Below are 72089 nucleotides of genomic sequence, written 5' to 3' on the forward strand. Positions count from 1 at the left end.
GGATGGAACACATACACTGACTGGTACACCCACGGTGTTACCAGAGCGTCCACAGCTATTGCCTGAGGGTCCCTTGACCTGGCGCAATACCTGTCCAGTTTTTTGTTGAGGCGGGACGCCATCATGTCCACCTTTGGTTTTTCCCAACGGTTCACAATCATGTGGAAGACTTCTGGGTGAAGTCCCCACTCTCCCGGGTGGAGGTCGTTCCTTCTGAGGAAGTCTGCTTCCCAGTTGTCCACTCCTGGAATGAACACTGCTGACAGTGCTATCACCTGATTTTCCGCCCAGCGAAGAATCCTTGCAGCTTCTGCCATTGCCCTCCTGCTTCTTGTGCCGCCCTGTCTGTTTACATGGGCGACTGCCGTGATGTTGTCTGACTGGATCAGCACCGGCTGACCTTGAAGCAGAGGTTTTTGCTAGGCTTAGAGCATTGTAAATGGCCCTTAGCTCCAGGATATTTATGTGAAGTGATGTCTCCAGGCTTGACCACAAGCCCTGGAAATTCCTTCCCAGTGTGACTGCTCCCCAGCCTCGCAGGCTGGCATCCGTGGTCACCAGGACCCAGTCCTGAATGCCGAATCTGTGGCCCTCTAGAAGATGAGCACTCTGCAACCACCACAGGAGAGACACCCTTGTCTTTGGTGACAGGGTTATCCGCTGATGCATCTGAAGATGCGATCCGGACCATTTGTCTAGCAGGTCCCACTGGAAAGTTCTTGCGTGGAATCTGCCGAATGGAATTGCTTCGTAGGAAGCCACCATTTTTTCCCAGGACCCTTGTGCATAGATGCACTGACACATGGCCTGGTTTTAGGAGGTTTCTGACTAGTTCGGATAACTCCCTGGCTTTCTCCTCCGGGAGAAACACCTTTTTCTGGACTGTGTCCAGGATCATTCCTAGGAATAGAAGACGTGTCGTCGGGATCAGCTGCGACTTTGGAATATTGAGAATCCAACCGTGCTGCCGCAACACTACTTGAGATAGTGCTACCCCGACTACCAACTGTTCCCTGGATCTTGCCCTTATCAGGAGATCGTCCAAGTAAGGGATAAATAAAACTCCCTTCCTTCGAAGGAGTATCATCATTTCGGCCATTACTTTGGTAAAGACCCGGGGTGCCGTGGACAAACCAACGGCAGCGTCTGAAACTGATAGTGACAGTTCTGTACCACAAACCTGAGGTACCCTTGGTGAGAAGGGTAAATTGGGACATGGAGGTAAGCATCCTTGATGTCCAAAGACACCATATAATCCCCTTCTTCCAGGTTCGCAATCACCACTCTGAGTGACTCCATCTTGAATTTGAACCTTTGTATGTAAGTGTTCAAGGATTTCAGATTTAAAATAGGTCTCACCGAGCCGTCCGGCTTCGGTACCACAAACAGCGTGGAATAATACCCCTTTCCCTGTTGCAGGAGGGGTACCGTGATTATCACCTGCTGGGAATACAGCTTGTGAATGGCTTCCAATACCGCCTCCCTGTCGGAGGGAGACGTCGGTAAAGCAGACTTTAGGAAACGGCGAGGGGGAGACGTCTCGAATTCCAATTTGTACCCCTGAGATACCACCTGAAGGATCCAGGGGTCCACCTGTGAGTGAGCCCACTGCACGCTGAAATTCTTGAGACGGGCCCCCACCGTGCCTGAGTTCGCTAGTGAAGCCCCAGCATCATGCTGAGGACTTGGCAGAAACGGAAGAGGGCTTCTGTTCCTGGGAACTGGCTGTTTGCTGCAGCCTTTTTCCTCTCCCTCTGCCACGGGGCAGAAATGAGGAGCCTTTTTCCCGCTTGCCCTTATGGGGCCGAAGGGACTGCGCCTGATAATACGGCGTCTTTGATAGACCTACCCCAAATAACTCCTCCCCTTTATAAGGCAATACTTCCATATGCCTTTTGGAGTCAGCATCACCTGACCACTGCCTCGTCCATAACCCTCTTCTGGCAGAAATGGACAGCGCACTTACTCTTGATGCCAGTCGGCAAATATCCCTCTGTGCATCACGCATATATAGAAATGCATCTTTTAAATGCTCTATAGTCAGTAATATACTGTCCCTATCTAGGGTATCAATATTTTCAGTCAGGGAATCCGACCACGCCACCCCAGCACTGCACATCCAGGCTGAGGCGATTGCTGGTCGCAGTATAACACCCGTGTGAGTGTATATACATTTTAGGATATTCTGCTTTCTGTCAGCAGGTTCCTTAAGGGCGGCCGTATCAGGAGACGGTAGTGCCACCTGTTTAGACAAACGTGTGAGCGCTTTATCCCCCCTAGGGGGTGTTTCCCAACGTGCCCTATCCTCTGGCGGGAAGGGGTATGATGCTAATAACCTTTTAGGAATTATCAGTTTTTTATCGGGGGAAACCCACGCTTCATCACACACTTCATTTAATTCCTCAGATGCAGGAAAAACTACAGGCAGTTTTTTCTCACCAAACATAATACCCTTTTTAGTGGTACTTGTATTATCAGAAATATGTAAAAACATTTTTCATAGCCTCAATCATGTAACGTGTGGCCCTACTGGAAGTCACATTCGTCTCTTCATCGTCGACACTGGAGTCAGTATCCGTGTCGGCGTCTGTATCTGCCATCTGAGGTAACGGGCGTTTTAGAGCCCCTGATGGCTTTTGAGATGCCTGGACATGCACAAGATGAGTAGCCGGCTGTCTCATGTCATCATTTTTGTCACGTAATTCCTTCCATAAGCTCAGCCACTCAGGTGTCGACTCCCTAGGGGGTGACAACTCCATTACAGGCAATTGCTCCGCCTCCACACCATGTTCCTCCTCATACATGTCGACACAATCGTACCGACACACAGTACACACACAGGGAATGCTCTGATAGAGGACAGGACCCCACTAGCCCTTTGGGGAGACAGAAGGAGAGTATGCCAGCACACACCAGAGCGCTATATATATACAGGGATAACCTTATAGAAGTGTTTTTCCCCTAATAGCTGCTGTTTTATTAATACTGCGCCTAATTAGTGCCCCCCTCTCTTTTTTAACCCTTTCTGTGGTGTAGTAACTGCAGGGGAGAGCCAGGGAGCTTCCCTCCAACGGAGCTGTGAGGAAAAATGGCGCCAGTGTGCTGAGGAGATAGGCTCCGCCCCTTTTTCGCGGACTTTTCTCCCGCAATTTTATGGATTCTGGCAGGGGTTAAAATACATCCATATAGCCCTGGGGGTTATATGTGATGTATTTTCGCCAGCCAAGGTGTTTTTATTGCTGCTTAGGGCGCCCCCCCCCCCAGCGCCCTGCACCCTCAGTGACCGGAGTGTGAAGTGTGCCTGAGGAGCAATGGCGCACAGCTGCAGTGCTGTGCGCTACCTTGGTGAAGACTGATGTCTTCTGCCGCCGATTTTCCGGACCTCTTCTTGCTTCTGGCTCTGTAAGGGGGCCGGCGGCGCGGCTCTGGGACCGGACTCCGAGGCTGGGCCTGTGTTCGGTCCCTCTGGAGCTAATGGTGTCCAGTAGCCTAAGAAGCCCAAGCTGGCTGCAAGCAGGCAGGTTCGCTTCTTCTCCCCTTAGTCCCTCGATGCAGTGAGCCTGTTGCCAGCAGGTCTCGCTGAAAATAAAAAACCTAAAACTAAACTTTTTCTAAGAAACTCAGGAGAGCCTCCTAGAATGCACCCTTCTCGGCCGGGCACAAAAATCTAACTGAGGCTTGGAGGAGGGTCATAGGGGGAGGAGCCAGTGCACACCAGGTAGTCCTAAAGCTTTACTTTTGTGCCCAGTCTCCTGCGGAGCCGCTATTCCCCATGGTCCTTACGGAGTTCCCAGCATCCACTAGGACGTCAGAGAAATGGGGAGTCTTGCCTGCCGTAATGTGTAAAATGAGTACACCTGCCTGATGTAATGTGTAAAATGGGGACACTTGCCTGCCGTGATGTGTAAAATGGGTACACCTGCCTGACGTACTGTGTAAAATGGGGAGTCTTGCCTGACGTACTGTATAAAATGGGGACACCTGCCTGCCGTACTGTGTAAAATGGGGACACTTGCCTGCCGTGATGTGTAAAATGGGGACACCTGCCTGCCGTGATGTGTAAAATGGGGACACCTGCCTGCGTACTGTGTGAAATGGGGACACCTGCCTGCCATACTGTGTAAAAAGGGGACACCTGCCTGCATACTGTGTAATTTGGACACTTGCCTGCCGTACTGTGTAAAATGGGGACACCTGCCTGCCGTAATGTGTAAAATGGGGACACCTGCCTGCCGTACTGTGCAAAATGGGGACACCTGCCTGCCGTACTGTGTAAAATGGGGAGTCTTGCCTGCCGTAATGTGTAAAATGGGTACACCTGCCTGACGTAATGTGTAAAATGGGGACACTTGCCTGCCGTGATGTGTAAAATGGGTACACCTGCCTGACGTACTGTGTAAAATGGGGAGTCTTGCCTGACGTACTGTGTAAAATGGGGACACCAGCCTGCCGTACTGTGTAAAATGGGGACACTTGCCTGCCGTGATGTGTAAAATGGGGACACCTGCCTGCCGTGATGTGTAAAATGGGGACACCTGCCTGCGTACTGTGTGAAATGGGGACACCTGCCTGCCATACTGTGTAAAAAGGGGACACCTGCCTGCATACTGTGTAATTTGGACACTTGCCTGCCGTACTGTGTAAAATGGGGACACCTGCCTGCCGTAATGTGTAAAATGGGGACACCTGCCTGCCGTACTGTGCAAAATGGGGACACCTGCCTGCCGTACTGTGTAAAATGGGGAGTCTTGCCTGCCGTAATGTGTAAAATGGGTACACCTGCCTGACGTAATGTGTAAAATGGGGACACTTGCCTGCCGTGATGTGTAAAATGGGTACACCTGCCTGACGTACTGTGTAAAATGGGGAGTCTTGCCTGACGTACTGTGTAAAATGGGGACACCAGCCTGCCGTACTGTGTAAAATGGGGACACTTGCCTGCCGTGATGTGTAAAATGGGGACACCTGCCTGCCGTGATGTGTAAAATGGGGACACCTGCCTGCGTACTGTGTGAAATGGGGACACCTGCCTGCCATACTGTGTAAAAAGGGGACACCTGCCTGCATACTGTGTAATTTGGACACTTGCCTGCCGTACTGTGTAAAATGGGGACACCTGCCTGCCGTAATGTGTAAAATGGGGACACCTGCCTGCCGTACTGTGCAAAATGGGGAGTCTTGCCTGCCGTAATGTGTAAAATGGGTACACCTGCCTGACGTACTGTGTAAATTGGGGACGCTTGCCTGCCGTACTGTGTAAAATGGGAATGCCTGCCGTAATGTGTAAAATGGGGAGTCTTGCCTGCTGTAATGTGTAAAATGGGGACACCTGCCTGCCGTACCATGTAAAATGGGGACACCTGCCTGCCGTACTGTGTAAAATGGGGACTTTAGATCTTTTTATTTTTCCCTGTGGTGGCCGTGATGATTTCAGATGAGGCCACGCCCACTTTACTGAGACCACGCCCATTTTAATGAGGCCACACACCCTTGCCGAGAGCGCGCGCATGCTTTTTTTTATAGCTATGGGGGGGCGCGGCGCATTTTTTTATGCCAATGGGGGGGGGGGGCATTTTGAAATCTCGCACTGGGAGCCAAATTGGCTAGAAATTGCCCTGTTCATGGCAGCTGTGTAGCCACCTGCACATGTCCTGTATCAGGAAGATCATGCAAAAGGTAACAAATTATTTGGGGCACAGAGCTCACATTGGCTAATTTGCCACAACTGTGTGACCCACAGACATTAACATGAGCCAACATCCTTGTTCTCGACTTAATACAGTTTATTTATGCCCCTGACAAATTCAGGCTGTACTGGTCTTAAATGAAAGAACATGTCACTGTTATACTGATGGAGATAATATAGAGTCCAATCTGTTTAGATGCTGTAGTGCATATATTCAGTTTATATGGCAATAGAACCCCATATTAAATATTTTACTGTAAGCCATTTACACCTAAACGAGCAGAAAGGCATGGGCTTCCATATTATCACCCCTCAGTGTCTCTCAGTAATACCCCTTTCACACCAGAAATGCAGGGACAAAACCCGGGAATTCTGCCACGGGCTCATGCAGGGACATTCCCGGGTTGTCATCATTCATACCAGCATTTGTAGCCGAGACATCCCAGGTCTGCACCTTTCATACTGAACCCGGGATGGCCCTGCATTTTCTGAAAATGGGCGTCTCAGAAAAGACACATGACCAGGAAGTGCCCTGAATAGCCAATCAGCATCAGTATAGGCAACCCGGGAAGGTGGGACATGTCCATGCACCATTCACACTGTCCAGGGTCCAGGGATCATCCCGGGACCAACCCTGGTCGATTGCAGGGTTGCAATGCAGGGACAGAAATCCCGGGTTTTTGTCCCTGTAACCTTTCACACCGAGAAATTTCCTGGGTTGATGCGCGTTCATGTGTTTTAACCCGGGAAATTTTGGGCTGTGTGAAAGGGGTATTACTCAGCTTGCTAATCACTCTTGTGATAATGACATAACCATACCGCAGTTCATTGACACTGACAGTTCCTCAATTGCACCTAAGTGTCCCAGATAAATACTGAGGTCTTTAAATGGTTGTAATTTCCAATAGTGAATAAATGAAAAGAGAAATGCTTAGATGTAATCTAAAAGAATCCACAGGATAAAAAGGGAAAAGTAGAAACTAAAGGTGGAAATAAACGCCATGAGATGACAAATAACATTCGCCACTTAATGTTCTTTCAGCAAGTTTGTTTATGTTAATTGAAACATTTGCTCAATATTGTGCATCATCCATTATTTGTTTTATTCATGAAAAGTTTGTAACAACTATTCAGGAGTAAGCTGCAAAAATATTATCAATGAGAAAAGTCCTTTAAATTGTCTGGTTAATATGCATTTAATATGCTACATTTCTGACAAAATAAAGAATATATTTGACTTTTCTCATCTGTGTGTTATACCAAATTATGACATCCTACTGTACAGAACATGCTCCTAAGTTTACCCTTTGTTTGCAGTGCCAAATCTCACATGCTAAATGTTGTTAATAATTACATTACATAAATATTCTGATAATTATTTGTATATACACGCAATCTCAATGTAAGTTCAGCACTTTATTGAAATTACTTTGATATCTATGGTAATCGCTCCCACATTGGGGGTAATTCCAAGTTGATCGCAGCAGGAATTTTGTTAGCAGTTGGGCAAAACCATGTACACTGCAGGGGAGGCAGATATAACATGTGCAGAGAGAGTTAGATGTGGGTGGGTTATTTTATTTCTGTGCAGGGTAAATACTGGCTGCTTTATTTTTACACTGCAAATTAGATTGCAGATTGAACACACCACACCCAAATCTAACTCTCTCTGCACATGTTAAATCTGCCTCCCCTGCAGTGCACATGGTTTTGCCCAACTGCTAACAAAATTCCTGCTGCGATCAACTTGGAATTACCCCCATTGGGCGTAATTCAGAGTTGATCGCAGCAGCAAATTTGTTAGCAGTTGGGCAAAACCATGTGCACTGCAGGTGTAGCATATATAACATTTGCAGAGAGAGTTAGATTTGGGTGGGTTATTTTGTTTCTGTGCAGGGTAAATACTGGTTACTTTATTTTTACGCTGCAATTTAAATTTCAGTTTGAACACACCCCACCCAAATCTAACTCTCTCATCACATGTTAAATCTGGCCAGGGCCGGTTCTGGGGCTTTGCGCGCCCCGGGCGGCAATGGGGGGTGTGTGGCTTCGTACAGGGGACGTTGTCATTTACGCCCCCTGTACAGACTACTGTAGCGCTCTGCAATGTGCCCCCCGCTGCCCGGTGCCCCCCGCTGCCGCTGGCCGCTGTGAAGGGAAACTAGAGTTTCCCTTCGTGGACAGGTCCTTTAATGTGGGGTGCGTGATGACGTCATCGCGCACCGCATAGCAAAGGTCCTCTCCACGAAGGGAAACTAGGCGATGACGTCATCGCGCACCGCACAGCAAAGGTCCTCTCCACGAAGGGAAACTAGACGCGTAGCGTCTAGTTCCCTTCATGGAGAGGACCTTTGCTGTGTGGTGCGCGATGACGTCATTGCGCACCGCACAGTAAAGGATCTCTCCACGAAGGGAAACTCTAGTTTCCCTTCACAGAGGCCAGTGGCGGATCTTGCCCTGGTGCGGCCCCTCCGGAAGGCGGCGCCCCGGGCTAAAGTCCTGCTTGCCCGTGGCAAGATCCGCTACTGTATCTGGCCCCATGCAGTGCACATGGTTTTGCCCAACTGCTAACAAATTTGCTGCTGCGATCAACTCTGAATTAGGCCCATTGATCCCAAAATGGGATGCACCACCTTCCAGTCTCTAATTATTTCTGAACATTTGAAAATAGTACCCCCTCCCCTCCCCTCCTCATGCAGCATAATTTAGTTCTGCCACGTGGCAAATGTATCCCTCTGGCTGATTTTACAGCTATCTGAAAATTAGTCCCATTACACTGTTTAACATTTTTAGCTGAATTTGATCCTCAACTGCAAATCACTAGAAAATCTCTTTAGTTTATACAACTTTAGATTTGAAATTGTCATATTTAATTTGTTAGTCGTTCTCTTTTCCCTCTTGTCTATTTGTTCTATGCATCAATAACCAATTAACGACAAAGATGTTAGTTAACAAGGATTAAGCAAGATAAAAATCTGCTGATCTAACAGACCAGTACCCCATTTTGTTTGTTATATGTTTGTGTGGGGCTCTGCGATTAACTCTGATGCTAGAAGTCTACTGAAAATGTGCACCTCAGGAATCCACAATGTGTTTTGTGTTTTTGCATGAATTACTGTTTTATTCCTTGCTCTGCCCAAGCAAATTCTCTTTTGTTTACTAAACAACAGATAGGTTTTTATTTTGCTACTATATGCAAAGAAACATATTTTAATGTATGGGCATTAACAGGATAAAATGCCTGTTTGCTAAAATAAAAGGATATAATTAAGGCACAAATTGAGGGTGGTCAACAATGGACAGTTTTTCTGATTCCAGATTATCAATCATGCAGAAGAAGAGATATTTATTTATTTATTAACAGTTTCTTATATAGCGCAGCAAATTCCATTGCGCTTTACAACTGGATATCGTTTTCCCTTGACTCAGAGTTTCCCAAACCCCACAACTACAGTCCAGGTTTTAAGAATATCCATGTTTCAGCACAGGTGACTTAATTAGCACCTACGTCAATTTGATTTAACCATCTGGACTCAAGCATGGATATCCTTAAAACTTGAAGTGTATTGGTGAAACCTTTACTTAACTTCAATCTTTTATATCTTTTTAACCTGTGTTAATGTCAGAATGCATGCTCCGTTCATTGAATGGCTAGTGCAGTTGGCTAAGCAGTTTGGATCACATACATCAGTAACATTTCTTGCAGGCTGAGAAGGAAAAATCACCTAACCTGAGTCAGCGGCATTGTGGAAGTAAAACTGCACATGTGTGGGTTGCCATTTGTCTGTTATGTACTCAGATCTCTATCTACTAGCACTATAAAGCAGCGCCAGACCTAGCATTCAGTGCTAGGTGATTGCTGGTGTTCATTTGCATTGCTACTGTACACCAGATAATTCTTCTATGTACTGATTTTTGGTTTGACTTCTAGCCTCTTGTCATGATCCTGACTGTAGTTCTCATATTTGGTGACTTACCCCTGCCATCTTTCCTGGATCCTGTGTCTTTTTGCTCACTGGGATAAACAGTTTGTCAGTACCATGAGTTTCCTGAGTGCAGAGTTAATGAGCTCCATCTGTGGTGATTAATCTTCTGTGTGAATCTGAATTCAGCAATCTGAAGTTTAGGCCTAAAAGCCAGCATCCTCTGTTCGTTTGCAGAAGTTCAGGCTTCAGTGTTCTTTCGGCCTGCTAGGCCTCATTCCACATCAGAGCTTAGTCTAGAGTACTCCATACTTGCCTACCTGACCCTCTCCATGAGGGAGAAAATGCTCTGTTCCTGGACTTTACTGGTAATGTATGATTGTCATCACCTGTGGTGAGCTAGTTAATTGATAAGAAAGGTGTTTCACCACAGGTGATGGCAATCATACATTACCAGGAAAGTCCAGGAACCAAGCATTTTCTCTCTCATGGAGAGGGTCAGGTAACATAGTAACATAGTAACATAGTATCTGAGGTTGAAAAAAGACAATTGTCCATCGAGTTCAACCTATTTGTGGTCTCCTATGCATGATGATTTTACTAAAATTTCTGACTGATGCTGCTGTCAGCCGTTGCATTTTATCCCTATTTATAGTAACTATAATGAATGACTATGCACCATACCCCTGGATATCCTTATCCATTAGGAATTTATCTAACCCATTCTTAAAGGTGTTGACAGATTCCGCCATTACAACTCCCTCGGGCAGGGAATTCCAAACACGTATTGTCCTTACCGTGAAAAAGCCTTTACGCCGTATTGTGCGGAATCTCCTCTCCTCTAACCTGAGCGAGTGTCCACGAGTCCTCTGTGTTGATCTAACCAAAAACAGGTCCCGCGCAAGCTCTGTGTATTGTCCCCTTATATATTTGTAGATGTTGATCATATCCCCTCTTAGTCTATGCTTTTCCAATGTAAACATGCCTAGTCTTTCAAGCCTTTCCTTGTATTCCATCGTCTCCATGCCCTTAATTAGTTTGGTCGCCCTCCTCTGTACCTTTTCAAGCTCCAGGATATCGTTTTTGTAGTACGGTGCCCAGAATTGTACACAGTATTCAAGGTGTGGCCTCACTAGTGATTTATATAACGGGAGTATAATAATCTCGTCCCTAGCATCAATACCCCGTTTTATGCATGCTAATATCTTATTAGCCTTCTTTGCTGCAGTCCTACTTTGGGTACTACTGCTTAGCTTGCTATCTATGAGGACACCTAAGTTCTTTTCCAGTACAGAATCCCCTAATTTTACCCCATTTAGTAAGTAGGTGTAATTTTTGTTCTTGTTGAAGCGCATTCTCCATTTGGCTGCCCATGCTTCTAATTTAACTAAGTCATTCTGAAGAGACTCTGCATCCTCCTCTGTATTTATAGCCTTACACAATTTGGTATCATCTGCAAAAATTGACACCATGCTCTCTAGACCTTCTGTTAGGTCGTTAATGAAAATATTGAACAATAGCGGTCCTAATACTGAGCCTTGCGGCACAGCACTTAGCACTTCAGTCCAAGTTGAAAAAGATCCATTAACCACAACGCGCTGCTCCCTGTTATCTAACCAGTTTTTGACCCAAGTGCATATTGTGCTTCCTAGCCCTGATTCTTGTAGCTTGTAGATAAGTCTCATGTGTGGTACAGTATCGAACGCTTTGGCAAAGTCTAAAAAGATTACATCCACATATTTACCCTGATCTAGGTTTGCGCTTACTGTTTCATAAAAGCCAAGTAAGTTGGTTTGACAGGATCTGTCCTTCATAAACCCATGTTGATTCCTTTTAATTACCTTATTGACTTCAAGGAACTTCTGAATACTATCTCTTAGAATACCTTCCAATACTTTCCCCACTATAGATGTAAGACTAACTGGTCTATAATTACCTGGTTCAGCTTTACTTCCCTTTTTGAATATAGGCACTACTTCCGCTATATGCCAGTCTTTGGGAACCATACCTGATATAACTGAATCCTTAAAGATCAAAGATAGCGGTTTAGCCAGTTCAGAGTGAAGCTCCATTAGAACCCTTGGGTGAATACCATCGGGCCCTGGTGATTTATTAATCTTTAAATGTTTTAATCGGTCACAGACTACTTCCTCGCTTAAATAAGTACCTATCAGTGGGATATTCTCATTATTGAGATTGTGTGTCAGTCCCTGAAATGGGTCCTCTCTAGTGAATACTGTTGAAAAAAACTCATTTAGTGTGTCCGCTATGTCATTATCATTTTTGCTTAAGACTCCCAACTTGTCTTTTAAAGGGCCTATACTCTCCTTCTTTAATCTCTTGCTATTAATGTATTTAAATAATTTTTTGGGATTCGCTTTGCTTTCCTTTGCTACTAGTTTTTCAGTTTCTACTTTAGCCGCTCTTATTTCCTTTTTGCTAATTTTGTTACATTCCTTATAGTGCTGAAATGACTCTGCTTCCCCGTCAGATTTGTATTTTTTAAATGCTCGCCTTTTCTTGCCCATAAGTTCCTTAATCTTTTTGTTAAGCCACATCGGTTTATGATTTTTATTCCTGTTTTTGCTACTCATAGGAATAAATTTGAGTGTATTTTTAGCTAGCAGGAATTTTAGTACCTCCCATTTCTCCGTAGTATTTTTTCCTAAAAACAAACCTTCCCATTCAATATCCCTGAAAAATACCCTCATCTTTTCAAAATTTGTTTTGCTAAAGTTTAGAGTCCTAGTTGAGCCAGTATAGGGCTGTTTATGGAAACTGATATTGAATGTGACCATATTGTGGTCGCTGTTTCCTATGGGTTCCCCTACTATAATACCTGATACCAAATCCCCATTGTTTGTTAATACCAGGGGGTATATTTACTAAGCTCCCGATTTTGACCGAGATGCCGTTTTTTCATCAAAGTGTCATCTCGGTAAATCTCGGTCATTTACTAAACACTAATCACGGCAGTGATGAGGGCATTCGTAATTTTTTGCTAGTTCAGGTAAAAAATTACGAATGAATACACCATCGGTCAAAACGCGGCTGTTTAAGTATGAATCTCGGTCATTTACTAAGAAGTGCAAAGCAAAAAAACACAAAACACTGCCGTGAAAAATTATAACTCGTAAAAAAGTCCTAAAAAAAAACAGACCTGCTTTTTTTATCCGTGATTTGAGATGCATGCAGGGATCCATGAGATCCGTGCATGTATATCAGTGGGAAGGGGTGTGAAAGTGCTTATTTTTGCTAAAAAAATTGCGTGGGGGCCCCCCTCCTAAGCATAACCAGCCTCGGGCTCTTTGAGCCGATCCTGGTTGCAGAAATATGGGGGAAAAAATGACAGGGGTTCCCCCATATTTAAGCAACCAGCATCGGGCTCTGCGCCTGGTCCTGGTCCCAAAAATACGGGGGACAAAAAGAGTAGGGGTCCCCCGTATTTTTAAAACCAGCACCGGGCTCCACTAGCTGGACAGATAATGCCACAGCCGGGGGTCACTTTTATACAGCGCCCTGCGGCCGTGGCATCAAAAATCCAACTAGTCACCCCTGGCCGGGGTACCCTGGGGGAGTGGGGACCCCTTCAATCAAGGGGTCCCCCCCCCCCCAGCCACCCAAGGGCCAGGGGTGAAGCCCGAGGCTGTCCCCCCCCATCCAATGGGCTGCGGATGGGAGGGCTGATAGCCTTTGTTGTAAAATAAAAGATATTGTTTTTAGTAGCAGTACTACAAGTCCCAGCAAGCCTCCCCCGCATGCTGGTACTTGGAGAACCACAAGTACCAGCATGCGGCGGAAAAACGGGCCCGCTGGTACCTGTAGTACTACCACTAAAAAAATACCCAAAAAAAGACAAGACACACACACCGTGAAAGTATAATTTTATTACTTACATACACACATACATACATACTTACCTATGGCCCCACGCAGGTCGGTCCTCTTGTCCAGTAGAATCCAAGGGTACCTGTTGAATAAATTATACTCACGAGATCCAGGGGTCCAGGCTCCTCGGCAAATCCAGGGTTAATCCACGTACTTGCCAAAAATAAAAAAACGGTGTCCCGACCACGAACTGAAAGGGGACCCATGTTTGCACATGGGTCACCTTTCCCCGAATGCAAGAAACCCACTTTGCCTTCTGGCTAAGTGGGTTTCTTCAGCCAATCAGGGAGCGCCACGTTGTAGCACTCTCCTGATCAGCTGTGTGCTGCTGTCCTCACTGACAGGCAGCACACGGCAGTGTTACAATGTAGCACCTATGCGCTACATTGTAACCAATGATGGGAACTTTCTGCTCAGCGGTGACGTCACTTTAGGTCAACCGCAGGGCAAAAAGTTCCCAGCATTGGTTACAATGGAGCGCATAGGCGCTACATTGTAACACTGCCGTGTGCTGCCTGTCAGTGAGGACAGCAGCACACAGCTGATCAGGAGAGTGCTACAACGTGGCACTTCCTGATTGGCTGAAGAAACCCACTTAGACATCAGTCAGAGTGGGTTTCTGGCATTCGTGGAAAGGAGTCCCATGTGAAAACATGGGGCCCCTTTCAGTTCGTGGCTCGGCTTTCCGTTTTCTTATTTTATGCAAGTACGTGGATTACCCCTGGATTTCCCGAGGAGCCTGGACCCTTGGATCTCGTGAGTATAATTTCTTCAACAGGTACCCCTTGGATTCTACTGGAGAAGAGGACCGACCTGCGTGTGAACATAAGGTAAGTATGTATGTATGTTTGTGTGGATGTATGTAATAAATCTTTACTTTCACGGTGTGTGTGTCTTGTCTTTTTTTGGGTATTTTTTTAGTAGTAGTACTACAGGTACCAGCGGGCCCGTTTTTCCGTCGCATGCTGGTACTTGTGGTTCTCCAAGTACCAGCATGCGGGGGAGGCTTGCTGGGCCTTGTAGTACTGCTACTAAAAACAATATCTTTTCTTTTACAACAAAGGCTATCAGCCTCCCCATCCGCAGCCCATTGGATGGGGGGGGACAGCCTCGGGCTTCACCCCTGGCCCTTGGGTGGCTGGGGGGGGGACCCCTTGATTGAAGGGGTCCCCACTCCCCCAGGGTACCCCGGCCAGGGGTGACTAGTTGGATTTTTGATGCCACGGCCGCAGGGCACTATATAAAAGTGACCCCCGGCTGTGGCATTATCTGTCCAGCTAGTGGAGCCCGGTGCTGGTTTTACAAATATGGGGGACCCCTACTCTTTTTGTCCCCCGTATTTTTGGGACCAGGACCAGGCGCAGAGCCCGATGCTGGTTGCTTAAATATGGGGGAACCCCTGTCATTTTTTCCCCCATATTTTTGCAACCAGGATCGGCTCAAAGAGCCCGAGGCTGGTTATGCTTAGGAGGGGGGACCCCACGCATTTTTTTTAAATTATTTTACAGTGTTTAATTAAAAAAAAAAAAACCCCAGCACGGATCACACAGATCCGGCCGAGATTGATTGTAAAAAAAGTCGGCAGTGTTTTGCTAATCACTGCCGTAAAAATAGGTAAAAAACCACGGATGACATCGACATCGGAAGAAAAGAAAAACCCGAATACGACAGCTTAGTAAATCCATCGTAATCAATTCAAAAAGTTGCAGTTTTACACTGTCGATGTCAGTCGTGATTGAACTTGAACATGATTCTGAAAATTACGAATCTTAGTAAATAAACCCCCAGGTCTAAGATTGCATTGTACCTAGTTGGTTCCTCAATTAGTTGGACTAAGTAGTTATCATTAAGTGTGTTTAAAAACATATTGCCCCTAGCAGTATCACATGAATCGTTTTTCCAGTTTATCTCTGGATAGTTAAAATCTCCCATCACTACTATGTCTCCTACTCCTGCTGCTCATTCAATTTGCTTTAGTAACAATTCCTCATCAGATGCGTTGATACCAGGCGGCCTATAGCATACACCCAATACTAACTTTTTTATTCCTTTTTCCCCGCATTCAATTTCTACCCATAATGTCTCAACAGTGTCTACAGTCCCCTCCTGAATATCTTCCCGTATATCAGGTTTTAAAAACGGCTTTACGTAAAGACACACCCCTCCACCCTTTTTATTTAGTCTGTCTCTCCTAAACAGTGTATAGCCCTCTAGATTGACTGTCCAATCATGAGATTCATCCCACCAAGTTTCAGTAATGCCTATAATATCATACTGTTTGCTTGCTGCAAGTATTTCTAGTTCACCCTTTTTACCAGTAATGCTTCTGGCGTTTACATACATACAACTAAGATAAGTATTTTCCCTTGCGTTAGGGACATCTTTCACCTTATGTAGCAATGATGACCTGTAATCGTCATTGGTTAGTGCTTTGGTAAAATCCCTTTTAGTACCCATGTTAGTAACCTTACCGCCTGCTCTTACCCTCCCCCCAACTTCTCCCCCATTTCGTTTACTACCGCCATCCCCACTATTCTCACTGCATGACCCGTAGCTTCTAGCTAAACCCTCCCCCCTGGCTCCTAGTTTAAAATCTCCTCCAACCTTCTAACCATCCTTCCCCCCAGCACCGCTGCCCCCTCCTCAGTCAGGTGCAATCCATCACGACAAATGAGATGGCGCCTGACTGAGAAGTCCGCCCAGTGTTCCAGGAACACAAACCCCTCTTTCCTGCACCAATCCCTAAGCCACTAGGCAAGTATGGAGTGCTCACGTGTCAGTGACTGTTCACCTGACCCAGAGCTGTCCAATCCTGTGCCAGGCTGAGACTCTCTGAATCACCTGACACTGCTCACCAATCACCAAGGACCAGGAAGTATAAGTCAGGAGACTTGAGTTGGAGACTCTGCCAGTTCCTTGTGTCACACACAGCTCTGTGTGAGCTTAGAAGCTGAGCTCCCTAAAGGTAACACTTGTACTTCAGTTCCTGTAAAACTCTGCTCTTTTGCTACCCAGTCTGGATTACAGTTGTGTTACCATTGATAACCAGTATTTCTAAAGTCCCATCTTAAAGCCACAGCTGCAGTATTCTACAGTCTCATCTTAAAGCCACAGCTGCAGTATTCTTCAGTTTCATCTTAAAGCCTCAGCTGCAGTATTCTTCAGTCTCATCTTAAAGCCTCAGCTGCAGTATTCTACAGTCTCATCTCAAAGCCACAGCTGCAGTATTCTTCAGTCTCATCTTAAAGCCACAGCTGCAGTATTCTTCAGTCTCATCTCAAAGCCACAGCTGCAGTATTCTTCAGTCTCATCTCAAAGCCACAGCTGCAGTATTCTACAGTCTCATCTTAAAGTCACAGCCACGGTATTCTCCAGTCTTGTCTTAAAGCCACAGCCGCAGTGTTCTTCAGCCTTGTCTTAAAGTCACAGCCACAGTCATCGTTCTACTTTCAGTTGCGTTTCCAGTTATATCCGGTACCAGCCCAGATTACAGTTGTGTTCCAGTATACCGGTACAACAGCCCGGTTCACAGTGCGGTTCCCAGTCCCACCGGTAACCAGCCCAGTTCTTAGTCTCACCAGTAACATTCCGGTTCTCAATCTCGCCAGTAACCAGCCCAGTTCTGCTTAACTCCATAGAACCTATTTCATAGAAACCTTGAGTACACAAGCACCCACTCCTGTGACAGTATATCCAGTTCAATCTCACCAATACATTCACCATCCTGCTATCAACACCAAGTCCCTGGTGATCCAGTGGTTAGGATATGGCTTCCTCTGCCGAGGCCCGGGTTTGATCCCCGGTCAGGGATTGCTCCTTCTTCTCCTTCTTCTGATTCCTACAGACCAGCCTAATATACACATAGTCCTCCATTCGCCCGCACAGACTTCACTAACATCAGGTTCGCAAAAACTACAGCCATGACTCCCCTCTTGTGCCTGCAAACTTATACTGCTGTACTGGACATTGGCACAAATACTTGAACTTGCTAGTACCTGACACTTGCCTGCTCATACAGTGAATCAGAACCTGAAAACATTCCTGACTAGTGACTACACTATTAACTAAGTACCTGCCTGCTGTGGCTTTGCTCTCACATGTACTAGACTGACCATATTATCCTTTCTACCTGTGACGCTCATGGATTACACAGGTTCTGTGGCTAATTAAAACCAGATGAAATGTAAGCTTGAAGTCAGCTAGCAACAGAACCTGTGAAATCCATGAGAACCCAGGCAAAAGGGATAATATGGTCACTCTACATGTACCAAATTCAGTCCTGCCCAGACCATAAGCTAACCCTCTCCTGTTTGCACCTGCGGAAAAGCTGATTCTCATATTAAAACTTTCATATTGAAGCAATTTAAAGGGTTGTCTAAACCATACTTGCCTACTTTTGAAAACCAGTTTCTGGGAGATTATAGGTGTTAGCAGAATGTGGCATGCGAACCAGAGGTTATGCAGTCAAAACCTACAATCTTGTATCATGTGCTATTACCTTTATGTTTGGTTTCATTTAGAGGCCATTTTGCAAACACATGACAGATGGGAGCTGATTGGCTGCAGCACTATTTTTCAAATGTAGTTAGTTTTAAATAGCTGAAACCAAAGTGCCAGTTTATCGCACATTTGAGCTCGCCACCTCAGCTGAAATGTGTCCAACCACAGCTATTCTTGCTTGCATAGAGCAACAACTGAATGGCTCCATTGGGCACCATCTCATGGCAGCTGCGGGGTAGAACAATTGTATTGCCCCTTTAGATATTTATTTTGCACATATACTACTGGAATAAATACAATCATGGTAACTGCTGATCCTCTATCCTATAGTTTGTTGATACTTCACAAATCTACAGATGGAGCCGCACTCATCTGAGGCGGCTCCATCACAGGCATGCACACTCCGCGCGTCTAATCGTTCCATCTGACAAGTCATGCCGGAAGTGCACAGAGACACTCCCATCCAGACGGAGACGCTCTGAATGGGAGCATTTCTGTGCACTCCCGGCATACAAGTGAATGGGGCAAGTCTCCGTCACGGGCACGCGGGCACGCGGGCACGGATGGCTGGAAACACTCTTGGCGTTAGGTGCGCCAGATGGAGCCACTGGTAGTGTGACTCCATCTGTATGTTGGATTATCAATTTGCCATGCTCCACAAATATGCAGCGTGTCATTATAACATTTTATCAAATGTCTACGCATTTAGGATTAGTTGAAAGCCAGAATGGTTCAGACCAGAGACGTGTAGTGATCTAAATGGCTCAGGAGGCACTGGCTAGCCTCAGAGACAGATTTACACACAATACATGAGCCAAAGGGTGCATCTGGTCATTATACACAGTTGCAGCAGTATAAACTCCTGGATATTTGGTGAGTTTTGATCAAAGATGAGCAGAAAAGATAGGTGCCTCACCTGCCATAGACTTTACTTCAGAGTTTTGGCTACAAAAATTATTAGAATAACGCAAAGAAGATATTTCTAACATATTATTTGTGTTTTTCATATACTTTACACAATCAAAACTCTTTCCTGTCAAGCTAATAAACGTTAGTATGACAGGAAAGGCTCTGCCTCACCTGCCTCACCCCACCGCACGTCACCGGTTCAGACTCTGGGAATGCCAGACCAGATCGGACCAGCTGCCTGCAGCAACCTTGGCCGCTGTGCAGCTCTCTGTGCATGTCAGACTGCACTGCTTGCTGTGTGACAGCTGTCACATGCACACCGGGATGGGCGCAGAGAGCTCTAAGGTTGCAAAGGTTGCTGCAGGGAGCCAGTCTAATATTCCAGCGTCCAGACTGTCACGGCTATCACCCAATATGAGCAATGTCACCTAGTGTATCCCCCTCCTGGGCTGGCCGGTCGGGCTTACGCACTGAGCGATATGACGTTCTTATCGCTCAATAAAGTCACGCAGCGGCCATGCCATGCTGGTAGCTCTTGGACGACAGTCCAGATTGAGCTGCCTGCATGTCCAACAGTGAAGGGTCGTTAACGACCCACGGTGGCACCAGGAGCGGTCCTTGGTGCGGGCAAGCAGTGCCTACTCCCGGGGCGCTGCGGCCTGGGGGCGCGGCCGCAGGCACTGCTGCCTGCCCGCACCCCCGGCTGCAGCAGACGCCGTGGGCTGTGTGGGCTTGCAGCCGGCTTCAACGACAGACACTAGAGGTCAGTATTGACCTCTAGTGTCTGTGCTGCGCTGCTATGGGAGAGACGTCATGACGTCTCTCCCATAGAGAGAAGCCGGTGGCCAGACGGAGCAGCAGCAGCGATCGGGAAGCAGGAGCGGGGCAGTGGTAAGTATTGTTTTTTTATTTTTGTGTGTGCACAACTACTGGGGGCAAAGAAACAGGGTATAACTACTGGGGGCAAAGAAAGAGGGGGCACAGCTACTGGGGGCAAAGAAATGGGGCACAACTACTGGGGCAAAGAAAGAGGGGGCACAGCTACTGGGGGCAAAGAAAGAGGGGGCACAGCTGCTGGGGGCAAAGAAACGGGGCACAACTACGGGGGGCAAAGAAAGAGGGGGCACAACTACTGGTAGCAAAGAAAGAGGCGGCACAACTACTGGGGGCAAAGAAAGAGTGGGCACAGCTGCTGGGGGCAAAGAAATGGGGCACAACTACTGGGGGCAAAGAAAGAGGGGGCACAACTGCTGGGGGCAAAGAAACGGGGCACAACTACTGGGGGCAAAGAAAGAGGGTTCCGGTATGAATGGTCGACCATGTTATGGTCGACAGTCATTAGGTCGACCACTATTGGTCGACATTGACATGGTCGAAATGGACACATGGTCGACACATGAAAATGGTCGACACATGAAAGGTGACATGAAAAGGTCGACATAAGTTTTTTAACTATTTTTGGTGTCGTTTTTTGCGTAAAGTGACTGGGAACCCCAATTAGTGCACCGCCTCCCCTCGCATGGCTCGCTTCGCTCGCCATGCTTCGGGCATGGTGCCTTCGCTCCGCTACCGCTTCGCTCGGCACACTTTACCGTTCCAATCGTAGTCCATGTGGATCGTAAAGTATGGAAAAGTTCCCCAAAAGAAAAAAAAGTTAAAAAACTCATGTCGACCTTTTCATATGTCGACCTTTCATGTGTCGACCATTTTCATGTGTCGACCATGTGTCCATGTCGATCATGTCAATGTTGACCAATAGTGGTCGACCTAATGACTGTCGACCATAACATGGTCGACCATGTGAACGGATACCAAGAAAGAGGGGGCACAACTACTGGGGGCAAAGAGGCGGGGCACAACTACTGGGGGCAAAGAAAGAGGGGGCACAACTACTGGGGCAAAGAAACGGGGCTCAACTACTGGGGGCAAAGAAAGAGGGGGCACAACTACGGGGGGCAAAGAAAGAGGGGGCACAACTGTCGGGGGAAAATGAACAGGGGGCACAACTACTGGTAGCAAAGCAACAGGGGGCACAACTACTGGGGGCAAAGCAACAGGGGGCACAACTACTGGGGGCAAATCAACTGGGGGGCACAACTACTTGGGGCAATTCTGGGGGCACAGCTACTGGAAGCATAACTGTGGCCACGCCCCTCCCCTATGAGGCCATGCCCCTATTTCTTTTGGGCGCACAAACTGTTTTGCCGTGGGGGGGGGCGCAAGTGGAAACTTTCGCACTGGGCGCCACAAGGTGAAGAACCGGCCCTGGGTGGCACACATCACTGGCCGGTGGCGGCATACACATTTGCCGAGAAAATTAGCTATGTCGCTCAGGAAGGGTGAAAATGAACGACGTTGCTCATTTTCTCAGCAAGTGTGTATGCACCTTTAGTTAAAAAAGGAGAGCCTCCAGCTGAATGTGGCAGTGTAAGCAACTCTGGTCTAAACCCACTTGCTGGTATCAATGATATCTTATCCATCGGCCCCCATTTTGCGTAGAATATTATCCTGCAATACAATGTTCTCTCCTACTTGTATTTGCACTGAAACATGCCGCTGGGGCCTTCTAAGGGTTTATTATTGCAGCTTGTAGAGCACATCCTTTCCCAGCTACTGTGCAAATACCTGACAAATGCAGGGAATTATTAAGGTACATTACCAAGGAGAGAAACATGAAAAAAATTGGAGCAATTGAGGTATAATCTATTTGAGGGTCCTACTGGTGCAATAAATATGTATACTGCACTAGTATAATTGATATGGAGGCACCGCTGTTGAAATCAATATAGACTAATGCTGCTATAATCAATATGGGTGCAAAGGCTGTTATGATTAATATGGAAAGAAATATTTTAAACAGTATGTGGGCACTGTTTGTATAATTAATATGGGGACACTGCATTTATAATCAATATTATTTATTTACTTGTTTATTTATAAAGTATTTTTTACCAGGAAGACACTTTTCATTTTCAAGCATGCATTGCAAACATTAAATACATTTGTGACCTGGTTACAGTAAGAAGATATTAACCATAATATCAGAAATATGTTCATGCAACAGGGTGACAGTAGTTTTAAATCATATTAGACAGGGGGGCAGTTTTCATTGATAAGGATAAGTTGTTCTAGAAATGGGGTATACTGTATGAGATGGCAGAGGAGCCAGATTACACAATGAAATTAAGAACCATTAGCCAGTCTCTAATAAAATATAATAATTGATAAGTGCTGAAACATGTGCATTTTTTCGGAAAGGTTTGGAAACACAGAGGAAAATGTTTCATCATTAAATGTGATAGCATGTCACAATGGGGGTAATTCTGAGTTGATCGCAGCAGCAATTTTGTTAGCAATTGGGCAAAACCATGTGCACTGCAGGGGGGGGGCAGATATAACATTTGCAGAGAGAGTTAGATTTGGGTGGGTTATTTTGTTTCTGTGCAGGGTAAATACTGGCTGCTTTATATTTACACTGCAATTTAGATTTCAGTTTGAACACACCCCACCCAAATCTAACTCTCTCTGCACATGTTATATCTGCCCCTCCTGCAGTGCACATGGGCCCTCATTCCGAGTTGTTCGCTCGGTATTTTTCATCGCATCGCAGTGAAAATCCGCTTAGTACGCATGCGCAATGTTCGCACTGCGACTGCGCCAAGTAACTTTACTATGATGAAAGTATTTTTACTCACGGCTTTTTCTTCGCTCCGGCGATCGTAATGTGATTGACAGGAAATGGGTGTTACTGGGCGGAAACACGGCGTTTCAGGGGCGTGTGGCTGAAAACGCTACCGTTTCCGGAAAAAACGCAGGAGTGGCCGGGGAAACGGTGGGAGTGCCTGGGCGAACGCTGGGTGTGTTTGTGACGTCAACCAGGAACGACAAGCACTGAAATGATCGCACAGGCAGAGTAAGTCTGGAGCTACTCTGAAACTGCTAAGTAGTTAGTAATCGCAATATTGCGAATACATCGGTCGCAATTTTAAGAAGCTAAGATTCACTCCCAGTAGGCGGCGGCTTAGCGTGTGTAACTCTGCTAAATTCGCCTTGCGACCGATCAACTCGGAATGAGGGCCATGGTTTTGCCCAACTGCTAAAATATTTCCTGCTGCGATCAACTTGGAATTACCCCCAATGGTGGGTTTGGTGGTTACACATATCCAAAATGGAAAATTAAGTTGCAAAGTGTAACAAGCTTCCCACTATGAATTTGGGGGGGCACTACAACAGATATTCATAGTTTAGAAAAGAAGTTAAAATTAATTGTGAAATGTAGAATGAGAGTTAGACAGGATTTGTTTCTCAAGAGCAAGCACAGTTGGGAATACAGAGAACACTTTTGCGAAAAATAGAGCTTTCTTTCCATCGCGGTCCACTAGACACAGTACTGCCACAACCCATGACATACACCATCAACCCCATTTTTTTTTTATTGTGGAGGTCAATGTTTTTGTATTTTTCTCCTTTGGAGCCAGTGTGTTTTATTTTTTTCTGTCAGGGGGATCAATGTGTCTTTTTATTTTCCTGTGCGGGCTAATGTGTTAGTTTTATTTCCTGTCAGGGGTCAATGTGTCTTTTTTCTCTCCTATGGGGACCATTGTGTTTTATTTTTTCCTGTGGGGGGGCTAATGTATTATTTTTATCTTTCCTGTTGGGGCCAATGTTGGGGCCAATGTGGGGGCCAATGTGTTTTATTTTGTTGTCCTCTGGGGGCTAATGTGTTTGCTCTTTTCTGTCTGGGGTCGATGTGTTTTGTTTTCTGTGGAGGCCAATGTGTTTTATTTATTTTTATATTGAAGCCAATGTGTTTTTTTGTTTTTCTGTGGGAGCCATATGTGTTAATTTTTTTTATTCTGCAATGTTTTGGATGATCTGCACCTAGCAAAGGCCTGGAGAAAGTTTCAATGGTGCGACTGATGGCAGCGTCTAAAGATGCAAATAAGCATGACTTCAGCATCTGTAGACACTGAATGAGGCCCGGTGTATAGAAATACGTTGGTGGAGTATTGAATATGGCGCTGCCCAATTGCTGACATAGGATTATTGTAGCCAATATGTAAAATAACGAGATTTATGGTAAGAACTTACCGTTATTAAATCTCTTTCTGCGAGGTACACTGGGCTCCACAAGGATAAAAATCGGTGTGTAGAGTAGGATCTTGATTCGAGGCACCAACAGGATCAAAGCTTTGACTGTTCCCAAGATGCACAGCGCCGCCTCCTCTATAACCCCACCTTCATGCAAAGGAGCTCAGTTTTGTTAACCAGTCCAATGCAGTAGCAGGTACCAGAGATGACAATCGTGAGTAGCCACATACACCACACACTCACCACAGGAGAGGGTGTCAGCTGCTAATGCCATACCAACCCAAAGAAGCCAAGTGCGTCAGGGTGGGCACCCTAAGGAGCCCAGTGTACCTCACAGAAAGAGTATATATATATGATAATCACAAAAATAAAACCTGGTATCCTGTAATTTGATAACACAGCATATATAGTATAGCAAGCATCAATACTTATTAGTAGCAGCAAATGATGGACATATTAACAAAATCCCCTAAAACGATATAACCACCTGTGCTTCAGATGGTAATATAGCACTTGTAATTTAAAAAAGGGCTCCTTGCTGGGAGCTCCACATGTGGGTTAATTAGACGTATAGGCTCATAAGATGATTTTATGGATTTAAAAGTCCATCCGTGGTGTAAATATAAACAGTTCACCTTTGTTTTGTCCACTTTATAATATCTGCTCCCAATACTTATTCCGTATTTTAGAAAAGGCTTTTTACGGGTGATTTTAATTAGCACAATTCCGTGCACAGCACAATGACATTTAAGCATGGAACGCTATTTTGACAGTCTCGTATTGTGCTTACCCCAGCCTCTGCTGATTGCAATTATTCGGTATTTCCTTTGAAAATGTTGGGCGCCGGCTGCCCACGCCGCTTGACTGCGGCACCGAAGGGATGAAATAAAGCAGAATGTATTGGTGAACTGAACGCTCGGAACCTGGGATGCCTATCTATAGCCTCTATTCACACAATTAAATATTGTTGAGCTCGATAGTATCATTCAGGCCCGCAGGAACCATAGTTCCAAGTTTGTAGATCCAAAAGGCCTCCTTGCGGCACAACTTCTGATCTAATTGGATATTTATATCTAAGGGTTCTTGAAAAATCAATGCAATAATGTTTTTCCACTTTGCTGTTTTTCCTGAAGTTATAAAAAATCCTTAAAGAATCGTTAGAGGAGCCCATTGGCCCTTGAGAGCGTATCTAAGTTTTAGAAATTATATTATCAGGAATATACATATATATATATATATATATATATATTTTTTTATTATTATTATAATGACTATTGACACTACCATTCTAATAGAACAAATATATGGTAATTATTTGGCTATGAGACATCCACAGGTATATTTATGTATTTAAATTTTAATAATTGTTTTGTTATAATTCTCCTGCCTCACTGTTTGGTTTTATTTATTCTAAATATTGTATAATGATTTAAATGGCGAGGTATAAAAACCTTTTATTATTTATATTTCCCTAGATTGTCTTGCTATATGAATAGAAGCTTGCAAACACTCATTATATCAGTTTTTAATTGCTTAATTGTTTATAGACAGCTGTATCAATGATTAGTGAGGCTAGGAGTATAAAAATGCCCAAGGATCTGGAGGCGGTACTTCTGATGAAACAGCCCCAGGATTGAGGCTGAGAAACGCGTCAAGCATTCCTCCCAGTATCCTGTCTGGTATCCTGCTTCTCTCCACCACCAGAGACTACAAGCACGTCTTCGAACGGCTCCAGCTACAGGCACGTCTCTGACGGCTCCCGCTATATCACTGCAAGTGAGCGGTTCCGAGCGTTCAGTTCACCAATACATTCTGCTTTATTTCATCCCTTCGGTGCCGCAGTCAAGCGGCGTGGGCAGCCGGCGCCCAACATTTTCAAAGGAAATACCGAATAATTGCAATCAGCAGAGGCTGGGGTAAGCACAATACGAGACTGTCAAAATAGCGTTCCATGCTTAAATGTCATTGTGCTGTGCACGGAATTGTGCTAATTAAAATCACCCGTAAAAAGCCTTTTCTAAAATACGGAATAAGTATTGGGAGCAGATATTATAAAGTGGACAAAACAAAGGTGAACTGTTTATATTTACACCACGGATGGACTTTTAAATCCATAAAATCATCTTATGAGCCTATACGTCTAATTAACCCACATGTGGAGCTCCCAGCAAGGAGCCCTTTTTTAAATTACAAGTGCTATATTACCATCTGAAGCACAGGTGGTTATATCGTTTTAGGGGATTTTGTTAATATGTCCATCATTTGCTGCTACTAATAAGTATTGATGCTTGCTATACTATATATGCTGTGTTATCAAATTACAGGATACCAGGTTTTATTTTTGTGATTATCATATATATATATTTTTAATAAATTGTATAATACTTTCAATGACAGCGCTTCTTTGTTTTTTACCATTGTCCATGATTTTTTGAGGTTCAGCACCTCAAATTGAGAAGCTGCAGTCAATGTAAAGTATAGTTGTCTCATAGCCAATTTTACTAGCGCTCACTTGTTTTATTTTTTCTCACAGAAAGAGATTTAACAATGGTAAGTTCTTACCATAAATCTAGTTTTCTGCTGCGTGGTACACTGGGCTCCACAAGGATTAGCATCGGGGATGTCCTAAAGCAGTTCCTTATGGGAGGGGATGCACTGTAGCGGGCACAAGAACCCGGCATCCAAAGGAAGCATCCTGGGACGTGGAAGTATCGAAGGCATAAAACCTTATGAACGTGTTCACTGAGGACCACGTAGCCGTCTTGCACAATTGATCAAGGGTCGCACCACGGTGGGCCACCCAAGAAGGTCCTACAGACCGAGTAGAATGGGCTTTAATGGTAGCAGGAGCTGGAAGGCCAGCCTGTACTTAAGCATGTGCAATCACCATTCTAATCCATCTGGCCAAGGTCTGCTTGTTAGCAGGCCAGCCACGTTTGTGAAAACCAAACAGTACAAAAAGAGAATCAGATTTCCGAATGGAGGAGGTTCTCTTCACATAGATACGGAGAGCCCGTACCACATCCAAAGACCGCTCTTTAGATGACGCCTCAGGAGAATTAAAGGCCGGAACCACAATCTCCTGATTAAGGTGGAAGGAAGACACAACCTTGGATAAATAACCTGGACATGTTCTAAGAACTGCCCGGTCATGGTGAAAAATCATATAGGGGGACTTACAGGATAAGGCACCAAAGTCCGAGACCCTTCTAGCTGAAGCAATAGCCAGCAAAAACAAAACCTTAAGGGAAAGTCACTTAAGGTCTGCAGATGCAAGAGGTTTAAACGGAGACTCTTGCAAGGCCTCCAGAACCACCGATAGATCCAAGGGGCCACAGGTGGGACATAAGGAGGCTGAATCCACAACACGCCCTGAGTGAAAGTATGAACATCAGGTAGGGCAGCAATCTTTCTCTGAAACCAAACCGACAAGGCAGAAATTTGAACCTTGAGGGAGGCCAGACGAAGGCCTAAGTCCAGGCCCTGTTGTAGGAAGGCCAACAGTTTGGCCGTACTAAACTTGAAAATGTCATGATTATGAGATGCGCACCAAGTAAAGTAAGCATTCCAGACCCTATGGTAAATCCAAGCAGAAGCCGGCTTACGGGCCTTCAACATAGTTTGAACAACCGCCTCAGAAAAACCCTTGGCCCTCAAGACGGAAGCTTCAAGAGCCACGCCGTCAAAGCCAGACGGGCCAAGTCCTTGTAAACACAAGGGCCCTGAACGAGGAGGTCTGGTCGTTGTGGAATTAGAAGGGGACGATCCAGCGAGAGGCCCTGTAGATCGGAGAACCAGTGCCGTCTGGGCCATGCTGGAGCGATCAGAAGTAGGTTTCCTCCTTCTTGCTTGAACTTCCGTATTACTCTGGGCAGGAGTGACACCGGAGGGAACACGTACGGCAGCTGAAAGTTCCATGGAAATGCCAGAGCGTCCACGAACACTGCTTGAGGATCCCTTGTCCTTGCTCCGAAGACTGAAACCTTGTGATTGTGTTGAGATGCCATCAGGTCCACATCTGGAAGGCCCCACTTGTCCACGAGAAGTTTAGACACCTCTGGATGGAGGCTCCACTCTCCGGCGTGTATGTCCTGACGACTGAGAAAGTCCGCGTCCCAGTTTAGGACCCCCGGAATGAACACTGTGGATATGGCCGGCAGATGGCGTTCTGCCCACTGAAGAATCCGCGATACTTCCCTCATTGCCATGCAGCTTCGAGTGCCGCCTTGATGATTGTATGCCACCGTGGTGGAGTTGTCTGATTGTACTTGAACAGGTCTGTTCTGTATCAAATGCTGGGCCAGGTTTGACGCATTAAACACTGCCCGCAGTTCCAGAATGTTTATCGGGAGTAGAGACTCCTCCTCGGTCCACCGACCCTGAAGGGAGTGTTGTTCCAACACCGCTCCCCAACCTCTCAGACTGGCATCCGTCGTCAGCAGAACCCAGTTGGATATCCAGAAGGGACGACCCCTGCTCAATCAATGGTCCTGAAGCTACCAGCTCAGTGACAGGCAGACCTCCAGAGACAAGGAGATCATTTGAGATCTGAACCGGCGAGGCAGGCCGTCCCACTTGGCAAAAATTAACTTCTGCAGAGGGCGGGAATGGAATTGAGCATACTCAACCATGTCGAAAGCCGACACCATGAGACCTAGCACTTGCATTGCCGAATGAATCGACACTTGCGGACGAGATAGGAAGCATTGAATCCTGTCCTGAAGTTTCAGGACTTTCTCTTGAGATAAGAACAACCGCTGGTTGTGAGTGTCCAATAATGCTCCCAGGTGCACCATGCTCCGAGCAGGAACCAGGGAAGATTTCTTCCAGTTGACTAGCTACCCATGGGCTTTCCTGAACTGGATAGTCAGATCTAAATGACGCAGGAGAATTTCTGGGGAATTTGCCAGGATCAACAAATCGCTCAGGTACAGTAGGATCCTGACCCCTTAACGGCGTAGTACAGCCGGCATGACAGCCATTACTTTGGTGAAACTCGGGGAGCCGTTGTCAAACCAAAAGGTAATGCCCGAAATTGGTAATGAAGGTTGCCCACTGTCGAAGTCGAAAATATTATACCCACATGCATCATGTGCAAACACCACACAGAGTGGCCTCCGTGCGTGTGCTTGTTCTGCCGTGCGTGCGCATTCCCGCACATTGCGTACATTGGCTCACGAAGTCCTGCGTATTAACGCGTGGTATGAGTAAATATGGTAGCATACGCATTCGCATAGAAAAGCCACAAAGACATATCTGATTTAATCCACATAGTGCATAATTTACACACAGCCTACACACACCACACCAGCAAATTACATTTGCTTCAGAGGCATAACAACAGAGGGTACAATACAAAATGAAGTAATACAAAGGCGCTGCTTGACACTATATTTTATCCTTAATTTTTCTTGTCCTTAATCAATTCTTCCAGCAGACAATATTCTTCCTTCCAACCAGAACAGCCTCAAATACCGCAATCTTCCAACCTATGTTTCGCACCTTTCAACTGACCTCCTTGAACAGAGTATGTGCATCAAAAGGTTTCTTTTCGTTCCCCATACAATGCTTATCATAAAGCCGGACAGCCACTCGTCCTGGCCCTTGTAGTGGACACTCACCTCATAGAGGTTCCCTATGTGCATGGAAAGCTTTCTTTCACTTCTTCCTCGTTCCAAACAGTAATCGCTCTCTCATCACAATGTGGGTAAAAATATATTTTTGACGGATATCCAACGATAAAAAAATATTTATTCTCAATTACATAGGTATATCCACAAAAACAATAAAAACATAAAACCAAACACAAAAGATTACCCAAAAAAGGCTCCTGGTTTGCTCCACTGTGCACCCTCAGGTATAAAGCACTACGTTTGCCACTTATTCGGCAAACTTCTATATAATATAGAGTGCAAGTTCTTACCAATAGTGCAAAACTTGTGGAGATATCCAGACAGCCTAGGGTATAGAAACACCAACGCGTTTCGGATTTAGTATCCTTCCTCAGGGTGTGCTTTGGAGCAAACCAGATCGGCCATTTATACCTCCTGGTCCCTCCATACAATTGTTAAAACCAATCATATTACATCAGTTTAAAAAATCCCTTAAAAATGATTTTATAACTTCCATTACCCACATATCTTTTAAAACCTTCCATTATAGTTTCATTACAGTATTAGGACAAAACAATATCCAAAAAGCCTCCAGTATAATATCATTTATGACTCAATTGGTTATACGGAAAATTTGTCCAGAATTTGGGGATCGGCCATTATTACATAGTGTTCATTTTGTCCGGACCATGCCGTTCCTGGATTTTCCCCTGATTTTTCTCTAGTCCGAGCCATGATCACTTCCTCCTCGATTACCCATCATGCATTGGGTTTTTGAATAACTTTATCAAGATATATACGTTTCCGTTCATAATCGTCTATTGTAAGTCCCAATCACGTGTTTCCTGTCAGTGGAACGCATAACCGGAAGTCCGGGTCACGTGGTTCCGGTATTTGGAACGCACAGCGGAGGTTCCTGTTTCTCTCAGTAATACACGTCAGATGTTTTCAATTTGGGCACGTAGTTATGGCAACAGGCTCATGCAAAGAAGTAAAGAGTCAGACATTAGGAACACAGTTAACAAGCACGATAATTTCCGCAAAAACCAAACCATTTTATATATATATACAGCCTTAAAATATCATTTAAAAACTAAAATTCATATTTCTAATTTCTCTCATAAAAACCATTTCATCTCGAAATCTGCATTGAGACCCTTTGGTTCTAGGGTTCTCAAATCATAGATGGTCCGCATCTCAATTCTTGCCAGTCTAGCTTCCCCATCATTAGTTCTCCAACTGGATATGACAGATTTTATCCCACAGAAACTTACCAAGTTTTTTATGTCACAATTATGTATTTTTTTTGAAGTGCAGTGACAGGTTATGGGTTTCCATACCCTTCCTTATATTTCGGACATGCTCAGCCATTTTAGTTTTTAACATACGGGTGGTGCGGCCCACATATTGTGCACCACAAGTGCATTCCAATAGATATACACAATTCTTAGTATTACATGTCACAAAATCCTTAGGGCGGGATTTACTATAAGCAATCGCCGCCTCTCGCCGCCTACCGCAGCGATACTAATCGCATATGTACTAACATATGCGATTAGTATCGCAATGCGGTATAGGAGGTCCCCCGCTATGATGTCTGCCGGGGTCTGCGGGGGTCAGCGGGGGTCTCCGTCACCTCCCAGACTCGGGAGGTGACGTGTGCAGGGAGTCCCCGGGCTCCTCCTCCTCCCCCCTGCAGCCGGAAGGAGACAAGGCTGTGATGCGGGGGAGAAGGAGGAGGGGGGCCGCACCAGCAGGCAGCAGCAGCTCAGGTATGCCGGGGGGGAAGGGGTCGTCGTGAGCGGCTCGGAGCGGCGGCGGGATGCGGCGTGGGGTGGCGGCGGCGGTAAGCGTCCCATAGGCTTCTATAGGGTATCGCCATAAAAAGATGGCGATACCCTATGGTGCGAAAACGCGGCGGTCGGGAGTTAGTACATATGAAAATGTGGTAAAACGGGTGTTTTACCGCATTTTCCCTTTAGTAAATCCCGCCCTTAATCTCATAGATTTTACCCGTTTCATTGGACTTGTACTGAGTAATTTTACTTTGTTTACTTTTACATGTGCGGCACATAATGCATGCACCACATCTATAAAATCCCTTAGAAACATTCCTGGTGAGCATCTTTGGAGCCGTAACCACACTTCTCACGACATTTTCTTTAATATTCCTTGCCTTTCTATACACAAATCTGGGGGTTTCAGATATAAATTCTTTTAGAGATGGATCCTTACCTAATATGGACCAATGTCGTTTAATAATTTGTTCTATTTGTCTAAACTGGCTATTATAGCCAGTAATAAAAGGAATATCTGCTCTATTTTTTGTTTCCTTATTGGGTCCCTTTGTAAGCATGTCCAATCGATTACTTTGACCACTATTAACCATTGCAGATTGCACCATTTCCTCATCATAACCTTTTTCATTAAATTGTTCCTCTAGTTTCCGTGCTTGTTCCCAATATTTTTCCACATCTGTACAATTCCTTCTTATTCTTTGGAATTGGCTAATGGGGATACTCCTTAACCAATTCCTATGATGATTACTAGTGTAATTGATAAATGAATTACAGTCAGTTGTTTTGATAAAATTACTAGTTTTGATTTCATTATTTTCAATGTAAATCTTGAGATCAAGAAAGTTCACCTCTACCTCACTTATGTTAAAGGTTAATTTGATATTTGACTGATTATCGTTTAAATATTCCCAAAAAACATCAAGTGAAGCCCGATCACCATTCCAGATGAACAGTATATCACCGATATAACGGTTCCAGGATACCAGACTGGCACCCCATCCATGGCCATTCCACACCTGGTGCTCCTCCCAATACGCCATGAATAGGTTAGCGTAGCTGGGTGCCAGTCTGGTACCCATCGCCGTACCGGTCAACTGCATATAAAAAGAGTCATCATGCCAGAAAACATTGTTGTGAAGGATAAGGGACGTACCCTCCACAACAAAATTCCTCATTTCCTCCGGCAGACCGTATACATCTAAGAAATGTGACATAGCCCCAAGTCCCAATTCATGGTTAATGATTGTGTACTGCGATGTGACTTCCGCCGTCACTAACAGAAAACCTGGTTGCCATTCAACTGTCATCAACTTGTTTATTGTGGAGATGGTGTCTTTCAGGTAAGACCTGGTGGTTTTAACAATGGGCTGTAATATATGATCCAAGAAACATGATAGGTTAGATAGGCAGGAGTTGGTGCCTGCTACTATTGGGCGGCCAGGAGGACATTCTCTGTCCTTATGTATCTTTGGGAGAATATAGAGGACCGGTATTGCCGGTTCCTCTATGATCATATATAGCCCTTCCTCCTCCGTAATAATACCTTTAGTCAAATATAGTGCTAAAAACACCTCCAATTTATTACAGCTATTACTACTCAGGTTTCCCCTAAGTTTGCAATACGTAGTCCTGTCCATCAATTGGCGCATTATTTCTTTATTATCGTCTAGACTCATAATCACTATACTCCCCCCCTTATCTGCGGGCTTGATGACTATTTCTTTATTTCCTCTTAAGGTCTTAATGGCATTTATTTCTTCCCTAGACAAATTGTTCCTTCTATTAGGTTTAAACTCTATACTTTCTAAGTCCGCCTTCACTATTTTCTCAAATGATTCTATAAAACTGCCTTTTTTATGTTTTGGGTAGAACGTAGATTTTCTTTTGAACTTTTGCTTTGTATCTATTACCTGGTTATTTTCATTCCCCGGTACCTCATCAAAGAATCTTTTAAGTGTTAGGCGTTTTATAAATTTCTCTATATCGACATGAACCTCAAACTTGTCACACCTACTCGTGGGGGCAAACTTGAGGCCCTTCTCCAACACAGACCTCTCGTGTGGATTTAATTCATACCCGCTAAGATTATAAATCTTTGTGGTCTCTTTATCTTTCTCACTAGAGGGGTCTAAAATGACTCTTTCCTCTAAGATATGAATACTATCACTAGCACCCTCAGAAAGACTTAGTGTATCCTTCTTTTTCCTTGAGTGGAATTCTTTTTCCTCCTCTTTTTCCCCTTTTCCTTAAATCCGATCTTATCTCCATCTCGGGGGTCGGTGGGTACCCCTTTCTAAAAAAGAAGACGATGGTTGATCCCACATTTCCTGGAGTTTTTTCCCTCCTTCTATATGGGGAGGAGCCATTTCTGTCTCCATATTGGGTCACCCGCTCTTTATTATTATAATTCCTTCCTAAATCCCTTTTTTCAAATCTATTATCTCTCCAACCAACTTCCTTTTGATGAGTGTTATCTTGTCTATGGTACCCCACAGAATTCTTCCTAGGAGACCTTACCCTCCATTCTTCCCTATGTTCCTCCTATCTCCTATATTTGTCTCTCCATCTAAGGTTTTTGTTTTCATAATTTCTTCCAGAGTAATTAAATGTATTTCTTTTGTTATTTATTGCCCCATTCTTATGAAATGGGGGTACTCTGGGTGGGGCTATTTTACTCCCCTCATTCCCTGCAGGTATTCCCTTCTCTTGATGGGTCTTCTCCTGATCCATTTTATCTTTCTTATCCCTATAGTATTTTTTCTGTTTTTTATTTTTGATTTCTTTCTCACTCTTCATAATCTTAGTGGTAATCACCTCCTCCATTTCTTTGTATTCCTTTGAACCGGAATATGGCTCCGATAGTGATTTAAACGTCTCTATTTCCTCTTCTATCTCTTTCAGATCTTTCTTTTTCTCTCTGATGATTAACTCCATCAGGGAAAAAGAGCAGGATTCGAGAATCTTATTCCATTCCTCCTATAAACTCCCTCGATTCCCTCTGGAATGAGGGCATTTTATTCATCCTTAAACCCCTGGGAATGAGTTTATCTGAAACATATCTTTCTAACGTCACTATCTCCCACCATGTTTTTCCTTCTTTAATAAGTAACTTCTCCAATTTTAACGTTCTCCAAATTAATATCAACTAGATCAGTTTTACCTTGAGTCTTAAAAACATCATCTAATTGTGATTCTCTATATGTCCTATACGAGAACATTTCTACAGGCAGCAAGACACTTATTCAGATAGTGCACAACTGAATAAATACAAAAGAGAACAAGTAACTCGCGCCTTAGCTGCTGCCCCGTATTAACTTCCAAGAGCACAACTCCTTGACACAATATACACAATACAAAATGAAGTAATACAGGTTGAGTATCCCTTATCCAAAATGCTTGGGACCAGAGGTATTTTGGATATCGGATTTTTCCGTATTTTGGAATAATTGCATACCATAATGATATATCATGGCGATGGGACCTAAGTCTAAGCACAATATGCATTTATGTTACATATACACCTTATACACACAGCCTGAAGGTAATTTTAGCCAATATTTTTTATAACTTTGTGCATTAAACAAAGTGTATCTACATTCGCACAATTCATTTATGTTTCATATACACCTTATACACACAGCCTGAAGGTCATTTAATACAATATTTTTAATAACTGTGTGTATTAAACAAAGTTTGTGTACATTGAGCCATCAAAAAACAAAGGTTTCACTATCTCACTCTCACTCAAAAAAGTCCGTATTTCGGAATATTCCGTATTTCGGATATTTGGATATGGGATACTCAACCTGTACAAAAATGCTGCTTGACACTATATTTTATCCTTAATTTTTCTTGTACTTAATCAATTCTTCCAGCAGACAATATTCTTCCTTCAAACCAGAACAGCCTCAAATACCGCAATCTTCCAACCTATGTTTCGCACCTTTCAACTGACCTCCTTGAACAGAGTATGTGCATCAAAAGGTTTCTTTTCGTTCCCCATACAATGCTTATCATAAAGCCGGACAGCCACTCGTCCTGGCCCTTGTAGTGGACACTCACCTCATAGAGGTTCCCTATGTGCATGGAAAGCTTTCTTTCACTTCTCCCTCGTTCCAAACAGTAATCGCTCTCTCATCACAATGTGGGTAAAAAGATATTTTTGACGGATATCCAACGATAAAAAAATATTTATTCTCAATTACATAGGTATATCCACAAAAACAATAAAAACATAAAACCAAACACAAAAGATTACCCAAAAAAGGCTCCTGGTTTGCTCCACTGTGCACCCTCAGGTATAAAGCACTACGTTTGCCACTTATTCGGCAAACTTCTATATAATATAGAGTGCAAGTTCTTACCAATAGTGCAAAACTTGTGGAGATATCCAGACAGCCTAGGGTATAGAAACACCAACGCGTTTCGGATTTAGTATCCTTCCTCAGGGTGTGCTTTGGAGCAAACCAGATCGGCCATTTATACCTCCTGGTCCCTCCATACAATTGTTAAAACCAATCATATTACATCAGTTTAAAAAATCCCTTAAAAATGATTTTATAACTTCCATTACCCACATATCTTTTAAAACCTTCCATTATAGTTTCATTACAGTATTAGGACAAAACAATATCCAAAAAGCCTCCAGTATAATATCATTTATGACTCAATTGGTTATACGGAAAATTTGTCCAGAATTTGGGGATCGGCCATTATTACATAGTGTTCATTTTGTCCGGACCATGCCGTTCCTGGATTTTCCCCTGATTTTTCTCTAGTCCGAGCCATGATCACTTCCTCCTCGATTACCCATCATGCATTGGGTTTTTGAATAACTTTATCAAGATATATACGTTTCCGTTCATAATCGTCTATTGTAAGTCCCAATCACGTGTTTCCTGTCAGTGGAACGCATAACCGGAAGTCCGGGTCACGTGGTTCCGGTATTTGGAACGCACAGCGGAGGTTCCTGTTTCTCTCAGTAATACACGTCAGATGTTTTCAATTTGGGCACGTAGTTATGGCAACAGGCTCATGCAAAGAAGTAAAGAGTCAGACATTAGGAACACAGTTAACAAGCACGATAATTTCCGCAAAAACCAAACCATTTTATATATATATACAGCCTTAAAATATCATTTAAAAACTAAAATTCATATTTCTAATTTCTCTCATAAAAACCATTTCATCTCGAAATCTGCATTGAGACCCTTTGGTTCTAGGGTTCTCAAATCATAGATGGTCCGCATCTCAATTCTTGCCAATCTAGCTTCCCCATCATTAGTTCTCCAACTGGATATGACAGATTTTATCCCACAGAAACTTACCAAGTTTTTTATGTCACAATTATGTATTTTTTTTGAAGTGCAGTGACAGGTTATGGGTTTCCATACCCTTCCTTATATTTCGGACATGCTCAGCCATTTTAGTTTTTAACATACGGGTGGTGCGGCCCACATATTGTGCACCACAAGTGCATTCCAATAGATATACACAATTCTTAGTATTACATGTCACAAAATCCTTAGGGCGGGATTTACTATAAGCAATCGCCGCCTCTCGCCGCCTACCGCAGCGATACTAATCGCATATGTACTAACATATGCGATTAGTATCGCAATGCGGTATAGGAGGTCCCCCGCTATGATGTCTGCCGGGGTCTGCGGGGGTCAGCGGGGGTCTCCGTCACCTCCCAGACTCGGGAGGTGACGTGTGCAGGGAGTCCCCGGGCTCCTCCTCCTCCCCCCTGCAGCCGGAAGGAGACAAGGCTGTGATGCGGGGGAGAAGGAGGAGGGGGGCCGCACCAGCAGGCAGCAGCAGCTCAGGTATGCCGGGGGGGAAGGGGTCGTCGTGAGCGGCTCGGAGCGGCGGCGGGATGCGGCGTGGGGTGGCGGCGGCGGTAAGAGTCCCATAGGCTTCTATAGGGTATCGCCATAAAAAGATGGCGATACCCTATGGTGCGAAAACGCGGCGGTCGGGAGTTAGTACATATGAAAATGTGGTAAAACGGGTGTTTTACCGCATTTTCCCTTTAGTAAATCCCGCCCTTAATCTCATAGATTTTACCCGTTTCATTGGACTTGTACTGAGTAATTTTACTTTGTTTACTTTTACATGTGCGGCACATAATGCATGCACCACATCTATAAAATCCCTTAGAAACATTCCTGGTGAGCATCTTTGGAGCCGTAACCACACTTCTCACGACATTTTCTTTAATATTCCTTGCCTTTCTATACACAAATCTGGGGGTTTCAGATATAAATTCTTTTAGAGATGGATCCTTACCTAATATGGACCAATGTCGTTTAATAATTTGTTCTATTTGTCTAAACTGGCTATTATAGCCAGTAATAAAAGGAATATCTGCTCTATTTTTTGTTTCCTTATTGGGTCCCTTTGTAAGCATGTCCAATCGATTACTTTGACCACTATTAACCATTGCAGATTGCACCATTTCCTCATCATAACCTTTTTCATTAAATTGTTCCTCTAGTTTCCGTGCTTGTTCCCAATATTTTTCCACATCTGTACAATTCCTTCTTATTCTTTGGAATTGGCTAATGGGGATACTCCTTAACCAATTCCTATGATGATTACTAGTGTAATTGATAAATGAATTACAGTCAGTTGTTTTGATAAAATTACTAGTTTTGATTTCATTATTTTCAATGTAAATCTTGAGATCAAGAAAGTTCACCTCTACCTCACTTATGTTAAAGGTTAATTTGATATTTGACTGATTATCGTTTAAATATTCCCAAAAAACATCAAGTGAAGCCCGATCACCATTCCAGATGAACAGTATATCACCGATATAACGGTTCCAGGATACCAGACTGGCACCCCATCCATGGCCATTCCACACCTGGTGCTCCTCCCAATACGCCATGAATAGGTTAGCGTAGCTGGGTGCCAGTCTGGTACCCATCGCCGTACCGGTCAACTGCATATAAAAAGAGTCATCATGCCAGAAAACATTGTTGTGAAGGATAAGGGACGTACCCTCCACAACAAAATTCCTCATTTCCTCCGGCAGACCGTATACATCTAAGAAATGTGACATAGCCCCAAGTCCCAATTCATGGTTAATGATTGTGTACAGCGATGTGACTTCCGCCGTCACTAACAGAAAACCTGGTTGCCATTCAACTGTCATCAACTTGTTTATTGTGGAGATGGTGTCTTTCAGGTAAGACCTGGTGGTTTTAACAATGGGCTGTAATATATGATCCAAGAAACATGATAGGTTAGATAGGCAGGAGTTGGTGCCTGCTACTATTGGGCGGCCAGGAGGACATTCTCTGTCCTTATGTATCTTTGGGAGAATATAGAGGACCGGTATTGCCGGTTCCTCTATGATCATATATAGCCGTTCCTCCTCCGTAATAATACCTTTAGTCAAATATAGTGCTAAAAACACCTCCAATTTATTACAGCTATTACTACTCAGGTTTCCCCTAAGTTTGCAATACGTAGTCCTGTCCATCAATTGGCGCATTATTTCTTTATTATTGTCTAGACTTATAATCACTATACTCCCCCCCTTATCTGCGGGCTTGATGACTATTTCTTTATTTCCTCTTAAGGTCTTAATGGCATTTATTTCTTCCCTAGACAAATTGTTCCTTCTATTAGGTTTAAACTCTATACTTTCTAAGTCCGCCTTCACTATTTTCTCAAATGATTCTATAAAACTGCCTTTTTTATGTTTTGGGTAGAACGTAGATTTTCTTTTGAACTTTTGCTTTGTATCTATTACCTGGTTATTTTCATTCCCCGGTACCTCATCAAAGAATCTTTTAAGTGTTAGGCGTTTTATAAATTTCTCTATATCGACATGAACCTCAAACTTGTCACACCTACTCGTGGGGGCAAACTTGAGGCCCTTCTCCAACACAGACCTCTCGTGTGGATTTAATTCATACCCGCTAAGATTATAAATCTTTGTGGTCTCTTTATCTTTCTCACTAGAGGGGTCTAAAATGACTCTTTCCTCTAAGATATGAATACTATCACTAGCACCCTCAGAAAGACTTAGTGTATCCTTCTTTTTCCTTGAGTGGAATTCTTTTTCCTCCTCTTTTTCCCCTTTTCCTTAAATCCGATCTTATCTCCATCTCGGGGGTCGGTGGGTACCCCTTTCTAAAAAAGAAGACGATGGTTGATCCCACATTTCCTGGAGTTTTTTCCCTCCTTCTATATGGGGAGGAGCCATTTCTGTCTCCATATTGGGTCACCCGCTCTTTATTATTATAATTCCTTCCTAAATCCCTTTTTTCAAATCTATTATCTCTCCAACCAACTTCCTTTTGATGAGTGTTATCTTGTCTATGGTACCCCACAGAATTCTTCCTAGGAGACCTTACCCTCCATTCTTCCCTATGTTCCTCCTATCTCCTATATTTGTCTCTCCATCTAAGGTTTTTGTTTTCATAATTTCTTCCAGAGTAATTAAATGTATTTCTTTTGTTATTTATTGCCCCATTCTTATGAAATGGGGGTACTCTGGGTGGGGCTATTTTACTCCCCTCATTCCCTGCAGGTATTCCCTTCTCTTGATGGGTCTTCTCCTGATCCATTTTATCTTTCTTATCCCTATAGTATTTTTTCTGTTTTTTATTTTTGATTTCTTTCTCACTCTTCATAATCTTAGTGGTAATCACCTCCTCCATTTCTTTGTATTCCTTTGAACCGGAATATGGCTCCGATAGTGATTTAAACGTCTCTATTTCCTCTTCTATCTCTTTCAGATCTTTCTTTTTCTCTCTGATGATTAACTCCATCAGGGAAAAAGAGCAGGATTCGAGAATCTTATTCCATTCCTCCTATAAACTCCCTCGATTCCCTCTGGAATGAGGGCATTTTATTCATCCTTAAACCCCTGGGAATGAGTTTATCTGAAACATATCTTTCTAACGTCACTATCTCCCACCATGTTTTTCCTTCTTTAATAAGTAACTTCTCCAATTTTAACGTTCTCCAAATTAATATCAACTAGATCAGTTTTACCTTGAGTCTTAAAAACATCATCTAATTGTGATTCTCTATATGTCCTATACGAGAACATTTCTACAGGCAGCAAGACACTTATTCAGATAGTGCACAACTGAATAAATACAAAAGAGAACAAGTAACTCGCGCCTTAGCTGCTGCCCCGTATTAACTTCCAAGAGCACAACTCCTTGACACAATATACACAATACAAAATGAAGTAATACAGGTTGAGTATCCCTTATCCAAAATGCTTGGGACCAGAGGTATTTTGGATATCGGATTTTTCCGTATTTTGGAATAATTGCATACCATAATGATATATCATGGCGATGGGACCTAAGTCTAAGCACAATATGCATTTATGTTACATATACACCTTATACACACAGCCTGAAGGTAATTTTAGCCAATATTTTTTATAACTTTGTGCATTAAACAAAGTGTATCTACATTCGCACAATTCATTTATGTTTCATATACACCTTATACACACAGCCTGAAGGTCATTTAATACAATATTTTTAATAACTGTGTGTATTAAACAAAGTTTGTGTACATTGAGCCATCAAAAAACAAAGGTTTCACTATCTCACTCTCACTCAAAAAAGTCCGTATTTCGGAATATTCCGTATTTCGGATATTTGGATATGGGATACTCAACCTGTACAAAAACGCTGCTTGACACTATATTTTATCCTTAATTTTTCTTGTCCTTAATCAATTCTTCCAGCAGACAATATTCTTCCTTCAAACCAGAACAGCCTCAAATACCGCAATCTTCCAACCTATGTTTCGCACCTTTCAACTGACCTCCTTGAACAGAGTATGTGCATCAAAAGGTTTCTTTTCGTTCCCCATACAATGCTTATCATAAAGCCGGACAGCCACTCGTCCTGGCCCTTGTAGTGGACACTCACCTCATAGAGGTTCCCTATGTGCATGGAAAGCTTTCTTTCACTTCTCCCTCGTTCCAAACAGTAATCGCTCTCTCATCACAATGTGGGTAAAAAGATATTTTTGACGGATATCCAACGATAAAAAAATATTTATTCTCAATTACATAGGTATATCCACAAAAACAATAAAAACATAAAACCAAACACAAAAGATTACCCAAAAAAGGCTCCTGGTTTGCTCCACTGTGCACCCTCAGGTATAAAGCACTACGTTTGCCACTTATTCGGCAAACTTCTATATAATATAGAGTGCAAGTTCTTACCAATAGTGCAAAACTTGTGGAGATATCCAGACAGCCTAGGGTATAGAAACACCAACGCGTTTCGGATTTAGTATCCTTCCTCAGGGTGTGCTTTGGAGCAAACCAGATCGGCCATTTATACCTCCTGGTCCCTCCATACAATTGTTAAAACCAATCATATTACATCAGTTTAAAAAATCCCTTAAAAATGATTTTATAACTTCCATTACCCACATATCTTTTAAAACCTTCCATTATAGTTTCATTACAGTATTAGGACAAAACAATATCCAAAAAGCCTCCAGTATAATATCATTTATGACTCAATTGGTTATACGGAAAATTTGTCCAGAATTTGGGGATCGGCCATTATTACATAGTGTTCATTTTGTCCGGACCATGCCGTTCCTGGATTTTCCCCTGATTTTTCTCTAGTCCGAGCCATGATCACTTCCTCCTCGATTACCCATCATGCATTGGGTTTTTGAATAACTTTATCAAGATATATACGTTTCCGTTCATAATCGTCTATTGTAAGTCCCAATCACGTGTTTCCTGTCAGTGGAACGCATAACCGGAAGTCCGGGTCACATGGTTCCGGTATTTGGAACGCACAGCGGAGGTTCCTGTTTCTCTCAGTAATACACGTCAGATGTTTTCAATTTGGGCACGTAGTTATGGCAACAGGCTCATGCAAAGAAGTAAAGAGTCAGACATTAGGAACACAGTTAACAAGCACGATAATTTCCGCAAAAACCAAACCATTTTATATATATATACAGCCTTAAAATATCATTTAAAAACTAAAATTCATATTTCTAATTTCTCTCATAAAAACCATTTCATCTCGAAATCTGCATTGAGACCCTTTGGTTCTAGGGTTCTCAAATCATAGATGGTCCGCATCTCAATTCTTGCCAATCTAGCTTCCCCATCATTAGTTCTCCAACTGGATATGACAGATTTTATCCCACAGAAACTTACCAAGTTTTTTATGTCACAATTATGTATTTTTTTTGAAGTGCAGTGACAGGTTATGGGTTTCCATACCCTTCCTTATATTTCGGACATGCTCAGCCATTTTAGTTTTTAACATACGGGTGGTGCGGCCCACATATTGTGCACCACAAGTGCATTCCAATAGATATACACAATTCTTAGTATTACATGTCACAAAATCCTTAGGGCGGGATTTACTATAAGCAATCGCCGCCTCTCGCCGCCTACCGCAGCGATACTAATCGCATATGTACTAACATATGCGATTAGTATCGCAATGCGGTATAGGAGGTCCCCCGCTATGATGTCTGCCGGGGTCTGCGGGGGTCAGCGGGGGTCTCCGTCACCTCCCAGACTCGGGAGGTGACGTGTGCAGGGAGTCCCCGGGCTCCTCCTCCTCCCCCCTGCAGCCGGAAGGAGACAAGGCTGTGATGCGGGGGAGAAGGAGGAGGGGGGCCGCACCAGCAGGCAGCAGCAGCTCAGGTATGCCGGGGGGGAAGGGGTCGTCGTGAGCGGCTCGGAGCGGCGGCGGGATGCGGCGTGGGGTGGCGGCGGCGGTAAGAGTCCCATAGGCTTCTATAGGGTATCGCCATAAAAAGATGGCGATACCCTATGGTGCGAAAACGCGGCGGTCGGGAGTTAGTACATATGAAAATGTGGTAAAACGGGTGTTTTACCGCATTTTCCCTTTAGTAAATCCCGCCCTTAATCTCATAGATTTTACCCGTTTCATTGGACTTGTACTGAGTAATTTTACTTTGTTTACTTTTACATGTGCGGCACATAATGCATGCACCACATCTATAAAATCCCTTAGAAACATTCCTGGTGAGCATCTTTGGAGCCGTAACCACACTTCTCACGACATTTTCTTTAATATTCCTTGCCTTTCTATACACAAATCTGGGGGTTTCAGATATAAATTCTTTTAGAGATGGATCCTTACCTAATATGGACCAATGTCGTTTAATAATTTGTTCTATTTGTCTAAACTGGCTATTATAGCCAGTAATAAAAGGAATATCTGCTCTATTTTTTGTTTCCTTATTGGGTCCCTTTGTAAGCATGTCCAATCGATTACTTTGACCACTATTAACCATTGCAGATTGCACCATTTCCTCATCATAACCTTTTTCATTAAATTGTTCCTCTAGTTTCCGTGCTTGTTCCCAATATTTTTCCACATCTGTACAATTCCTTCTTATTCTTTGGAATTGGCTAATGGGGATACTCCTTAACCAATTCCTATGATGATTACTAGTGTAATTGATAAATGAATTACAGTCAGTTGTTTTGATAAAATTACTAGTTTTGATTTCATTATTTTCAATGTAAATCTTGAGATCAAGAAAGTTCACCTCTACCTCACTTATGTTAAAGGTTAATTTGATATTTGACTGATTATCGTTTAAATATTCCCAAAAAACATCAAGTGAAGCCCGATCACCATTCCAGATGAACAGTATATCACCGATATAACGGTTCCAGGATACCAGACTGGCACCCCATCCATGGCCATTCCACACCTGGTGCTCCTCCCAATACGCCATGAATAGGTTAGCGTAGCTGGGTGCCAGTCTGGTACCCATCGCCGTACCGGTCAACTGCATATAAAAAGAGTCATCATGCCAGAAAACATTGTTGTGAAGGATAAGGGACGTACCCTCCACAACAAAATTCCTCATTTCCTCCGGCAGACCGTATACATCTAAGAAATGTGACATAGCCCCAAGTCCCAATTCATGGTTAATGATTGTGTACAGCGATGTGACTTCCGCCGTCACTAACAGAAAACCTGGTTGCCATTCAACTGTCATCAACTTGTTTATTGTGGAGATGGTGTCTTTCAGGTAAGACCTGGTGGTTTTAACAATGGGCTGTAATATATGATCCAAGAAACATGATAGGTTAGATAGGCAGGAGTTGGTGCCTGCTACTATTGGGCGGCCAGGAGGACATTCTCTGTCCTTATGTATCTTTGGGAGAATATAGAGGACCGGTATTGCCGGTTCCTCTATGATCATATATAGCCGTTCCTCCTCCGTAATAATACCTTTAGTCAAATATAGTGCTAAAAACACCTCCAATTTATTACAGCTATTACTACTCAGGTTTCCCCTAAGTTTGCAATACGTAGTCCTGTCCATCAATTGGCGCATTATTTCTTTATTATCGTCTAGACTCATAATCACTATACTCCCCCCCTTATCTGCGGGCTTGATGACTATTTCTTTATTTCCTCTTAAGGTCTTAATGGCATTTATTTCTTCCCTAGACAAATTGTTCCTTCTATTAGGTTTAAACTCTATACTTTCTAAGTCCGCCTTCACTATTTTCTCAAATGATTCTATAAAACTGCCTTTTTTATGTTTTGGGTAGAACGTAGATTTTCTTTTGAACTTTTGCTTTGTATCTATTACCTGGTTATTTTCATTCCCCGGTACCTCATCAAAGAATCTTTGAAGTGTTAGGCGTTTTATAAATTTCTCTATATCGACATGAACCTCAAACTTGTCACACCTACTCGTGGGGGCAAACTTGAGGCCCTTCTCCAACACAGACCTCTCGTGTGGATTTAATTCATACCCGCTAAGATTATAAATCTTTGTGGTCTCTTTATCTTTCTCACTAGAGGGGTCTAAAATGACTCTTTCCTCTAAGATATGAATACTATCACTAGCACCCTCAGAAAGACTTAGTGTATCCTTCTTTTTCCTTGAGTGGAATTCTTTTTCCTCCTCTTTTTCCCCTTTTCCTTAAATCCGATCTTATCTCCATCTCGGGGGTCGGTGGGTACCCCTTTCTAAAAAAGAAGACGATGGTTGATCCCACATTTCCTGGAGTTTTTTCCCTCCTTCTATATGGGGAGGAGCCATTTCTGTCTCCATATTGGGTCACCCGCTCTTTATTATTATAATTCCTTCCTAAATCCCTTTTTTCAAATCTATTATCTCTCCAACCAACTTCCTTTTGATGAGTGTTATCTTGTCTATGGTACCCCACAGAATTCTTCCTAGGAGACCTTACCCTCCATTCTTCCCTATGTTCCTCCTATCTCCTATATTTGTCTCTCCATCTAAGGTTTTTGTTTTCATAATTTCTTCCAGAGTAATTAAATGTATTTCTTTTGTTATTTATTGCCCCATTCTTATGAAATGGGGGTACTCTGGGTGGGGCTATTTTACTCCCCTCATTCCCTGCAGGTATTCCCTTCTCTTGATGGGTCTTCTCCTGATCCATTTTATCTTTCTTATCCCTATAGTATTTTTTCTGTTTTTTATTTTTTATTTCTTTCTCACTCTTCATAATCTTAGTGGTAATCACCTCCTCCATTTCTTTGTATTCCTTTGAACCGGAATATGGCTCCGATAGTGATTTAAACGTCTCTATTTCCTCTTCTATCTCTTTCAGATCTTTCTTTTTCTCTCTGATGATTAACTCCATCAGGGAAAAAGAGCAGGATTCGAGAATCTTATTCCATTCCTCCTATAAAGTATAAACTCCCTCGATTCCCTCTGGAATGAGGGCATTTTATTCATCCTTAAACCCCTGGGAATGAGTTTATCTGAAACATATCTTTCTAACGTCACTATCTCCCACCATGTTTTTCCTTCTTTAATAAGTAACTTCTCCAATTTTAACGTTCTCCAAATTAATATCAACTAGATCAGTTTTACCTTGAGTCTTAAAAACATCATCTAATTGTGATTCTCTATATGTCCTATACGAGAACATTTCTACAGGCAGCAAGACACTTATTCAGATAGTGCACAACTGAATAAATACAAAAGAGAACAAGTAACTCGCGCCTTAGCTGCTGCCCCGTATTAACTTCCAAGAGCACAACTCCTTGACACAATATACACAATACAAAATGAAGTAATACAGGTTGAGTATCCCTTATCCAAAATGCTTGGGACCAGAGGTATTTTGGATATCGGATTTTTCCGTATTTTGGAATAATTGCATACCATAATGATATATCATGGCGATGGGACCTAAGTCTAAGCACAATATGCATTTATGTTACATATACACCTTATACACACAGCCTGAAGGTAATTTTAGCCAATATTTTTTATAACTTTGTGCATTAAACAAAGTGTATCTACATTCGCACAATTCATTTATGTTTCATATACACCTTATACACACAGCCTGAAGGTCATTTAATACAATATTTTTAATAACTGTGTGTATTAAACAAAGTTTGTGTACATTGAGCCATCAAAAAACAAAGGTTTCACTATCTCACTCTCACTCAAAAAAGTCCGTATTTCGGAATATTCCGTATTTCGGATATTTGGATATGGGATACTCAACCTGTACAAAAACGCTGCTTGACACTATATTTTATCCTTAATTTTTCTTGTCCTTAATCAATTCTTCCAGCAGACAATATTCTTCCTTCAAACCAGAACAGCCTCAAATACCGCAATCTTCCAACCTATGTTTCGCACCTTTCAACTGACCTCCTTGAACAGAGTATGTGCATCAAAAGGTTTCTTTTCGTTCCCCATACAATGCTTATCATAAAGCCGGACAGCCACTCGTCCTGGCCCTTGTAGTGGACACTCACCTCATAGAGGTTCCCTATGTGCATGGAAAGCTTTCTTTCACTTCTCCCTCGTTCCAAACAGTAATCGCTCTCTCATCACAATGTGGGTAAAAAGATATTTTTGACGGATATCCAACGATAAAAAAATATTTATTCTCAATTACATAGGTATATCCACAAAAACAATAAAAACATAAAACCAAACACAAAAGATTACCCAAAAAAGGCTCCTGGTTTGCTCCACTGTGCACCCTCAGGTATAAAGCACTACGTTTGCCACTTATTCGGCAAACTTCTATATAATATAGAGTGCAAGTTCTTACCAATAGTGCAAAACTTGTGGAGATATCCAGACAGCCTAGGGTATAGAAACACCAACGCGTTTCGGATTTAGTATCCTTCCTCAGGGTGTGCTTTGGAGCAAACCAGATCGGCCATTTATACCTCCTGGTCCCTCCATACAATTGTTAAAACCAATCATATTACATCAGTTTAAAAAATCCCTTAAAAATGATTTTATAACTTCCATTACCCACATATCTTTTAAAACCTTCCATTATAGTTTCATTACAGTATTAGGACAAAACAATATCCAAAAAGCCTCCAGTATAATATCATTTATGACTCAATTGGTTATACGGAAAATTTGTCCAGAATTTGGGGATCGGCCATTATTACATAGTGTTCATTTTGTCCGGACCATGCCGTTCCTGGATTTTCCCCTGATTTTTCTCTAGTCCGAGCCATGATCACTTCCTCCTCGATTACCCATCATGCATTGGGTTTTTGAATAACTTTATCAAGATATATACGTTTCCGTTCATAATCGTCTATTGTAAGTCCCAATCACGTGTTTCCTGTCAGTGGAACGCATAACCGGAAGTCCGGGTCACGTGGTTCCGGTATTTGGAACGCACAGCGGAGGTTCCTGTTTCTCTCAGTAATACACGTCAGATGTTTTCAATTTGGGCACGTAGTTATGGCAACAGGCTCATGCAAAGAAGTAAAGAGTCAGACATTAGGAACACAGTTAACAAGCACGATAATTTCCGCAAAAACCAAACCATTTTATATATATATACAGCCTTAAAATATCATTTAAAAACTAAAATTCATATTTCTAATTTCTCTCATAAAAACCATTTCATCTCGAAATCTGCATTGAGACCCTTTGGTTCTAGGGTTCTCAAATCATAGATGGTCCGCATCTCAATTCTTGCCAATCTAGCTTCCCCATCATTAGTTCTCCAACTGGATATGACAGATTTTATCCCACAGAAACTTACCAAGTTTTTTATGTCACAATTATGTATTTTTTTTGAAGTGCAGTGACAGGTTATGGGTTTCCATACCCTTCCTTATATTTCGGACATGCTCAGCCATTTTAGTTTTTAACATACGGGTGGTGCGGCCCACATATTGTGCACCACAAGTGCATTCCAATAGATATACACAATTCTTAGTATTACATGTCACAAAATCCTTAGGGCGGGATTTACTATAAGCAATCGCCACCTCTCGCCGCCTACCGCAGCGATACTAATCGCATATGTACTAACATATGCGATTAGTATCGCAATGCGGTATAGGAGGTCCCCCGCTATGATGTCTGCCGGGGTCTGCGGGGGTCAGCGGGGGTCTCCGTCACCTCCCAGACTCGGGAGGTGACGTGTGCAGGGAGTCCCCGGGCTCCTCCTCCTCCCCCCTGCAGCCGGAAGGAGACAAGGCTGTGATGCGGGGGAGAAGGAGGAGGGGGGCCGCACCAGCAGGCAGCAGCAGCTCAGGTATGCCGGGGGGGAAGGGGTCGTCGTGAGCGGCTCGGAGCGGCGGCGGGATGCGGCGTGGGGTGGCGGCGGCGGTAAGAGTCCCATAGGCTTCTATAGGGTATCGCCATAAAAAGATGGCGATACCCTATGGTGCGAAAACGCGGCGGTCGGGAGTTAGTACATATGAAAATGTGGTAAAACGGGTGTTTTACCGCATTTTCCCTTTAGTAAATCCCGCCCTTAATCTCATAGATTTTACCCGTTTCATTGGACTTGTACTGAGTAATTTTACTTTGTTTACTTTTACATGTGCGGCACATAATGCATGCACCACATCTATAAAATCCCTTAGAAACATTCCTGGTGAGCATCTTTGGAGCCGTAACCACACTTCTCACGACATTTTCTTTAATATTCCTTGCCTTTCTATACACAAATCTGGGGGTTTCAGATATAAATTCTTTTAGAGATGGATCCTTACCTAATATGGACCAATGTCGTTTAATAATTTGTTCTATTTGTCTAAACTGGCTATTATAGCCAGTAATAAAAGGAATATCTGCTCTATTTTTTGTTTCCTTATTGGGTCCCTTTGTAAGCATGTCCAATCGATTACTTTGACCACTATTAACCATTGCAGATTGCACCATTTCCTCATCATAACCTTTTTCATTAAATTGTTCCTCTAGTTTCCGTGCTTGTTCCCAATATTTTTCCACATCTGTACAATTCCTTCTTATTCTTTGGAATTGGCTAATGGGGATACTCCTTAACCAATTCCTATGATGATTACTAGTGTAATTGATAAATGAATTACAGTCAGTTGTTTTGATAAAATTACTAGTTTTGATTTCATTATTTTCAATGTAAATCTTGAGATCAAGAAAGTTCACCTCTACCTCACTTATGTTAAAGGTTAATTTGATATTTGACTGATTATCGTTTAAATATTCCCAAAAAACATCAAGTGAAGCCCGATCACCATTCCAGATGAACAGTATATCACCGATATAACGGTTCCAGGATACCAGACTGGCACCCCATCCATGGCCATTCCACACCTGGTGCTCCTCCCAATACGCCATGAATAGGTTAGCGTAGCTGGGTGCCAGTCTGGTACCCATCGCCGTACCGGTCAACTGCATATAAAAAGAGTCATCATGCCAGAAAACATTGTTGTGAAGGATAAGGGACGTACCCTCCACAACAAAATTCCTCATTTCCTCCGGCAGACCGTATACATCTAAGAAATGTGACATAGCCCCAAGTCCCAATTCATGGTTAATGATTGTGTACAGCGATGTGACTTCCGCCGTCACTAACAGAAAACCTGGTTGCCATTCAACTGTCATCAACTTGTTTATTGTGGAGATGGTGTCTTTCAGGTAAGACCTGGTGGTTTTAACAATGGGCTGTAATATATGATCCAAGAAACATGATAGGTTAGATAGGCAGGAGTTGGTGCCTGCTACTATTGGGCGGCCAGGAGGACATTCTCTGTCCTTATGTATCTTTGGGAGAATATAGAGGACCGGTATTGCCGGTTCCTCTATGATCATATATAGCCGTTCCTCCTCCGTAATAATACCTTTAGTCAAATATAGTGCTAAAAACACCTCCAATTTATTACAGCTATTACTACTCAGGTTTCCCCTAAGTTTGCAATACGTAGTCCTGTCCATCAATTGGCGCATTATTTCTTTATTATCGTCTAGACTCATAATCACTATACTCCCCCCCTTATCTGCGGGCTTGATGACTATTTCTTTATTTCCTCTTAAGGTCTTAATGGCATTTATTTCTTCCCTAGACAAATTGTTCCTTCTATTAGGTTTAAACTCTATACTTTCTAAGTCCGCCTTCACTATTTTCTCAAATGATTCTATAAAACTGCCTTTTTTATGTTTTGGGTAGAACGTAGATTTTCTTTTGAACTTTTGCTTTGTATCTATTACCTGGTTATTTTCATTCCCCGGTACCTCATCAAAGAATCTTTTAAGTGTTAGGCGTTTTATAAATTTCTCTATATCGACATGAACCTCAAACTTGTCACACCTACTCGTGGGGGCAAACTTGAGGCCCTTCTCCAACACAGACCTCTCGTGTGGATTTAATTCATACCCGCTAAGATTATAAATCTTTGTGGTCTCTTTATCTTTCTCACTAGAGGGGTCTAAAATGACTCTTTCCTCTAAGATATGAATACTATCACTAGCACCCTCAGAAAGACTTAGTGTATCCTTCTTTTTCCTTGAGTGGAATTCTTTTTCCTCCTCTTTTTCCCCTTTTCCTTAAATCCGATCTTATCTCCATCTCGGGGGTCGGTGGGTACCCCTTTCTAAAAAAGAAGACGATGGTTGATCCCACATTTCCTGGAGTTTTTTCCCTCCTTCTATATGGGGAGGAGCCATTTCTGTCTCCATATTGGGTCACCCGCTCTTTATTATTATAATTCCTTCCTAAATCCCTTTTTTCAAATCTATTATCTCTCCAACCAACTTCCTTTTGATGAGTGTTATCTTGTCTATGGTACCCCACAGAATTCTTCCTAGGAGACCTTACCCTCCATTCTTCCCTATGTTCCTCCTATCTCCTATATTTGTCTCTCCATCTAAGGTTTTTGTTTTCATAATTTCTTCCAGAGTAATTAAATGTATTTCTTTTGTTATTTATTGCCCCATTCTTATGAAATGGGGGTACTCTGGGTGGGGCTATTTTACTCCCCTCATTCCCTGCAGGTATTCCCTTCTCTTGATGGGTCTTCTCCTGATCCATTTTATCTTTCTTATCCCTATAGTATTTTTTCTGTTTTTTATTTTTTATTTCTTTCTCACTCTTCATAATCTTAGTGGTAATCACCTCCTCCATTTCTTTGTATTCCTTTGAACCGGAATATGGCTCCGATAGTGATTTAAACGTCTCTATTTCCTCTTCTATCTCTTTCAGATCTTTCTTTTTCTCTCTGATGATTAACTCCATCAGGGAAAAAGAGCAGGATTCGAGAATCTTATTCCATTCCTCCTATAAACTCCCTCGATTCCCTCTGGAATGAGGGCATTTTATTCATCCTTAAACCCCTGGGAATGAGTTTATCTGAAACATATCTTTCTAACGTCACTATCTCCCACCATGTTTTTCCTTCTTTAATAAGTAACTTCTCCAATTTTAACGTTCTCCAAATTAATATCAACTAGATCAGTTTTACCTTGAGTCTTAAAAACATCATCTAATTGTGATTCTCTATATGTCCTATACGAGAACATTTCTACAGGCAGCAAGACACTTATTCAGATAGTGCACAACTGAATAAATACAAAAGAGAACAAGTAACTCGCGCCTTAGCTGCTGCCCCGTATTAACTTCCAAGAGCACAACTCCTTGACACAATATACACAATACAAAATGAAGTAATACAGGTTGAGTATCCCTTATCCAAAATGCTTGGGACCAGAGGTATTTTGGATATCGGATTTTTCCGTATTTTGGAATAATTGCATACCATAATGATATATCATGGCGATGGGACCTAAGTCTAAGCACAATATGCATTTATGTTACATATACACCTTATACACACAGCCTGAAGGTAATTTTAGCCAATATTTTTTATAACTTTGTGCATTAAACAAAGTGTATCTACATTCGCACAATTCATTTATGTTTCATATACACCTTATACACACAGCCTGAAGGTCATTTAATACAATATTTTTAATAACTGTGTGTATTAAACAAAGTTTGTGTACATTGAGCCATCAAAAAACAAAGGTTTCACTATCTCACTCTCACTCAAAAAAGTCTGTATTTCGGAATATTCCGTATTTCGGATATTTGGATATGGGATACTCAACCTGTACAAAAACGCTGCTTGACACTATATTTTATCCTTAATTTTTCTTGTCCTTAATCAATTCTTCCAGCAGACAATATTCTTCCTTCAAACCAGAACAGCCTCAAATACCGCAATCTTCCAACCTATGTTTCGCACCTTTCAACTGACCTCCTTGAACAGAGTATGTGCATCAAAAGGTTTCTTTTCGTTCCCCATACAATGCTTATCATAAAGCCGGACAGCCACTCGTCCTGGCCCTTGTAGTGGACACTCACCTCATAGAGGTTCCCTATGTGCATGGAAAGCTTTCTTTCACTTCTCCCTCGTTTCAAACAGTAATCGCTCTCTCATCACAATGTGGGTAAAAAGATATTTTTGACGGATATCCAACGATAAAAAAATATTTATTCTCAATTACATAGGTATATCCACAAAAACAATAAAAACATAAAACCAAACACAAAAGATTACCCAAAAAAGGCTCCTGGTTTGCTCCACTGTGCACCCTCAGGTATAAAGCACTACGTTTGCCACTTATTCGGCAAACTTCTATATAATATAGAGTGCAAGTTCTTACCAATAGTGCAAAACTTGTGGAGATATCCAGACAGCCTAGGGTATAGAAACACCAACACGTTTCGGATTTAGTATCCTTCCTCAGGGTGTGCTTTGGAGCAAACCAGATCGGCCATTTATACCTCCTGGTCCCTCCATACAATTGTTAAAACCAATCATATTACATCAGTTTAAAAAATCCCTTAAAAATGATTTTATAACTTCCATTACCCACATATCTTTTAAAACCTTCCATTATAGTTTCATTACAGTATTAGGACAAAACAATATCCAAAAAGCCTCCAGTATAATATCATTTATGACTCAATTGGTTATACGGAAAATTTGTCCAGAATTTGGGGATCGGCCATTATTACATAGTGTTCATTTTGTCCGGACCATGCCGTTCCTGGATTTTCCCCTGATTTTTCTCTAGTCCGAGCCATGATCACTTCCTCCTCGATTACCCATCATGCATTGGGTTTTTGAATAACTTTATCAAGATATATACGTTTCCGTTCATAATCGTCTATTGTAAGTCCCAATCACGTGTTTCCTGTCAGTGGAACGCATAACCGGAAGTCCGGGTCACGTGGTTCCGGTATTTGGAACGCACAGCGGAGGTTCCTGTTTCTCTCAGTAATACACGTCAGATGTTTTCAATTTGGGCACGTAGTTATGGCAACAGGCTCATGCAAAGAAGTAAAGAGTCAGACATTAGGAACACAGTTAACAAGCACGATAATTTCCGCAAAAACCAAACCATTTTATATATATATACAGCCTTAAAATATCATTTAAAAACTAAAATTCATATTTCTAATTTCTCTCATAAAAACCATTTCATCTCGAAATCTGCATTGAGACCCTTTGGTTCTAGGGTTCTCAAATCATAGATGGTCCGCATCTCAATTCTTGCCAATCTAGCTTCCCCATCATTAGTTCTCCAACTGGATATGACAGATTTTATCCCACAGAAACTTACCAAGTTTTTTATGTCACAATTATGTATTTTTTTTGAAGTGCAGTGACAGGTTATGGGTTTCCATACCCTTCCTTATATTTCGGACATGCTCAGCCATTTTAGTTTTTAACATACGGGTGGTGCGGCCCACATATTGTGCACCACAAGTGCATTCCAATAGATATACACAATTCTTAGTATTACATGTCACAAAATCCTTAGGGCGGGATTTACTATAAGCAATCGCCGCCTCTCGCCGCCTACCGCAGCGATACTAATCGCATATGTACTAACATATGCGATTAGTATCGCAATGCGGTATAGGAGGTCCCCCGCTATGATGTCTGCCGGGGTCTGCGGGGGTCAGCGGGGGTCTCCGTCACCTCCCAGACTCGGGAGGTGACGTGTGCAGGGAGTCCCCGGGCTCCTCCTCCTCCCCCCTGCAGCCGGAAGGAGACAAGGCTGTGATGCGGGGGAGAAGGAGGAGGGGGGCCGCACCAGCAGGCAGCAGCAGCTCAGGTATGCCGGGGGGGAAGGGGTCGTCGTGAGCGGCTCGGAGCGGCGGCGGGATGCGGCGTGGGGTGGCGGCGGCGGTAAGAGTCCCATAGGCTTCTATAGGGTATCGCCATAAAAAGATGGCGATACCCTATGGTGCGAAAACGCGGCGGTCGGGAGTTAGTACATATGAAAATGTGGTAAAACGGGTGTTTTACCGCATTTTCCCTTTAGTAAATCCCGCCCTTAATCTCATAGATTTTACCCGTTTCATTGGACTTGTACTGAGTAATTTTACTTTGTTTACTTTTACATGTGCGGCACATAATGCATGCACCACATCTATAAAATCCCTTAGAAACATTCCTGGTGAGCATCTTTGGAGCCGTAACCACACTTCTCACGACATTTTCTTTAATATTCCTTGCCTTTCTATACACAAATCTGGGGGTTTCAGATATAAATTCTTTTAGAGATGGATCCTTACCTAATATGGACCAATGTCGTTTAATAATTTGTTCTATTTGTCTAAACTGGCTATTATAGCCAGTAATAAAAGGAATATCTGCTCTATTTTTTGTTTCCTTATTGGGTCCCTTTGTAAGCATGTCCAATCGATTACTTTGACCACTATTAACCATTGCAGATTGCACCATTTCCTCATCATAACCTTTTTCATTAAATTGTTCCTCTAGTTTCCGTGCTTGTTCCCAATATTTTTCCACATCTGTACAATTCCTTCTTATTCTTTGGAATTGGCTAATGGGGATACTCCTTAACCAATTCCTATGATGATTACTAGTGTAATTGATAAATGAATTACAGTCAGTTGTTTTGATAAAATTACTAGTTTTGATTTCATTATTTTCAATGTAAATCTTGAGATCAAGAAAGTTCACCTCTACCTCACTTATGTTAAAGGTTAATTTGATATTTGACTGATTATCGTTTAAATATTCCCAAAAAACATCAAGTGAAGCCCGATCACCATTCCAGATGAACAGTATATCACCGATATAACGGTTCCAGGATACCAGACTGGCACCCCATCCATGGCCATTCCACACCTGGTGCTCCTCCCAATACGCCATGAATAGGTTAGCGTAGCTGGGTGCCAGTCTGGTACCCATCGCCGTACCGGTCAACTGCATATAAAAAGAGTCATCATGCCAGAAAACATTGTTGTGAAGGATAAGGGACGTACCCTCCACAACAAAATTCCTCATTTCCTCCGGCAGACCGTATACATCTAAGAAATGTGACATAGCCCCAAGTCCCAATTCATGGTTAATGATTGTGTACAGCGATGTGACTTCCGCCGTCACTAACAGAAAACCTGGTTGCCATTCAACTGTCATCAACTTGTTTATTGTGGAGATGGTGTCTTTCAGGTAAGACCTGGTGGTTTTAACAATGGGCTGTAATATATGATCCAAGAAACATGATAGGTTAGATAGGCAGGAGATGGTGCCTGCTACTATTGGGCGGCCAGGAGGACATTCTCTGTCCTTATGTATCTTTGGGAGAATATAGAGGACCGGTATTGCCGGTTCCTCTATGATCATATATAGCCGTTCCTCCTCCGTAATAATACCTTTAGTCAAATATAGTGCTAAAAACACCTCCAATTTATTACAGCTATTACTACTCAGGTTTCCCCTAAGTTTGCAATACGTAGTCCTGTCCATCAATTGGCGCATTATTTCTTTATTATCGTCTAGACTCATAATCACTATACTCCCCCCCTTATCTGCGGGCTTGATGACTATTTCTTTATTTCCTCTTAAGGTCTTAATGGCATTTATTTCTTCCCTAGACAAATTGTTCCTTCTATTAGGTTTAAACTCTATACTTTCTAAGTCCGCCTTCACTATTTTCTCAAATGATTCTATAAAACTGCCTTTTTTATGTTTTGGGTAGAACGTAGATTTTCTTTTGAACTTTTGCTTTGTATCTATTACCTGGTTATTTTCATTCCCCGGTACCTCATCAAAGAATCTTTTAAGTGTTAGGCGTTTTATAAATTTCTCTATATCGACATGAACCTCAAACTTGTCACACCTACTCGTGGGGGCAAACTTGAGGCCCTTCTCCAACACAGACCTCTCGTGTGGATTTAATTCATACCCGCTAAGATTATAAATCTTTGTGGTCTCTTTATCTTTCTCACTAGAGGGGTCTAAAATGACTCTTTCCTCTAAGATATGAATACTATCACTAGCACCCTCAGAAAGACTTAGTGTATCCTTCTTTTTCCTTGAGTGGAATTCTTTTTCCTCATCTTTTTCCCCTTTTCCTTAAATCCGATCTTATCTCCATCTCGGGGGTCGGTGGGTACCCCTTTCTAAAAAAGAAGACGATGGTTGATCCCACATTTCCTGGAGTTTTTTCCCTCCTTCTATATGGGGAGGAGCCATTTCTGTCTCCATATTGGGTCACCCGCTCTTTATTATTATAATTCCTTCCTAAATCCCTTTTTTCAAATCTATTATCTCTCCAACCAACTTCCTTTTGATGAGTGTTATCTTGTCTATGGTACCCCACAGAATTCTTCCTAGGAGACCTTACCCTCCATTCTTCCCTATGTTCCTCCTATCTCCTATATTTGTCTCTCCATCTAAGGTTTTTGTTTTCATAATTTCTTCCAGAGTAATTAAATGTATTTCTTTTGTTATTTATTGCCCCATTCTTATGAAATGGGGGTACTCTGGGTGGGGCTATTTTACTCCCCTCATTCCCTGCAGGTATTCCCTTCTCTTGATGGGTCTTCTCCTGATCCATTTTATCTTTCTTATCCCTATAGTATTTTTTCTGTTTTTTATTTTTGATTTCTTTCTCACTCTTCATAATCTTAGTGGTAATCACCTCCTCCATTTCTTTGTATTCCTTTGAACCGGAATATGGCTCCGATAGTGATTTAAACGTCTCTATTTCCTCTTCTATCTCTTTCAGATCTTTCTTTTTCTCTCTGATGATTAACTCCATCAGGGAAAAAGAGCAGGATTCGAGAATCTTATTCCATTCCTCCTATAAACTCCCTCGATTCCCTCTGGAATGAGGGCATTTTATTCATCCTTAAACCCCTGGGAATGAGTTTATCTGAAACATATCTTTCTAACGTCACTATCTCCCACCATGTTTTTCCTTCTTTAATAAGTAACTTCTCCAATTTTAACGTTCTCCAAATTAATATCAACTAGATCAGTTTTACCTTGAGTCTTAAAAACATCATCTAATTGTGATTCTCTATATGTCCTATACGAGAACATTTCTACAGGCAGCAAGACACTTATTCAGATAGTGCACAACTGAATAAATACAAAAGAGAACAAGTAACTCGCGCCTTAGCTGCTGCCCCGTATTAACTTCCAAGAGCACAACTCCTTGACACAATATACACAATACAAAATGAAGTAATACAGGTTGAGTATCCCTTATCCAAAATGCTTGGGACCAGAGGTATTTTGGATATCGGATTTTTCCGTATTTTGGAATAATTGCATACCATAATGATATATCATGGCGATGGGACCTAAGTCTAAGCACAATATGCATTTATGTTACATATACACCTTATACACACAGCCTGAAGGTAATTTTAGCCAATATTTTTTATAACTTTGTGCATTAAACAAAGTGTATCTACATTCGCACAATTCATTTATGTTTCATATACACCTTATACACACAGCCTGAAGGTCATTTAATACAATATTTTTAATAACTGTGTGTATTAAACAAAGTTTGTGTACATTGAGCCATCAAAAAACAAAGGTTTCACTATCTCACTCTCACTCAAAAAAGTCCGTATTTCGGAATATTCCGTATTTCGGATATTTGGATATGGGATACTCAACCTGTACAAAAACGCTGCTTGACACTATATTTTATCCTTAATTTTTCTTGTCCTTAATCAATTCTTCCAGCAGACAATATTCTTCCTTCAAACCAGAACAGCCTCAAATACCGCAATCTTCCAACCTATGTTTCGCACCTTTCAACTGACCTCCTTGAACAGAGTATGTGCATCAAAAGGTTTCTTTTCGTTCCCCATACAATGCTTATCATAAAGCCGGACAGCCACTCGTCCTGGCCCTTGTAGTGGACACTCACCTCATAGAGGTTCCCTATGTGCATGGAAAGCTTTCTTTCACTTCTCCCTCGTTCCAAACAGTAATCGCTCTCTCATCACAATGTGGGTAAAAAGATATTTTTGACGGATATCCAACGATAAAAAAATATTTATTCTCAATTACATAGGTATATCCACAAAAACAATAAAAACATAAAACCAAACACAAAAGATTACCCAAAAAAGGCTCCTGGTTTGCTCCACTGTGCACCCTCAGGTATAAAGCACTACGTTTGCCACTTATTCGGCAAACTTCTATATAATATAGAGTGCAAGTTCTTACCAATAGTGCAAAACTTGTGGAGATATCCAGACAGCCTAGGGTATAGAAACACCAACGCGTTTCGGATTTAGTATCCTTCCTCAGGGTGTGCTTTGGAGCAAACCAGATCGGCCATTTATACCTCCTGGTCCCTCCATACAATTGTTAAAACCAATCATATTACATCAGTTTAAAAAATCCCTTAAAAATGATTTTATAACTTCCATTACCCACATATCTTTTAAAACCTTCCATTATAGTTTCATTACAGTATTAGGACAAAACAATATCCAAAAAGCCTCCAGTATAATATCATTTATGACTCAATTGGTTATACGGAAAATTTGTCCAGAATTTGGGGATCGGCCATTATTACATAGTGTTCATTTTGTCCGGACCATGCCGTTCCTGGATTTTCCCCTGATTTTTCTCTAGTCCGAGCCATGATCACTTCCTCCTCGATTACCCATCATGCATTGGGTTTTTGAATAACTTTATCAAGATATATACGTTTCCGTTCATAATCGTCTATTGTAAGTCCCAATCACGTGTTTCCTGTCAGTGGAACGCATAACCGGAAGTCCGGGTCACGTGGTTCCGGTATTTGGAACGCACAGCGGAGGTTCCTGTTTCTCTCAGTAATACACGTCAGATGTTTTCAATTTGGGCACGTAGTTATGGCAACAGGCTCATGCAAAGAAGTAAAGAGTCAGACATTAGGAACACAGTTAACAAGCACGATAATTTCCGCAAAAACCAAACCATTTTATATATATATACAGCCTTAAAATATCATTTAAAAACTAAAATTCATATTTCTAATTTCTCTCATAAAAACCATTTCATCTCGAAATCTGCATTGAGACCCTTTGGTTCTAGGGTTCTCAAATCATAGATGGTCCGCATCTCAATTCTTGCCAATCTAGCTTCCCCATCATTAGTTCTCCAACTGGATATGACAGATTTTATCCCACAGAAACTTACCAAGTTTTTTATGTCACAATTATGTATTTTTTTTGAAGTGCAGTGACAGGTTATGGGTTTCCATACCCTTCCTTATATTTCGGACATGCTCAGCCATTTTAGTTTTTAACATACGGGTGGTGCGGCCCACATATTGTGCACCACAAGTGCATTCCAATAGATATACACAATTCTTAGTATTACATGTCACAAAATCCTTAGGGCGGGATTTACTATAAGCAATCGCCGCCTCTCGCCGCCTACCGCAGCGATACTAATCGCATATGTACTAACATATGCGATTAGTATCGCAATGCGGTATAGGAGGTCCCCCGCTATGATGTCTGCCGGGGTCTGCGGGGGTCAGCGGGGGTCTCCGTCACCTCCCAGACTCGGGAGGTGACGTGTGCAGGGAGTCCCCGGGCTCCTCCTCCTCCCCCCTGCAGCCGGAAGGAGACAAGGCTGTGATGCGGGGGAGAAGGAGGAGGGGGGCCGCACCAGCAGGCAGCAGCAGCTCAGGTATGCCGGGGGGGAAGGGGTCGTCGTGAGCGGCTCGGAGCGGCGGCGGGATGCGGCGTGGGGTGGCGGCGGCGGTAAGAGTCCCATAGGCTTCTATAGGGTATCGCCATAAAAAGATGGCGATACCCTATGGTGCGAAAACGCGGCGGTCGGGAGTTAGTACATATGAAAATGTGGTAAAACGGGTGTTTTACCGCATTTTCCCTTTAGTAAATCCCGCCCTTAATCTCATAGATTTTACCTGTTTCATTGGACTTGTACTGAGTAATTTTACTTTGTTTACTTTTACATGTGCGGCACATAATGCATGCACCACATCTATAAAATCCCTTAGAAACATTCCTGGTGAGCATCTTTGGAGCCGTAACCACACTTCTCACGACATTTTCTTTAATATTCCTTGCCTTTCTATACACAAATCTGGGGGTTTCAGATATAAATTCTTTTAGAGATGGATCCTTACCTAATATGGACCAATGTCGTTTAATAATTTGTTCTATTTGTCTAAACTGGCTATTATAGCCAGTAATAAAAGGAATATCTGCTCTATTTTTTGTTTCCTTATTGGGTCCCTTTGTAAGCATGTCCAATCGATTACTTTGACCACTATTAACCATTGCAGATTGCACCATTTCCTCATCATAACCTTTTTCATTAAATTGTTCCTCTAGTTTCCGTGCTTGTTCCCAATATTTTTCCACATCTGTACAATTCCTTCTTATTCTTTGGAATTGGCTAATGGGGATACTCCTTAACCAATTCCTATGATGATTACTAGTGTAATTGATAAATGAATTACAGTCAGTTGTTTTGATAAAATTACTAGTTTTGATTTCATTATTTTCAATGTAAATCTTGAGATCAAGAAAGTTCACCTCTACCTCACTTATGTTAAAGGTTAATTTGATATTTGACTGATTATCGTTTAAATATTCCCAAAAAACATCAAGTGAAGCCCGATCACCATTCCAGATGAACAGTATATCACCGATATAACGGTTCCAGGATACCAGACTGGCACCCCATCCATGGCCATTCCACACCTGGTGCTCCTCCCAATACGCCATGAATAGGTTAGCGTAGCTGGGTGCCAGTCTGGTACCCATCGCCGTACCGGTCAACTGCATATAAAAAGAGTCATCATGCCAGAAAACATTGTTGTGAAGGATAAGGGACGTACCCTCCACAACAAAATTCCTCATTTCCTCCGGCAGACCGTATACATCTAAGAAATGTGACATAGCCCCAAGTCCCAATTCATGGTTAATGATTGTGTACAGCGATGTGACTTCCGCCGTCACTAACAGAAAACCTGGTTGCCATTCAACTGTCATCAACTTGTTTATTGTGGAGATGGTGTCTTTCAGGTAAGACCTGGTGGTTTTAACAATGGGCTGTAATATATGATCCAAGAAACATGATAGGTTAGATAGGCAGGAGTTGGTGCCTGCTACTATTGGGCGGCCAGGAGGACATTCTCTGTCCTTATGTATCTTTGGGAGAATATAGAGGACCGGTATTGCCGGTTCCTCTATGATCATATATAGCCGTTCCTCCTCCGTAATAATACCTTTAGTCAAATATAGTGCTAAAAACACCTCCAATTTATTACAGCTATTACTACTCAGGTTTCCCCTAAGTTTGCAATACGTAGTCCTGTCCATCAATTGGCGCATTATTTCTTTATTATCGTCTAGACTCATAATCACTATACTCCCCCCCTTATCTGCGGGCTTGATGACTATTTCTTTATTTCCTCTTAAGGTCTTAATGGCATTTATTTCTTCCCTAGACAAATTGTTCCTTCTATTAGGTTTAAACTCTATACTTTCTAAGTCCGCCTTCACTATTTTCTCAAATGATTCTATAAAACTGCCTTTTTTATGTTTTGGGTAGAACGTAGATTTTCTTTTGAACTTTTGCTTTGTATCTATTACCTGGTTATTTTCATTCCCCGGTACCTCATCAAAGAATCTTTGAAGTGTTAGGCGTTTTATAAATTTCTCTATATCGACATGAACCTCAAACTTGTCACACCTACTCGTGGGGGCAAACTTGAGGCCCTTCTCCAACACAGACCTCTCGTGTGGATTTAATTCATACCCGCTAAGATTATAAATCTTTGTGGTCTCTTTATCTTTCTCACTAGAGGGGTCTAAAATGACTCTTTCCTCTAAGATATGAATACTATCACTAGCACCCTCAGAAAGACTTAGTGTATCCTTCTTTTTCCTTGAGTGGAATTCTTTTTCCTCCTCTTTTTCCCCTTTTCCTTAAATCCGATCTTATCTCCATCTCGGGGGTCGGTGGGTACCCCTTTCTAAAAAAGAAGACGATGGTTGATCCCACATTTCCTGGAGTTTTTTCCCTCCTTCTATATGGGGAGGAGCCATTTCTGTCTCCATATTGGGTCACCCGCTCTTTATTATTATAATTCCTTCCTAAATCCCTTTTTTCAAATCTATTATCTCTCCAACCAACTTCCTTTTGATGAGTGTTATCTTGTCTATGGTACCCCACAGAATTCTTCCTAGGAGACCTTACCCTCCATTCTTCCCTATGTTCCTCCTATCTCCTATATTTGTCTCTCCATCTAAGGTTTTTGTTTTCATAATTTCTTCCAGAGTAATTAAATGTATTTCTTTTGTTATTTATTGCCCCATTCTTATGAAATGGGGGTACTCTGGGTGGGGCTATTTTACTCCCCTCATTCCCTGCAGGTATTCCCTTCTCTTGATGGGTCTTCTCCTGATCCATTTTATCTTTCTTATCCCTATAGTATTTTTTCTGTTTTTTATTTTTTATTTCTTTCTCACTCTTCATAATCTTAGTGGTAATCACCTCCTCCATTTCTTTGTATTCCTTTGAACCGGAATATGGCTCCGATAGTGATTTAAACGTCTCTATTTCCTCTTCTATCTCTTTCAGATCTTTCTTTTTCTCTCTGATGATTAACTCCATCAGGGAAAAAGAGCAGGATTCGAGAATCTTATTCCATTCCTCCTATAAACTCCCTCGATTCCCTCTGGAATGAGGGCATTTTATTCATCCTTAAACCCCTGGGAATGAGTTTATCTGAAACATATCTTTCTAACGTCACTATCTCCCACCATGTTTTTCCTTCTTTAATAAGTAACTTCTCCAATTTTAACGTTCTCCAAATTAATATCAACTAGATCAGTTTTACCTTGAGTCTTAAAAACATCATCTAATTGTGATTCTCTATATGTCCTATACGAGAACATTTCTACAGGCAGCAAGACACTTATTCAGATAGTGCACAACTGAATAAATACAAAAGAGAACAAGTAACTCGCGCCTTAGCTGCTGCCCCGTATTAACTTCCAAGAGCACATCTCCTTGACACAATATACACAATACAAAATGAAGTAATACAGGTTGAGTATCCCTTATCCAAAATGCTTGGGACCAGAGGTATTTTGGATATCGGATTTTTCCGTATTTTGGAATAATTGCATACCATAATGATATATCATGGCGATGGGACCTAAGTCTAAGCACAATATGCATTTATGTTACATATACACCTTATACACACAGCCTGAAGGTAATTTTAGCCAATATTTTTTATAACTTTGTGCATTAAACAAAGTGTATCTACATTCGCACAATTCATTTATGTTTCATATACACCTTATACACACAGCCTGAAGGTCATTTAATACAATATTTTTAATAACTGTGTGTATTAAACAAAGTTTGTGTACATTGAGCCATCAAAAAACAAAGGTTTCACTATCTCACTCTCACTCAAAAAAGTCCGTATTTCGGAATATTCCGTATTTCGGATATTTGGATATGGGATACTCAACCTGTACAAAAACGCTGCTTGACACTATATTTTATCCTTAATTTTTCTTGTCCTTAATCAATTCTTCCAGCAGACAATATTCTTCCTTCAAACCAGAACAGCCTCAAATACCGCAATCTTCCAACCTATGTTTCGCACCTTTCAACTGACCTCCTTGAACAGAGTATGTGCATCAAAAGGTTTCTTTTCGTTCCCCATACAATGCTTATCATAAAGCCGGACAGCCACTCGTCCTGGCCCTTGTAGTGGACACTCACCTCATAGAGGTTCCCTATGTGCATGGAAAGCTTTCTTTCACTTCTCCCTCGTTCCAAACAGTAATCGCTCTCTCATCACAATGTGGGTAAAAAGATATTTTTGACGGATATCCAACGATAAAAAAATATTTATTCTCAATTACATAGGTATATCCACAAAAACAATAAAAACATAAAACCAAACACAAAAGATTACCCAAAAAAGGCTCCTGGTTTGCTCCACTGTGCACCCTCAGGTATAAAGCACTACGTTTGCCACTTATTCGGCAAACTTCTATATAATATAGAGTGCAAGTTCTTACCAATAGTGCAAAACTTGTGGAGATATCCAGACAGCCTAGGGTATAGAAACACCAACGCGTTTCGGATTTAGTATCCTTCCTCAGGGTGTGCTTTGGAGCAAACCAGATCGGCCATTTATACCTCCTGGTCCCTCCATACAATTGTTAAAACCAATCATATTACATCAGTTTAAAAAATCCCTTAAAAATGATTTTATAACTTCCATTACCCACATATCTTTTAAAACCTTCCATTATAGTTTCATTACAGTATTAGGACAAAACAATATCCAAAAAGCCTCCAGTATAATATCATTTATGACTCAATTGGTTATACGGAAAATTTGTCCAGAATTTGGGGATCGGACATTATTACATAGTGTTCATTTTGTCCGGACCATGCCGTTCCTGGATTTTCCCCTGATTTTTCTCTAATCCGAGCCATGATCACTTCCTCCTCGATTACCCATCATGCATTGGGTTTTTGAATAACTTTATCAAGATATATACGTTTCCGTTCATAATCGTCTATTGTAAGTCCCAATCACGTGTTTCCTGTCAGTGGAACGCATAACCGGAAGTCCGGGTCACGTGGTTCCGGTATTTGGAACGCACAGCGGAGGTTCCTGTTTCTCTCAGTAATACACGTCAGATGTTTTCAATTTGGGCACGTAGTTATGGCAACAGGCTCATGCAAAGAAGTAAAGAGTCAGACATTAGGAACACAGTTAACAAGCACGATAATTTCCGCAAAAACCAAACCATTTTATATATATATACAGCCTTAAAATATCATTTAAAAACTAAAATTCATATTTCTAATTTCTCTCATAAAAACCATTTCATCTCGAAATCTGCATTGAGACCCTTTGGTTCTAGGGTTCTCAAATCATAGATGGTCCGCATCTCAATTCTTGCCAATCTAGCTTCCCCATCATTAGTTCTCCAACTGGATATGACAGATTTTATCCCACAGAAACTTACCAAGTTTTTTATGTCACAATTATGTATTTTTTTTGAAGTGCAGTGACAGGTTATGGGTTTCCATACCCTTCCTTATATTTCGGACATGCTCAGCCATTTTAGTTTTTAACATACGGGTGGTGCGGCCCACATATTGTGCACCACAAGTGCATTCCAATAGATATACACAATTCTTAGTATTACATGTCACAAAATCCTTAGGGCGGGATTTACTATAAGCAATCGCCGCCTCTCGCCGCCTACCGCAGCGATACTAATCGCATATGTACTAACATATGCGATTAGTATCGCAATGCGGTATAGGAGGTCCCCCGCTATGATGTCTGCCGGGGTCTGCGGGGGTCAGCGGGGGTCTCCGTCACCTCCCAGACTCGGGAGGTGACGTGTGCAGGGAGTCCCCGGGCTCCTCCTCCTCCCCCCTGCAGCCGGAAGGAGACAAGGCTGTGATGCGGGGGAGAAGGAGGAGGGGGGCCGCACCAGCAGGCAGCAGCAGCTCAGGTATGCCGGGGGGGAAGGGGTCGTCGTGAGCGGCTCGGAGCGGCGGCGGGATGCGGCGTGGGGTGGCGGCGGCGGTAAGAGTCCCATAGGCTTCTATAGGGTATCGCCATAAAAAGATGGCGATACCCTATGGTGCGAAAACGCGGCGGTCGGGAGTTAGTACATATGAAAATGTGGTAAAACGGGTGTTTTACCGCATTTTCCCTTTAGTAAATCCCGCCCTTAATCTCATAGATTTTACCCGTTTCATTGGACTTGTACTGAGTAATTTTACTTTGTTTACTTTTACATGTGCGGCACATAATGCATGCACCACATCTATAAAATCCCTTAGAAACATTCCTGGTGAGCATCTTTGGAGCCGTAACCACACTTCTCACGACATTTTCTTTAATATTCCTTGCCTTTCTATACACAAATCTGGGGGTTTCAGATATAAATTCTTTTAGAGATGGATCCTTACCTAATATGGACCAATGTCGTTTAATAATTTGTTCTATTTGTCTAAACTGGCTATTATAGCCAGTAATAAAAGGAATATCTGCTCTATTTTTTGTTTCCTTATTGGGTCCCTTTGTAAGCATGTCCAATCGATTACTTTGACCACTATTAACCATTGCAGATTGCACCATTTCCTCATCATAACCTTTTTCATTAAATTGTTCCTCTAGTTTCCGTGCTTGTTCCCAATATTTTTCCACATCTGTACAATTCCTTCTTATTCTTTGGAATTGGCTAATGGGGATACTCCTTAACCAATTCCTATGATGATTACTAGTGTAATTGATAAATGAATTACAGTCAGTTGTTTTGATAAAATTACTAGTTTTGATTTCATTATTTTCAATGTAAATCTTGAGATCAAGAAAGTTCACCTCTACCTCACTTATGTTAAAGGTTAATTTGATATTTGACTGATTATCATTTAAATATTCCCAAAAAACATCAAGTGAAGCCCGATCACCATTCCAGATGAACAGTATATCACCGATATAACGGTTCCAGGATACCAGACTGGCACCCCATCCATGGCCATTCCACACCTGGTGCTCCTCCCAATACGCCATGAATAGGTTAGCGTAGCTGGGTGCCAGTCTGGTACCCATCGCCGTACCGGTCAACTGCATATAAAAAGAGTCATCATGCCAGAAAACATTGTTGTGAAGGATAAGGGACGTACCCTCCACAACAAAATTCCTCATTTCCTCCGGCAGACCGTATACATCTAAGAAATGTGACATAGCCCCAAGTCCCAATTCATGGTTAATGATTGTGTACAGCGATGTGACTTCCGCCGTCACTAACAGAAAACCTGGTTGCCATTCAACTGTCATCAACTTGTTTATTGTGGAGATGGTGTCTTTCAGGTAAGACCTGGTGGTTTTAACAATGGGCTGTAATATATGATCCAAGAAACATGATAGGTTAGATAGGCAGGAGTTGGTGCCTGCTACTATTGGGCGGCCAGGAGGACATTCTCTGTCCTTATGTATCTTTGGGAGAATATAGAGGACCGGTATTGCCGGTTCCTCTATGATCATATATAGCCGTTCCTCCTCCGTAATAATACCTTTAGTCAAATATAGTGCTAAAAACACCTCCAATTTATTACAGCTATTACTACTCAGGTTTCCCCTAAGTTTGCAATACGTAGTCCTGTCCATCAATTGGCGCATTATTTCTTTATTATCGTCTAGACTCATAATCACTATACTCCCCCCCTTATCTGCGGGCTTGATGACTATTTCTTTATTTCCTCTTAAGGTCTTAATGGCATTTATTTCTTCCCTAGACAAATTGTTCCTTCTATTAGGTTTAAACTCTATACTTTCTAAGTCCGCCTTCACTATTTTCTCAAATGATTCTATAAAACTGCCTTTTTTATGTTTTGGGTAGAACGTAGATTTTCTTTTGAACTTTTGCTTTGTATCTATTACCTGGTTATTTTCATTCCCCGGTACCTCATCAAAGAATCTTTTAAGTGTTAGGCGTTTTATAAATTTCTCTATATCGACATGAACCTCAAACTTGTCACACCTACTCGTGGGGGCAAACTTGAGGCCCTTCTCCAACACAGACCTCTCGTGTGGATTTAATTCATACCCGCTAAGATTATAAATCTTTGTGGTCTCTTTATCTTTCTCACTAGAGGGGTCTAAAATGACTCTTTCCTCTAAGATATGAATACTATCACTAGCACCCTCAGAAAGACTTAGTGTATCCTTCTTTTTCCTTGAGTGGAATTCTTTTTCCTCCTCTTTTTCCCCTTTTCCTTAAATCCGATCTTATCTCCATCTCGGGGGTCGGTGGGTACCCCTTTCTAAAAAAGAAGACGATGGTTGATCCCACATTTCCTGGAGTTTTTTCCCTCCTTCTATATGGGGAGGAGCCATTTCTGTCTCCATATTGGGTCACCCGCTCTTTATTATTATAATTCCTTCCTAAATCCCTTTTTTCAAATCTATTATCTCTCCAACCAACTTCCTTTTGATGAGTGTTATCTTGTCTATGGTACCCCACAGAATTCTTCCTAGGAGACCTTACCCTCCATTCTTCCCTATGTTCCTCCTATCTCCTATATTTGTCTCTCCATCTAAGGTTTTTGTTTTCATAATTTCTTCCAGAGTAATTAAATGTATTTCTTTTGTTATTTATTGCCCCATTCTTATGAAATGGGGGTACTCTGGGTGGGGCTATTTTACTCCCCTCATTCCCTGCAGGTATTCCCTTCTCTTGATGGGTCTTCTCCTGATCCATTTTATCTTTCTTATCCCTATAGTATTTTTTCTGTTTTTTATTTTTTATTTCTTTCTCACTCTTCACAATTGCATACCATAATGATATATCATGGCGATGGGACCTAAGTCTAAGCACAATATGCATTTATGTTACATATACACCTTATACACACAGCCTGAAGGTAATTTTAGCCAATATTTTTTATAACTTTGTGCATTAAACAAAGTGTATCTACATTCGCACAATTCATTTATGTTTCATATACACCTTATACACACAGCCTGAAGGTCATTTAATACAATATTTTTAATAACTGTGTGTATTAAACAAAGTTTGTGTACATTGAGCCATCAAAAAACAAAGGTTTCACTATCTCACTCTCACTCAAAAAAGTCCGTATTTCGGAATATTCCGTATTTCGGATATTTGGATATGGGATACTCAACCTGTACAAAAACGCTGCTTGACACTATATTTTATCCTTAATTTTTCTTGTCCTTAATCAATTCTTCCAGCAGACAATATTCTTCCTTCAAACCAGAACAGCCTCAAATACCGCAATCTTCCAACCTATGTTTCGCACCTTTCAACTGACCTCCTTGAACAGAGTATGTGCATCAAAAGGTTTCTTTTCGTTCCCCATACAATGCTTATCATAAAGCCGGACAGCCACTCGTCCTGGCCCTTGTAGTGGACACTCACCTCATAGAGGTTCCCTATGTGCATGGAAAGCTTTCTTTCACTTCTCCCTCGTTCCAAACAGTAATCGCTCTCTCATCACAATGTGGGTAAAAAGATATTTTTGACGGATATCCAACGATAAAAAAATATTTATTCTCAATTACATAGGTATATCCACAAAAACAATAAAAACATAAAACCAAACACAAAAGATTACCCAAAAAAGGCTTCTGGTTTGCTCCACTGTGCACCCTCAGGTATAAAGCACTACGTTTGCCACTTATTCGGCAAACTTCTATATAATATAGAGTGCAAGTTCTTACCAATAGTGCAAAACTTGTGGAGATATCCAGACAGCCTAGGGTATAGAAACACCAACGCGTTTCGGATTTAGTATCCTTCCTCAGGGTGTGCTTTGGAGCAAACCAGATCGGCCATTTATACCTCCTGGTCCCTCCCTACAATTGTAAAACCAATCATATTACATCAGTTTAAAAAATCCCTTAAAAATGATTTTATAACTTCCATTACCCACATATCTTTTAAAACCTTCCATTAAAGTTTCATTACAGTATTAGGACAAAACAATATCCAAAAAGCCTCCAGTATAATATCATTTATAACTCAATTGGTTATACGGAAAATTTGTCCAGAATTTGGGGATCGGCCATTATTACATAGTGTTCATTTTGTCCGGACCACGCCGTTCCTGGATTTTCCCCTGATTTTTCTCTAGTCCGACCCATGATCACTTCCTCCTCGATTACCCATCATGCATCGGGTTTTTGAATAACTTTATCAAGATATATACGTTTCCGTTCATAATCGTCCATTGTAAGTCCCGATCACGTGTTTCCTGTCAGTAGAACGCATAACCGGAAGTCCGGGTCACGTGGTTCCGGTATTTGGAACGCACAGCGGAGGTTCCTGTTTCTCTCAGTAATACACGTCAGATGTTTTCAATTTAAGCACGTAGTTATGGCAACAGGCTCATGCAAAGAAGTAAAGAGTCAGACATTAGGAACACCGTTAACAAGCACGATAATTTCTGCAAAAACCAAACCATTTTATATATATATACAGCCTTAAAATATAATTTAAAAACTAAAATTCATATTTCTAATTTCTCTCATAAAAACCATTTCATCTCGAAATCTGCATTGAGACCCTTTGGTTCTAGGGTTCTCAAAAATTATCGTGCTTGTTAACTGTGTTCCTAATGTCTGACTCTTTACTTCTTTGCATGAGCCTGTTGCCATAACTACGTGCCCAAATTGAAAACATCTGACGTGTATTAAAAGATTAGAATAATAACCGCGCCTTATGGATTATGTTAGCAGCTCAAATAAGTATAAATGAATCAAAAATATATATAAATTAGAGCGCTTAATGATGAATGCACATACCTGTAAAAAAAGAGGTTAGTGTTAATGTAACAGCTCTTTTGTGAACTGGTAAAGGAGATGGTAAGGATATTTGTCCAATCCGGGTAGGAAAGCAGTGTTTTAATTGCGGGTATCTATCCCTGCTGTCCCTATCTTATTACATGCGGCTTGATGTCAGTTCAGTCTAAACGGCTGCCGCTGATTTATCAGGTCCCGTGCTGACGTCGCTCCAGCCCGATCTCCTTTTTACGGCTTACGGCTTCAAGGCGTACCAGCGATAGCACACGCTGGCGTCTCTCCTCCGATGCTTGTGATGTCTTTCCCAGGAAAGACATCGCAAGCATCGGAGGAGAGACGCCAGCGTGTGCTTTCGCTGGTACGCCTTGGCTGAACCTTTAGGCTGAACTGACATCAAGCCGCATGTAATAAGGTAGGGACAGCAGGGATAGATACCCGCAATTGAAACACTGCTTTCCTACCCGGATTGGACAAATATCCTTACCATCTCCTTTACCAATTCACAAAAGAGCTGTTACATTAACACTAACCTCTTTTTTTACAGGTATGTGCGTTCATCATTAAGCGCTCTAATTTATATATATATATCTGACGTGTATTACTGAGAGAAACAGGAACCTCCGCTGTGCGTTCCAAATACCGGAACCACGTGACCCGGACTTCCGGTTATGCGTTCCACTGACAGGAAACACGTGATCGGGACTTACAATAGACGATTATGAACGGAAACGTATATATCTTGATAAAGTTATTCAAAAACCCGATG

This window comes from Pseudophryne corroboree, chromosome 1 (assembly GCF_028390025.1).
Source record: "Pseudophryne corroboree isolate aPseCor3 chromosome 1, aPseCor3.hap2, whole genome shotgun sequence".
In the NCBI taxonomy this organism is placed as follows: domain Eukaryota; kingdom Metazoa; phylum Chordata; class Amphibia; order Anura; family Myobatrachidae; genus Pseudophryne; species Pseudophryne corroboree.